This window comes from Haemorhous mexicanus, chromosome 5, assembly GCF_027477595.1.
Source record: "Haemorhous mexicanus isolate bHaeMex1 chromosome 5, bHaeMex1.pri, whole genome shotgun sequence".
Lineage (NCBI taxonomy): Eukaryota > Metazoa > Chordata > Aves > Passeriformes > Fringillidae > Haemorhous > Haemorhous mexicanus.
Genome location: NC_082345.1, coordinates 44,536,619 through 44,608,707, shown reverse-complemented (window position 1 = coordinate 44,608,707; position 72,089 = coordinate 44,536,619).

Sequence of the window (72,089 nt, the reverse complement as noted above, 5' to 3'; positions counted from 1 at the left end):
ATGATAGGCTCGCTTTGACAGGATTTTAATTAGTTTCCATATGTGAACTTTTTGTACCATGTGGCTCTGAAATTTTCTTTGTGTGTGGAAAAAACCCAAACAATATAGGCAATTACAATTATTTGCCTGCATCAGTTTTAACATTCCAAAACCAGATGGCTTTGACAGTTTTAAGATTCTTTGTGTAGGCATATGGTTGATATATTTGAATATATGTATATATATATATATATATATATATATATATATATATACATAAAACTTTTTTTATTTATATTTAACAATATAAAATTTATTGTACCTATATATATGTATATGAGAACAATTCAATATATAAATTTTTGCACATATACAACAAATACAGGTATATATGTTTACATGTATATATATTTTTTTTTTTTTAATTTTTTTTTTTTTTTTACTGTTGTCATTCCACATTGTTTGGGTTGACATTTTGCTCTCTGAGTAACTGTATTAGAAGAAGAAACAAAGATAGACAGGAGGTCAACTGAAGGATTTTCAGCTCTTAAACTCAATTACAGGCAATGACTGAAATGAATTTTAAAATGCCTTTCCTTGAAGGGTGAATGTGCTCTACTCTCTAATATCTGATACGACAATGCTTGCAGGCGCTTTCTGAGATGAAATAACCTCTGCTTATTATTTCATTTGTTCAGGGAGGAGTAGGGCTTGTATTGTTTTGGGTTTTTCTTTTGCATCAGTTTCCTTCAGCTTTCATGGGAGCACTGAAAAACCACTGTCAAGTATACCATAATTTCCTGTATTCCCAAGAAGAGCTATTAATCTGACAGAAGCAATTAATTTACAATACACAAAGCATAAAAAATGTTTTATTCAAAGTTGAAACAATTTAAAACAGCAAAATGAAATGTCAGAGGACAATTTGGTATAAATTACAGGGGAGGAAGCTCAATGCCTATTCGCAAGAGAAAATGATTAATGACTTTTTTTTAAAACCCATAAAATTCAAATAAAAGAAGGATATTTTCACTTTCAGGCCCTTTATTTTATTCACTGTATAGTTGCTGACATATTTCCAGCTGTATAATTATCTGCTCTGCAGATTTTCTAGGTTTGTAGACTTATTTTTATGTAATCTGGGTAAAAATATTTTCATTCCACTATTGAATCCATAATAAACAGTGTTTAGAATAAACTCTAAAAGTGATGTTTACTACCTACAAAGGTTTACTACCTAAAGTTAAAACCAAATGTATTGTTGGTAAGGATTTTATTTTTATTTTTTTTTAATTCACAAATTAGTGTTCCTTTCTCTCTTGAATTTTCTATTTGCAACAAAAATAATTTTAAAACTTACAACCTGGTACAGAAAATCACTTAAGCACATGCCTAAATTAGTCACAAATCACAATAACATTAACACATTCATAGATTTTACCCTAGAAACAACAATTAGACGACCTAGCCTGGCACTTTGTATGACAGAACTGGAAAACAATGCACTTTTTCCTTTATTAAGTCCTGAAAGTTTTCTTTGACCAAAAACAGGTCTTCCAGAAATCTGGTCTTGACTTTGTAACTTCAGGTAATGGTGTATTCATCAGCTGGGTGTTTTTACCCATAAATACTGCATGAAAGTAATCTTTGATTTATGGGATTTAAATATCTATTAAAAATTAAGGACCTATTTTCTCTGAAGGAAGCTATATTTGCATATCAAAATCTTGCACATGGACATTGCTGAGGGATCTAGATCGTGCTAACATTCAGCTTTGTTCTTGTTCTTGCTGACAGCAAAAATCCTACTCATGTGAGTATGGGCAAAATGGATTTTAAACCATAGCAATTTCAGGAGAAGACTAATTTTACAAGGCAGACTTAGCCAAACAGGTAGCACGCCACTTTGTAATGTTAGCATAATTCTGATGGAGGCTTTCCATCATTCTTTAATACCATGAAGATTCTTAAATGTATCTAATTCTGTTTCCTCATCTGCCTTATGAATTTAATTCTTGAGCTCTGAGAAGGTATATTAGGTTTTCAGGACCGTATCAAATACAGTCTTTTCATACATATAACACTAAATCACATAATTATGGAATAAGCTTTCAGGTAAGAGAAACTGCAGATATTTTTGCAAGTATGCTAGTGAACAATTTTATGGATTTGGTTGTGGGTTTGGGTTTTTGGTGGGGGCAGGCATAGAGGATTTTTTGTTTGGGTTTTTTTTTCCCCTGGAAGAGAAGGAAAAGAAGGTTGACAAGAGCAGAGGTCCTGGTCCTTTTCCAAGTAATTTGCCAAGTCTTTTTTAACAGATGTCAGCCTTGCCCTCAGTCTGTTGAAATTTTCTGTCAAATCTTATCAGTAGTTTTAATGAGAGTGGTAAAATTCCATAGTAAGAGTGATTTTACCCCTGTGGTCATGCAATTCAGTGACAATAGAAAGGGCAAAAGTCTATACAAAGCTCACAAGCTTGCCTGGGAACCCCAGGATGCAGGTTTGTTCTTTATTACCCTATTCTCTTCTAGGATTTTTTTTCACTTTTGCAAGTACGACGGCAAAATTCTGATCCCCCAAAGGTTCCTATTTCACTAGCTGTTGGGCAATATGGCTGAGAAGAAAAATATTACCCCAGACATTCTCTGAAGTCATAAACTAGAAAGAGCTCAAACTGCCAGAATATCCCACTTACCTCACTGAAGATGTTTCAAAAGCATGGGGAACCTTGATTTTAGCTTGCAAACCACACGTAACACAAGATAAGGGAGGGTAGGAATTAATCTCCAGTGTTTTGTCTTTTTTATTTCCACAACTCGGAATGGGAAACAAAGGTACAGTAATTAGTATGAGATAACAGAAAGCAAATGAACCTTCATTAGAATCAAACCCAAACATTTACCTCCCTCTTTGTCCATACACCAAGATGGAACCTCACTCGTTCCCTCCATCGTCTGGAACATGGGTTGGTGGTTACACTGCTCTCTAAACAAATTTTTGAGGTAGTAAATTGGCTTCTGTCTTTACCCTAAATATTTGGGGGTGAGGAGAGGGATTTGAAGATGGAGTCTACCATTTCAAGGTGTTTTTTTTTCCTTAAGGAGGTGTTCTGGATTTTCCAGACAAGCCTATGAGCTCTTTCCCCCCCATCTTTTTGTTTTTAAAGGTCTGTTTATTTAGCCTAACAGAAATACCTCTTTTAATATGAAAAAACTACTAGAACACAGTGAATTTTTTCAAGTAAAAAATTCTCTTTTCCACTTTATTCAATAAACTCCACTGTGATCCAAAATTATGATTTCTCTGTTGGCAAAATATTATTTAAGCAGCAGTCTTCTTGCCACTTCTTTTTTGTTCCTTCAATTTTATTAATAAATTCTTGCTTGTACTGCTGTAGCTGCTAGTGGGGATCTAAGGCGAAAGAAAACATGTCAAAATGGTGAAAAAACTTCTGCAAACCCACCAAAAATGACCCCTACCAACCAATCAAAAAACCCCACCCCAATCACCTACTCCCTGCAGTTAAAAAAATGAAACATTAGTTAACCATTTGGGCCGAAAAATCCAAATTTGTATGCAAGGGATACAAATTCATTCACCAGTTTCAGTAGAGATGTGTGTTGCTATGTCACCTTCCCATTCTCCCTCCTCAGTGTGCAGCTTGCATTCTACTTCTCACCTGTTTGTCAGAGTTCCTGCCTGTTCTGTGGCTGGTGAAGGAAGCAGCTAAAAGACAGTGGCATTGCCCCACCAGTTTTATAGTGATGAGTTTCCTCACACAGCAAAATTTCCCAAGCAATTCTCCCACTGCTTCATTTTCACATTCTTCCACAAGAGAAGCATGAGATGAGCTGATGGCCTGGAAACAGAAACTGCACTTTTTGTGTGTAGACACTTCAGAAAGAATAGAAAGGACCACATGAGTCAGCCTGTAGCTGTTGAACTTAAGTCTTTTAGATAACTTTCTCTGTTTCCTGATATATCAGGAACAAACCAGCTTGCTTTTATGACAGTTTTGAAGGTGATGGCCTCCAGTTCAAGAGGATTACTAAGCACTGGTACAAAATAGAAAAGCATAAACTGATAGCAAGATCACTGATGATACAGTGTTTTGGGCAATGTCTGCTGAAAAGAATTGTTAGATGTCTTTCTTGTAAATTGACGTAAATCAAAATATTCATATTGGCATAAGTATTGCTAATAAAAAATGCTATTTAATTTAGGTGTTCTTATATTAGAATTTTATAGTAGAAAAATACAATTCTTTTTCCTCACAAACTACTGCTAGTTTTTCTCCTTTCATTCAGCTTTTAAAAGGCTTTTCCAAGACAGTTAAAATGGCTTTACATAATTGCTTTATTTCTTTATATTTCAGATTTTATTTTGTGTATTGTACAGCTTTTGTTTCGTTGCTCAAAATGGCAACTATTTTCTCTAACAAATTCAGCCACACTTGGTGTTTTATTTTCTCCAGTGTATCTGTGTAAATCTCCTACCACTATGTGCATCTACTTTGTTCATAAATAGAAGAAAAGATGAAGGGGTTCTTGTTTCCTTGTTTTCATGGTGGTCTTGTTTTGTTTTGCTTTGCTTTGTTTTCTTATGGAACTTCTTGCTGCATAATTACAGGCCATTCTAGCTTAAAAAAAATAAAAATTCTTGACTGTAGAAGGTTGTTAAGAAGACCCAGAACAAATGGTTCCTGTCTTGAAGTGAACCAAACTACCTTGTGGAAGCTCTGCTATTGTATGATTGCATTTAGTTTTTTCTCTCTTCTGAGTTGGGGAATTGTGAAAGAGGGGAGCAGCACACAAGGCTGTATAAAAGAGGAAAACTAGATTCCCAGCCTTTTCAGCTATCAATGTACTTCCTTAAATGCTTTAGGAAGTTCATGTGTGGGTACATGAAGCTGACCCACGTAAGAATAACTTCAGAGTAGTGATTCTGGTAATAGGGTGTGTGATCCTCTGAAATCTCTTTTACCTTTGATGGTTCTATGTAAGAGAAATTAAAAAACAAAACCAAACACAAAACCAGCAACTATCAGTTTATTTAAGAGTATTAGGGACTAATTTCCAAGCCAAAAAATCAAAATGATTGGTGAATGGCTTTGACTGAGGATTGGAAAGGATGGCTTTGTTCTTCACTCCTGATTAGGCTTATGAACGTTCTGTAGCATGAGAAAGTGAGCAAGACATTCTGAAGTTCTGAGCAATTGTGAGAAATGCAAAACCATGGCATTCTATGTAATCTTGCCAGTGAAGAACTCTGTTCTGTAAGGGAAAGTGTTTCTTGCACCTTCAATGAATAATAAAAAGATGCATTTTTGAAAATTTTTAGAATATATTAAGGAAAATATGGCTAATTAAAGAATAACAATCTTTATATATTCTGTAGTATACTATAGCTTCGAAATAATTTTTCTTCTTAAAATGTGAAATTATTAATAGAATTTTAAAGTATTTTTGGCATACCTGACTATTTTTCTAATGCAAAGTGTTAACTGTTTTGGAGCTTCATCAGCTTTATCTAGGTCTCCAGTATTAAAGTACATCTATAAAAAATATAAATACCTGTTCAAGTACTATAAAAGTATATAAAATTATATTATTATTGTATTAAACTTTTTAGACTATATAAATATATATAATATATTTATTTAAATATATGTTATTAAAACTATGTATTTATATATAAATATTACAACTTCACAGTCTCTTTTTGACCTATTTCAGTACCCTCTATTTTAGACATCAGAAAATTATTATTCATACTCTAAATAGTACACTTTCATTTACTTTTTGCTATTAAATTGTGGGTTTTCAGATACAAAACAAACAAACTTTGAAGGCAGAAGTATCTGAACCCTGACTGCTAAAAATGGTAGATGTCTGATTTGGGAATTACCTTGCTTATCCCTAAATGAGAAGTTAATGTTTCAATTAGAGGGTAGATGTTCTCTTTTCTGATGTATGTGAAGTGCATTCCACTCTCATTTGTTTGAGAAATGCCCTTCAGAACTAGAAGACGTATTATTTGTAGTGCTGCTGTTCTGTTTGGTTTTGGGGGAAGTTTTTGTTTGTTTGTTTGTTTTCTTGTTGCTGTTTAGTTAGTTTTTGTTGGATTTTTTTGTTTGTTTTGGTTTGGTTTTCTTTAATAAAAAAGACTTGTGGTTAGAAGGACATCAAGGCATAGAAGAAACAGTCAAACAGATTCTGTGTATTTCATTTTCAGTACTGAAAGAAAACCCAGCAGAGAGCACGTTAATTTAAATCAGTCTTGCTGCCTATCATTGTTTATTGAGGGCTCGGCAACCTACAGAAAAAAAGGATTGTGCAGTAATTCTCATTGCTCCACTGGTATTCTTTCTTCATAATACATACATATACAGATATTCAGCATGAATAAAAGGCAGATGAGCAAGGTTTCTTTATTCATTTCAGTGCAGAAGGAAAATGTGTACCTGGAAACAAAATGTTGGTAGGCAGGAATTATGGGGTTTGCATTCAGTATGACAATAGACAACTAAAGCTGAATCTGCAAAGCTGGATTAGCACTCCAGTTGTGATTTCAAAAAAATTTCTGGATAGCAGCTAAAAATAGCCTTCTGCAAATGAAAAATACAGACTTAGACTTTTCAGAAATGATTAGCAATGTATTTTTTAATGAGAATCAGATAATAGATAGTGCATATTGCCAAAAAATTTAGCCTATTGTTTGCTCTCAAATCCTGATTGGTCCCTGGAAGACCATCCTGCAAATTCATACATCATTTAATTCTCTTTGGCAATTAACTGTGTGCTTCCCTTTGAGACAAAGCCCAGATGCAACCTGTGGCATAACATGCTTCTGGGACCACAGGCTGTGCACGGGGTAAGTAGAGAAAGGTGGAGTTACTTAGCCATTCCTCATTCTCTAGGATTATTCACAAGGACCTTTGAGAACTTTCACTCCCCATAATGCCACTGCCGAGGCCTGGTGTGATACCATGACTATAACAGTATCCACATGGACAGCAACACAATCCTCCCACCATTTCAGGAATTTCAAACTATATTTTATAACTATATATATATATATATATAAAACTATATTTTAGGGCCACAGACGTCTCATGGAAAATTCAGAGGACACGCAGGTCTGAGAACTGTGAATGTGGGCACAGCTGACCTACTTCAGAAGTGAAGTCCACAGGAGTATAAGCCCTGGTTTTCTCCTTCTTGGCCCAGGGTCACTTCCATCAGTGAAGGATTTTTCAGATTAGTTGTTGCTATTTATGCACAATCTCACTAATCCTTTAAAATGTCCAAGGAAGATGAACCAAGTCATTTAAACATGTGTGTAATAAATGTATTTTTAAACTTTTCTGTGCTTTTACACCCTGTTAGAGGGAACATCGAAGAACCGATAAGCAAAAAATGAAGTTGGAGGTCAGACAAAACCCCCAGCAAGTTTGCTGGACAGCTTCCCACTGTGGCTGGTAGTAGATATGTGAAAAATTATCCATATTTTCTTGACTGAACAGGATAATAAATAAAGAGAATCTGTCTTAGCTGTGTTGTGGCCTAAGAAGGGATCACATCACCAAATATTTCCCTTCCAGAGCAGGATGCAAATTGAATTTTATCTCTTGGTAAATCTCACCTGGACGATGCATCTGGACATTGGATTTAATAGCCACTACAGGCAGATCTCTGCTCACTCTTTTAATCCATTTGTACTTTTATATAAACCTGTTCACACGACATGACTAAAAGATCGAGACATAAATAGTAATTAGATAAGTGCAAAAATATTAGCCATGATATCATCTCTCCACTCAGAGCAGAAATTATAACTTTTGAAAACTTATACAAAGGGAGATGGCAGCTAATAGGTTTTCAAAACTAAGGCATAGCTGTAAAACAAAGATATTACTCTATAAAAATAGAAGATCTCATAGGAGTGAAATCACATTACTCAGAATTTACAATATTTTCAAACATTTCTTGTCTGCATATACCAGTAAATTACAAATTACTAAAATTACATGAGCACATCAAAAAGAAATTATTTCAGAACACATAATGAGGCAATATTTTTTTTTGATTTTCAGTGCTTATGCACTCATTTTTTTAACTTTAAGTCATTCATTTTCTCATAAGGGAATTAAGTCAGCTGCACTGCACAGTACTATAATGTAATATCCATATTTAGTGAGAGAAAATTAGTCAAGATGTGAATCAGATATTCTGGTAAGAACTCACACATATAAACTAATTGATAAAATTTCTTGGGGAGAAGTACCTAATGTAATCTCTTGGCTTCATTCCAGAGTGATCTTTTATTTATACAGTTCACCTTTATAGAAAACTCTTCCAGGAGGGCAGATCATTGTTCTTGGAGCTGGTGGAGATATATTTCATGTAAGCAGGAACTATAGCGTGCTAAGTAAGCACAAAGGGTACTTCTCCATAGCTGACTACTGGAAAATGACAGCACCTGATGGGAAGTTAGAAACAGCAGGCCTGAAGCAATATGTTGAAAGATGGAATTCAGACACTCGTGGCTCGAGACTGTCATCATGCAATGTGTCAAGCTAATAAAACAGAACCAGACTTGGCAGGTGATGAAGGTGGCAGCTCCAGGAACATCCTCAGGGGACACCACAACTGTGGAGAAGTCACCATGGTGCACAAATGGCAAATCTTTCAAATCCATCTTCAAGTCAGAATTATTCGGTTTATGTGGTTGCTCTTCCTCTAATTTTGGGGGATAGTAAAGAAAAACCTACCACTTCTGGGGCTCTTAGACATGCTGCCATAGTCTAAATATTTAGATTATAATTAGCTATCCCTTCATGTATGAATCACTTGACTGCCTCAGGAACAGGATTTATAGGTCTTAAAAAAAAGCAACCAGGAATTTATAAATCCTCCTTTATTAAACTCTTCAATTAAGACTCAGACTTCTAAAACTTGCTGAAGTACTGTAACACTTACATCTGTTATTTATAGCCTGTATGCTGTTGCTCCTGTAAATTAGCATAACATATACGAGTAAAGCTAAATTTTAGCATAACATATTAATTTCATCAAATGGTAACAAATAGAGGTAAAAGAATATGTATGCCACCAAAAAAGAAATACTGATTATTAAACTGTGTAATGGTATCTGTAGTAAGGTGACTAGTTTACAGGTGAACCTTATTTACTGAGAGTACACATATTTATTCTATTTTATTTCTTTTTCACTTGTGCCAAGAATAGCTTAATTAAATCACAAATGTAACTGAGTAAAATACATGTCAGCAAATTAAACACAAAAAAAATATAATCTTTAAAAAATGTTTTGTAGAATTAAGTCCAAATGGCCTTTCTCTGGCATCCCTGTCCTGGTATGTCCTATTCTGATTTTAGGCATTGCCAAGGGCCCTACAACTTGCCATCAAGAAACATTTCTTTCAATTAAAATTCAATAATAGTAATCAAGTACAAAATTAGGCAGGATAATCTTTTACTTAGTATTGTTTCCTACTAAAACATTTCTGCAAATATTTCATAATTAATAAACATATTTTCAGCTGTATTTCTTGTAATTAATTATATGGCAATAGAAAGTATCATTGCTTCTACTTAAAAAAAAAATTCAGTTTTCCCTTCAGATTTGCCACTACATAAGATAGTCATAAAAGGTGTTCTAACTTAGTAAATTGGAAAATTATAATGGAAACATCTGTATATTTAATTATGAAAGAGGTCCAGCAAAATCCTTTCTTTCAAGATGCCTACCTGCTTATGGATTTTATTTATTTTCTGCTGAGATACCTACTGTCTACTGCCAAACCAAGTATTTACTTCAATCTGTTATCTTGAATAGAAAGGAAAAAAAAAATTGTCAATGCCAAAGTACCTATGAAGACTCCTTGGAAATGCTGCTTCATGGTTCATACAGCAGCAACAAAATGAGTTCTCTAATGGAATTAGGTGAATAAGTTACATTATTTGGAAGATGAGACATTTGAAAAATAACTATGGAGCTCAATGTTTAATTATACATCATTTTTTCCAATAAAACTTATGAAAGGACATTTATTCTTTTATTGCAGATTGTTCAAGCAGACTTTGTTTGCATTCATTATTATTATTTTCTTTTGCAGTAACAATAAAGGAGCATAACATAGAAGTTGTATTGGTAACAGTCTGAAAATTGATTGAAAGACAGTTTCACAATATTTATGATTTTATCTGCTGCCTATGCTGAGAACTACATTTAGGTATCTGATATGCTGTTTGGGATATATTGCATTCTCTTCAAGCATTTTCAGAATTCAGGTAAAAGCAGAGGAGGTATGTTTCAGGTAAAGGGAAAATATTATCACGGAATATGCTGGTTTGAAGGGACCCACAAGGATCCCTGCACAGGATACCCCAAGAATGACACCATGTGCCCAACAGCATTGTCCAAACATTTCTTGAAATCTGTCAGCTTTGGTGCTGTGACCCCTTCCCCGGGGAGCCTGTTCCAGTGCCCAAAGACCCTCTGGGTAAAGAACCTTTTTCTAATATTCCACTTGGACATCTGTTGACACAACTTCAGGCTCTTGTCCTGTCACTGGTCACCACAGAACAGAGATCAGTGTCTTCCTCTCCTCTTCCCCAGAAAGGATGTTGAAGACCACAATGAGGAGTCCCCTCAATCTCTTCTCCAAGCTGAACAATCCAAGCAATTTATTGGGGTCTCTGTGCAGGGCCTCCATGCCTTCAAGGCAGTCAACAGCTCCCCCCAGTTTTGTATTTTCTGTGAACCTTGTATCCCTTCCAGTCCTGCATCCAAGTCACCTATGAAGGTGTTGAAGAGCTCTGTGGAACCCCACTAGTGACATGTCACCAGTCTGATGTCACCCCATTCACTACTGCCCTTTGAACCTGACCCATGAACCAGTTGCTCCTGCATCACATGAAGTGCTTATCCAGCTGTGTGCGGGACTTTTGTTCAAAGGCTGCTGTGAGAGATGGTATCAAGATCTTTACTGAAATCCAAGGCTTCCCCTGATAAAGTAGGTGGGTTACCTTGTCATAAGAGGATTGATTAATAACCAGGACTCTCCTCTCACAAAGCCCTGCTGGCTGTGACCAATGACTACATTGTCTGCCAGGTGTATTCAATACCTCCCAGAATAATCTCATTGTTACCAGGGCCTGAAGTGAGACTAGAAGGCCTGTAATTCCTGTGGTCTTCCTTGCCCTTCTTGAAAATCAGGACATTTGCCAGCTTCCAGTTGGCTGGGATCTCTCTGGGTTCCCAAGACCACTCAAAAAATCATCAAGGTTTTGCAATGGCAATTTTTGTCTACTATTATTCTGTGCTGTATATCATACTAAATGGTATGGGTCTGTGGGAGAGGAAACTGTTAATTGTCAGCACAACACGTCTGTGGTATATTTATTTTCGTTCCTTTCTATATTCTAAGTAGCTTTAAAAATAATTGGTGAAATAAAGTGAATTCTTTTGGAGAATTCAATACATATAAATGTAATAGGCAGACCAAACTATTGTGATGACCTGCTAATTTCCGTATGGGATTGAGGATCTAAATAAAATATATTACTTCTTATGATGAAAAATTTTGTCATGGAAGTTTTTGGATGGCATTTTTAGATGTCTTTGATGCTTCTTTTGAACTTTGGCCCCGCCCTTAGGTTAAGACAAATTACCAAAGGTTTATCTAGCTCAGACTACCAGTTCAAACAATTGGAATCTGTTCTATTCCCACATCTAGGGCAAATTCAAGAACCCATATGTTTTGAGTGGATCTGTTATTAGCACATAGGAAATCACAAGTGCTATATTGCTCCTCAGAAAGGAAACTAAAATTATTAGGAATCTGACCTGTGCTAAAAACTTGTCAGGGGAATAAGATCACATTCATATCAGATATATCAGTTATAAGAAATTAAATTAATTAACTGTATTAGAAAAGCTATAATGTGTTTTGCAGACAGTAAAGAGTAATATTAACAGGAGTATAAAAAAATTAAAGAACATAACGATACAGAAGTTAATAGGATTTCCAGATTTAGATTTGATAGGGGCTTTTCTGTGAAAAACATTTTAATGTGTTTCAACTGAAGTAGGATTTTTCAGTAAAATGGAGTTAATGCCAGCAACTCCTTCAATTTTTTTTCAACCTGTGCGACAAGTCTTCAGCACATAGTGCTTTAATTAGACATCATAGTAGCAGGCAAATTGATCTCTTGTTGACAAGTGCCAGTCGGTTTAAGGTGAAGTCCCGCCATTATTTCAGCTGGAGGGGAGTAGTATTAGAGCACCAGCTCTGGCTGTGAACTGAGTTTGTGTATTATTACTGAAGCTAATAAGTTTCATTTCTCAAGCATGTACTTATGCAGATGAATGGGTGAACATCAGTAACCATGCACTGAGATCTTGCTTAGTAGAACTGAATGTTAAATAAATGTATGGTCTGCTATTTTCTAGGTCAAACTAACAGTCACTGAGCTATATGTGCTTTTGCTTCTACAGGTGCTGAATTGCTCCTCTTCTGTCATGACAGGCAGGGGATAAAACAGCCCTCAGCAACCCCTTTTATATGTCCTTAGTTCATAATAGGATTAAGCTTGTTGTCATTTAAAAACCTGAAACCACATCTGCCTCGTATATAGTGTTCTGTAAACAATAGTGCTACTGAAGCAAAAAAGAAGGGTTGGTATGGAGAAATTTTAATAAATCTGACAGCTACAGTGGTGTCACAGAGACTGAGCAGGCAGTGGCTTATCACAAGCTGCTGCATTTCAGGTTGGGTATTTATCTTTGCTAGTGGAAAAGACAAAATCAGCAGTAACCCTGCTCTCCCTTGCTTATGTTCTTTTGCAGGCTATGGCAAACCCCACCAACACAATCCACATCAAAGAGGAATATTATCCCTCTGCAGGTTTAGGTCTGCTTTCCACCCTAGTTTTATCTTTATGTGTTTAAAGGGCAAAAGGACTTTTCTTTAATGTCTTGTTTGGTATATATGATTTTAGGAATGTCACCACATCCCTTTTCACAATTCTCCAGTGGAGAAAGTACCCTGGAAGTGAAAGTCCATTTCCCCCTTTTCTGTGTACAGATTCAACCCTGTCTCTTCCCAAGGATATTCCCTTGTTAAGACCCTAAAAAATACAATAAATGCTTTTGTAAGGCTCCAGAGGCTATCTATCAGTGAGTGTGTGGAAAGCCATTTTTAGTTGCAGTGCTCACTTGCAATTGCCAAAGAAACCCATACTTGGGCATGCCAGTGTTTTCTACACAATACATGATCAAAATATAGCTAAGGTGCGCTTAACTTCAGGAAGTTAAAAATTACTTCTGGGACCACCTTTTTAATGTCACAATAAAATAACTTGAACAACTTAATAGAACAAAGAAACATTCTGATATTTGACTGGGGAAGAGAAAATACTTTCCAATATTATTATGTATTATTTATATTTTTACTTAAAGATTTATACCCTACTGGGACTAAGGGCTGGGACTCTGCCTGGATTTCAAAACTAAAAGTTCTGAATATGACTCCTAGCAAATAAATGCATCTGGAAATTACTAATTGCTGGAAAAGTAAGCATATTTTACATGTTGCTACTTAACAGAAATAATTGGGAGAAGTAATACCTTTCTATATGGTAATGCCAAATCCGTCTTCTTCCAGCATAAATACTTGGCTTCTCATGGTAGAATAATAGTTATGAAAAATAAAATAAAAATAATAAACTCTTTACTATGTGACAACTTTTTTTTAGATCAAGGTGAAGTAGGATATTTTAGAGGAGTTGACTGAAAAATCCCATATTCTGAATGTTTTAAAGGTTTTCTCTTTGTTGGAATATTATTTAAAAAAAGAATACCATGACATTAAGAGCACTTTAAAGTCCTGTCACTCATCCATCTAATAAATGTCTCTATTTATTATCAAATTTATTTCTTTGCATATATTAAGTTTTTAAAGCTACAGAAAAGTCAAGAAAGAAATTAAATATTTATGTTATCTAAATAAAATATTTCAGTGTAATTCTATAAGGTTTTATTTTTGGCAGGGTTTTTTTTTGTATGTGTGCTGAAGTAAATGGATTTTTTATACTGAGTCTTCCTTGACATAGAACATTTAGCCACACATACATATTGCTGACTTCACCAAGCAGCCAGGGCTAAAGTCAGAAGAAATAATCAGCTTGATAATTTAAAAACAGGTCATCAAAAATAAGGTAGTGTTTCATGTAATGCGAATAGCTGCAAAATTCCTCAATCTTTTTTGCTAGTAAGGTGAGATTACTTCTAGTATTTCTCCTCCTGTTCAGTTGGAAATAATACATTAGAGCATTACAAAGAAGGCCTAGATGCTGAAATAGCATGTTGAATAGCCACATTCTGGCTGTGAATGGAGTTACTTTTCCCCATGGCAGCCCTGACAGTGCTGTGCTTTGCAGCAGTGGCTAGCAAGGTGCTGGTGATAGCAGCCAGTGCTTTGGCTGAGCAGGGCTGGCACAGCAGCAGCACTGCCTCTTCAGTGTTCCCACTTCCCCAGTAGACTGGAGACAGGCAAGATCTTGGGAGCAACTCAGGATAATTGACCCAAAATGACCAAAGGAATCTTCCACACTATATGATCCCTTTTCAGCTATAAAAACAAAGAGAAAATGTGTCATGGACATGGTGGGAAACAAGGGGCTGGGCTGGGGCATAACACTTTTCATCCAGAGAAACCACTACATGTACTGACAGCCTGCTTCCTGGTAAGTGGCTGTACTTCACCTGCTGCTGCTAAGTAGAGAATAAAACCTTTGTTTTCCCTTGCTTCCATATGCAGCCTTTGGCATTGCTTTATTAAACTGCCTTTGTCTTGAGCCATGAAATTTTTTTCATCTTATTTTGTCTGTTTCCCGTCCTGCTGAGGAGGGGAATGTTAGAGTGTCTTGTTGGGCGCCGGTTTTGCAATCAAGGTCAACCCATCATAGCTACATATAATAATAGAATTGCCTCTACACAATTTCACAAAGGAGAAAGCACGTGTTTGCATTTTAGTCTGCAGAAATGGCTCCTCAGTTAGAGGTAAATATTTTTCTGTTTTAATTCTGAAGGTTCCTGGCTCACAGCCTCAAAGACCTTTAGTACAGTTAAGATCAGTCCTTGTCCAATACCAGATCCAGTTTAGACCAATAAAATACCAGGTGATTTATTCAGGCACATAGAGAGGAACACAACAGCTCTTCATGCTGTGGCCTGAATATCCTTTGTGATGTTTCATCCTCTTGATGACAAAATATTGAGCTGCAGATCTAGTTACAGAAAATACTGCAAAGGTCGCCACCACAGCAATGTTTAAGTCACTCCAAAATATTATTTTTATGGTACTCACTCTTGCATGAAAGCAGATAAACATGAAAATATTCCAATAGCCATACTTGAAAAAAATGGTCTGGTCAAGGACTGTGGGTCTGTCAGCAATAGATAATGTGCTCGTCTGAGTAAATTAAAACATGTGTGCTTATAACTATGTCAGGAAATAATAGAGATAATATTTCCCAAAGCACCCTCATGCTTCTATACAACTTCCAGTTAGAACTGAAAGTGGTGCAAGCAAAATAAAAACATTCAAAATGTATGCTGGAAGGTCCTTTTCAATATTTTTATAGGTCATTTGAATTCAAAGTAAATTTAGCTCAAACCTTTTAAAATTGTTAACAGGAAATGGATTCTCAAGAGAGACTGTTTCAGAGCAGATGTGCTTTTGTCTAGGTTGAGAATTTTTTATCTTGAAATGGTCATCCATCCTTAAAATATCTCAGAGAAATTTACATAATTCTCTAAATTCTATTCTTGCCTATTATTCTTCCATAAGGACACTGCATACATGCCTGTGTTAATATCTTATTTCAGTTCCAGAAAAAATACCCTTATTTTCCCAAATACAATAAAAAACATCAGCAGATAAACACTGGGTTTTTCTGACGTGTTTTCTCTCTTTCAATGTTTTAAGTTCCTTTAGAGAATGAGTTTTACAGATTTTTGGGGGGTGGTTTGTTGGGTTTTTTTGTTTGTTTTGTGGGGTTTTTTTTTGTTTTGTTTTGTGGGTTTTGGGGTTTTGGTTTTTTTTTTTTTTCTTTATTGTTTGGGGTCTTTTGGTTTTGTTCTGTTTTGGAGGTTTTTTTGGTTTTCTATTGCTATGTTTTTTTTTCTTTTTAATTTAAGAAACAATTTCAATTGAAGAAATTAAGATTTCAAAGAAAGGTTACAAACTTTTGTAGCTCTGTTTCCAAGGAAAAGAATGTAAGGGGATGCACAATATGTGCACAACATTAGATATTCAGCTGTAATCTAATAGGAAATACTTATCTTCCAAAGTTTAAAAAAACATAAGCTCTCCTTACTAGTACTTTTATGTTCAACAGCTTGACCAAGGACATGCGTTGCTGCTTTCTTTTTTGGTAGCTCCCTTAGGGCAGCTGATGGTATTGAGCATATCACAGAAACCTGCATAGAAGGGTCTGCATCAGTTACAGGGTCAGCTACTCTGAATTTCTAGGGAAAACTTTGTTTAATAATTCTGGCTGGGGTGTTTTTTTCCAACAACTCAGAGTCAGTACCTAGTCATCACATAACATTATTGACTTACAAATCAAAACAACAGAATTTCTTAAAAGAAAAAATCTTAATGTGTGTTTAATTTATTCTTCAAATAATTCCTTTTAAAATCATCTGTTCAGCATCTCTAGACAGAAGAGGTCTCATTGTTCATTGTCTCCAGTGAGATGATCTGTCTGAAGAGTTCTGATTAAGATTCTTTTTAAGACCTCAACTTGTTTCAATGAGAATCGCAATTCGTTTTTGATATGGCAGCTGCTTGTGAGTTTTTATACTTCTTCCCCCTGCAGCTGTGTATTGCTGGAGGTTTTACAGCTGCATTCAGGCATGACTCAAATGCCATTTTTCATAGATCCTGGAAAAATTTGGAACCTCTATGTAGAGGGATTTGAGTGAATATTTTTCAGTGAATAATTTATTCAGAAAATGGTTTTGTTTAACTTCTCTTTGAACAACAGTTTTAGGAATATATTTGCTCTCTATCACTGTTGAAATAATTATTTTTGTAAAAAGATCCTATCCCATACTTTTCTTCTTCAGCGGACAAAGCTGTCATTCACTGGTTGAGATAAATTATTTTTGCTTTATGATTTAGATTATTGCTTCCCAGGGGATTAAGTGTGTCTATGAGTAAAGTACTCATTGAATGCAGAAAGAGATGCTAAAAAGAAGAGGCTTCCAGGAAGTCACATTTAAATCTCATGCAGGCCTAGTAGACACCCAATGTGTCTACCAAATTACCAATTGCAATTAGATTTCTTTTTTCAATAGTTTAGGCACTGATGGTTGGTCATGAGAATAGCTGTTAACCACTATAAGCAGTGGAGCCCGAAGTCATGGGCTAAATTACCAATGCAATGGGAATTTTTGGATGTTTTGTAAGGGTGGTGCATAGACTAAGGGAAGTATATATGCATATGATATCAAAGGATGTGAAGATGGGATGGTGGTTAGTGAGGAAGTATTGGACAGAATGGAACCTGAGCATGATGTAAATTATATAGAATAAGGGGTTAAGAATATGGCTGGTTTGGGCTGGGATAGATTTAATTTTCTCCATACAAGCTCGTGTGGGGATATATTTTGGGGTTGTGATGAAAACAGTGTTAATACAGAAATGTTGTTGTACTGCTGAGCAGAGCTTGGCCTTAGTCAAGGTCTTTTCTGCCTCTCACAGCATTCCACTAGTGGGGAGGATGGCTGTGCACAAGAAGTTGACCCAAGTGATGTAAGTGATATCTCAGACCATATGTCATGCTCAGCATATCAAAATGTAGAAGAAAGAGGAAGTGGTATATGTTTGGATATGGCATTTTTCTTCCCAAATCACCATTATGTGTGATCGAGCCCAGATTTCCTGGGAATGGCTGAACCCCTGATACCCATGCAAAGTGAATTAATTCTCTCTTTTGTTTCGTTTGTGTGCAAAGTTTTTGCTTTACCTATTAAGCAGTTCTCATCTCAACCCCATGATTTATTTTTCTTTTTTATTTTTCTTAATCTCTCACCCATCCCACTGGGGCTAAGTAAGCAAGTGGCTGAGTGGTACTTTATTGCTGGATAGGGTTAAACCATGAAAATAGCAAAGAACTAAAACAGGAAGAAGAAACAAACCGCACAAACACCTGTTTTAAAAATCTAATTTCTGTTTGAAATGCTGCATTATGAATTTTAGGCTTCTTATGCAATATGTCTGTAAAGTAGTCATTTGCCTATCCAGTCCACACACAAGAAGGTGCTTTAAGAAAGAAGAAATCAAGCCAAGCCTTAGAAAGGTGATGGTATATTATAGAGGAAACATATTGCTTTGTGAGATGATTTTTTTCTTCCTGCCTGACAAAAGCAGGGGGAAGATAAAGATATGACGCTTCTTTTCACTCAGAAGTCAGAGTCTGAATCACTGGTTCATGATATTAGAGGTGTAATCCTTTTTCCACCTGTGGTCATCAAACTTATAAATAATTGCTGGAGCAATGGTGTTTGTGATACGACCTTCTTCACAGTTCTTACGAATTTTTTGTTTTCCTCCTCTTTAATACCCTAATTCCAACCCTACTAAACCAATTGTCAGAGAACCAATTTTAAACCATTCCAGGAACATTTTTCATTTAGAAATGTACTTCTAGGAATGTTGCATTGGTTTCCCGTAAATGCATTTTCTGATCTAAAAAATGACTTTCCTGACTACACATGAAAAAACCCTTCATAAAGAGACCATTCTTACACTGCTGATGAACTTCAGGATTCCCCAGGGGAATATGATGCCAGAATGAAGGAAGAGCACTAAAATACCACAGCTGAAAACCACTGCCACCCTATGTGGCACACAGATGCTAAAAGCAACACATGGGATGGTAAGCATGGTGATTTGCTGTTTGGATAATGTAACAGATGCCAAGATTGGCATTCGCAATTAGTTCAGCACCAGTGGCTGTCTAGACAAGTGTCATCATGTTTTATTTACCTCCTGCAATACCACTTCTCTTTCAGAGAAGCTTCTTATTTCGCAGTTCACAGTTAGGCTCATTCTTTGTACTGTTCAACATGAGCAGCAGGATTCTGCCCCCCACTGAGACCCTTGTTTCACCCAGTGAGAAGGTGCATGTATTACTGAGAAAACAGCATGATCTGGCCCATGCATTTTAAAGATTTTCCTTCACAATGGTGTTTCATATTCATATTCTTTTGACCTTTTAGGATTAGCATTGCCTTTGAAGCAAGAGAGGAGAGAATCTAGTACATTTTCACAAAAAATAAAAACCACACTCACTGCTGGCTTTTTATACCCACATTCTCAAATATTACAACTTTCCCTTTTAAAAGTTTCTCTCTTCTTCCTCTATTTCAAAGTGATAAGCATGCTTTCTTTTTGTTCTTCTCTGCCTCCTGCTTACACAAAAGTAATTCATTTTCTTGTCCACAGTCATACATATTAAAATTAAAGCAGGTAGAGTGCCTTGACCACTCTTATAAATACCTTGGCTGATTTGAGTTCTTATGTTCTCTTCTTCATTGTCTACTACTAATTGTTCAAAGTATTGTAGAGTCCAAATTTGTTTTAAATAACAAGCCAAGCAAGTTATTTGCCATTACCTGGAAGAGGAGACAGAAGAAAAAGTCTAAGGAAGTCATCATATATATAATATTTTTTTTCACATTCTGAGAAGTCAGCAGCAGAATTGAAATTAACTAGGTTATACCAAGAAATGTAGATCAAGGGTAGTTTTTGAATTATAGTGAAAGATGTAAAATACAACAGAAATAAGATAAACATTGGCATACATTTATAAATATAATCTTAAATCTGCAGTAATGCCTTCATACTGCATGATTATCTTAAGGCAAATTTCTTTAAGAAGGAACAATTTTTAACAATTTTTCCTCCCTTCTTCGATCTACTGGGAAGATTAAACATAGTCTTTGATTAAAAAACGGTAAATGAGCATTCTAAACTACTCCAAAATATTGTGCCTCTTTTCCCCCACAGCAATTAATGCATTCAATGAATAAGAATGTATCAAATCATTGGTATGCATGACAGAAATCAGACAGAAGGATCTATGCCATATTATGGATGTTAATAAAATGTGCAAGATATGAGGAACCAGATTCAGCTAGGCCTAAATACCGCCTCTGCTTTAGCATGGAAACATTGACTCTATGTTATATTTTAAAAGTTAGGAAGACTGCTTAGCAGAGGTTCTCATTTTGTTGGTATTCCTGATACCATCCCCTGATGATTATTTCTTTACATGACAGAGATGGATGACTTTTCAATTCTGCTGAGCCTTAAACCTCAAAACATGTCTACAGATGTGTGCCTGCATGTGCACATATATGCATGGCCACATCTGTCAAAGTTCAAGGATGTAACACACTGGTTACAATCTTTTCTACTGTTTTTACTTTTAGCTTTTCTGATACATAGATCATGGTTTCGATTTTCAGAAATCATTACACAGGACCTCCTTTAGGTATGGCACGCTTATTAAGATTTAAATGAAGGATTAACATCAAGACACCTTGAAAAATATCCTCCAAGAAGATGAAAGGCATTTAAAACCAAAAAATATTATTCTATTATCAAATGCAACCTGTGAAATCCACTTTTAATTTTTCATTCAATTTACCAAGACTGAGCTCTACCTTATGCCACTGAACCTGTTTCTCTTACTACTTAGTGGATTCTCAAATACTTTTTTCTTGCTTTCTTCTATAGTTCTTGGGTTCCTTCTCTAAAAATTTCTTTAAAGCTACCAAGTGCCTGCGTTTGATATGATGTCTACCAAAACTCTTGACAAGTCTTAGCTGGAATAGGTCTCTTTCTTGTGAGGATTCCTATTTCCTGAATGCAAACACCAGTTTCATTGAACTTCAGTAAAAAACAAAAATGGAAAACTTCTAAGAAAAACCTGGAAATACAGTGTTGCCTAACTTCAGTTTGCAACTGCTCAAAAAAATTAATCTTTTATTCTTTGGCATTCTGTGGCTTTGGGAGATTCCTGAGGCGAGTTCATTCAGGGCTGAGGACCGAGCACTTCTCGTGTTACCACTCCTGGAGAGGCTTTCTTGTAAAAACTATGAGGTTCAAGGACTCAAAGCCCCAGGCCCCAGTCCTGCTGCCAGCACACTGGGAGTCCATAAGGGAGGAGTAAGGGAGAGATGACCTTGTTCATCTCTCCCATACAAACATTTTGGTCTCAGTGACACTTGCTAATGCTTGGTTTTGTGTATATTTTCTAGTATAGTTTAGACCCCCTATCCTGTATGCTAACAAGTACTGTTTTACCATATCCTTTTTGGCTTTCTGTAGGCATCTTTTCTTAACCAATTTTCAGTTTCCAAGATTTTAAAGGCAGACACCCATTGTCCTGTTTACACTGCTTTGAACCTCCCATTTGTAAGTCATGCTTTAATGCTCTTTCTTTTCAGTACTCTGGTGACTTACATACAGTAAAATCATACAACACATGAGCATATTCCTACTAAGAAATTATGGTAGGAAGTCTGACTTACCCTTTAATTATATTCTAACTAAAACATATTTTCAACAGATCTATCTTAGCCATGTGTACTTATTACAAGAGGAGATAAGGAAATAAGGACTTCATTCCACATTTTTTCCATTACGTGATCTTATGCCAGAAGTGGCAGTTTTCTTCCGGAGATAAAGTTACTATCTTGCCTGCATCACACATGAAAAATATAATCTATCATAGTGACATTAGTTCACCATTGTGTTGTTTTTCACTTGCCTTTTAGCAGATTATGAAGTTAAACTTGAAGAGGAACCATTTACTTGTATGTATAATTTTGCTTGCTACTCATGACAGCTTTGCAGAGCTACAATAGCTTTGAATAAGTAGATAGACTCTCTTTTAGCTCATACATTTTCAATGGCATTGGAAAGTAATTTCTCCTTATGAAGCTACCTGCAGGTACATGGACACAAATTTATGTTATTAGTTACACACGACTATGCACAGAAGGGCTGGTTTCAATCATCTGTCTCCCAAGTGATCAGTAACTGGTCTGGTAAGAGATGGTTACATATTTACCTGGAAAGCAAAATACCTAATTTTTGCACTATTTCTTACAAAATATTGGGTAACAATATGAAATATAAGCATTTTGCTAAAGAATGTTGACTGTTCTGTACTTCATGTATTGTTTTACATTCATAGGAAAGTTATTCATCAGAAAAAGAAACTTTATTTTCTTTTTTCTGCAGCATAGAAATTGAATAAAACAGTGCTGAGATATAAACCTCTTTGAAGAGGACTTTGTAGTTAAAAAGATGCTAATTCTTTGACTATAGGTTCCCCATGAGGCATAGTTTATCTGTGGTTGCAATGCCAGAAACTACACACAGTTATCAGTAGGTGACATGAGACACATCCATAGTAAATGTGAAATACTATGCTAACTAAGGCATTTTTTGGATTAAACTAGGCAGTTAGTATACCTAAGATCTCTTGGACTAGTCCTGCCTGGTTTTCCTATTTAATTACTTGTTAAATTGAATAAATTTTAGAAATGCTGCTGTGATTAATGTGCAGAGCTGTCAGAGGAAAATAGATCCTGATTGTGCAAATTGCTCTACTGATGGGTCTTAAAAGAGATACACAGCTTCAAAATACTTACCATTGAGATGGTAAGATGAAGAGAGTGAGGAAAGGAGGAAAGAAAACCTGTTGCTAATTAAATTTAAACCATTCATCTAAAATAAAGGTGTAAATAAGCTTTGAAAATGGTAACTCTGTTCTTTGTGATGCATTGAGGTTATTTCACTGCATATGAATCGTCATGAAAGATAGCAGGACATCAAGCATATATATACAACAGTTAAAGTGGAAAATCACTTCTGCTCTACTTCTAGGTCATTCCCTCTCCTGGTTTTTTCTGGGTGGATCCCAAATTCCAGCTGTCCCAAACTGCCTATTTTCAGAAATCCATTTCAGAGAGCCATGGGGAAAAGTGAGTTGAAAAGCTGCCATGATTATGGTATTTTCTGGGATAAAGAGTTCCTACAAATAGACCCCAACTCTGCACTGACATAACTCTATTCTCTGCACATGTACAAGATGTCTGTGATGAAAGTGAAAGAATTAAAAGGCTAAACAGTGATACTTTCACTGTAATCACTCCCTGAGCCAAACGTTAACAAAAACATGTCACTCTTTCTGACTCTCAATCAGTGAATCTGAATGAAACTCAAACAATCTATTTCAAATCTGTATTATTGGAACACAACAAACATTGTTTTGTTTTTCTGCACACATGAGCTTAGTCAAAGTGCAAATGCAAACTCAAGATATTGAAGACAAGGCTGACAAACACAAAAATTCCAGTTCTTTACAAAACCATACCTTGATGGTGGACAAGTGCTCAGCCACTCTACCTTGAGTTTAAAAAAAATGAAACTGTTGAGAAAATCTACCAATTCCTGTAGGAATTATTAACATATCTCACTTCCCTCAAAGGTAATTGGCAAAATTAGTTAAGCTACAGTAATTGTTTTTTGGGGGATGTGAGGAAATTGCACCTCTGTTCCACAGACACACAGAGGTCAGAATTTTCTCCTCTGAAGGAAATCTGACCTAAGGATTGAAGATTCTTACACTACATTGGTTTTTTCCAGTTAATTTAATTACCTGTATTTCTACTAAAGCTGGATGATATGCTCACTTGTGTGTTCTATGTATCACAAAAATAAAGGCTACCTCTCTTAGAATATACTGCTGCTTATTCTGCCAAATACCACCTTGAATTTTCTAACATGCAACCCCACAGGCAAATATCAATAATGGGCATATCATGGTCATTAAAGTCTGCCTCACTCAGACACAGTTTACTATTTGTAACAATCAAGGTTAGTTCACACTATTTTCTGGAGTTAGAAACATCCACTTACAGTTTTTAATAAAGCCAACAGCTAACTCCCATACTTTAATTATGTACCTTACGTAAACAGGTTATTCTTTACATCTTCAGGTTTTCTTATCATCTAGAAGAGCTTAAATGATATGATAAGATGGATATTTATAGTAAAATGGACATAGTATGATAATTAAAGTGTAGCCATATGCAAAACATCAAATAGATCTACAGATTTCAATGAGATGAAGTTCATCTTTTCTAAAACCATAACATAATTTTGACCTTTTTGGGTCTAATGTTAGGTAAAGGTCAGATAAACTTTATGTGTACCTTTATTCAAATTCTAAGTGATGTTCTTATTTATAAATAACATATTCTGTATTAAGAACAGCTCTTTATTGCATTTCACTGAGATGACAATGTACACATGGAAGAAAGGCACTTTTCTTGAGTGAGTGAGGTACTCACTCTTCACATATTTTTGATTTTTCAGCACATTTATTTCAGTGATGCATTTATCGTCCCACCAAACTTTCTCAGAGATTCTAAACTATCTCTGTGCTTGGAGAAAGAACTGTGACTACTGATTTACGAGTTGCATGGTATTAAAATACATGCTAAGAGGTGTCTTACATTTATTAAAACTAAATATTTCATGGAAATGATGTTAATTCCTCTGAAGGGAAAGCTGTAGAGGAGATAAAAATTCCATTAGAGGTTTGGAAAGAAAACCTACATTTATAGTTGATTGTGAAATATCTATTTATTTGTCAGAATGGAAGAGACAAATAATCTGTGAAACTCAAAAAATATGTTTCCAGGAAAAAAAGGAAACATTATGTGAAAAACCTACTTGTTTCCTAAGCTATTTTTATTTTACTTTCCTTAATTCACCTAGATGAGGAGAGAATCTAGTATTTCAAAGGTTAGTGGTACCTAACCTGCATTTGACTTATAAGAGTTTCAAATAATTGAAAAGGCATCTCACAGACACCTGTGAACTTCGTAGTCAATAGCTTCCTGAGCAAAACTCTACTTGATAATTGATTGCTCATTTTAGCAACCGTTCTCTGGAGCTAAAAGGAGAATCAATGTACAATTCTTATAATAATAAAATAAACTACAAACTAACTATGAAAAAAAGCATTGGCTAAAAGAGAGATCTTGAGACAAAAAAAACCCATAATCATCTTTAATATATTTCAGACACATGATGAATTTGCAAATATCAGTTAAATAACTATTTTTATTTGCTTGGTATTTATGTATGGATTTAGTCGTTCTTCTAAAGAAAATATTTAGACCCTGATTCTGAATGATTTATGTAATGTGTTTTCTTTCCAAATCTTAAAAAATGTTACCCCTAAAAGCCCACAAGGATTCTCACTCCTAATGTTCAGCTGATTATTAAGCTGCATAGTACTTAGAGTTAGTGGGCATTTGCATTTTGACAGTAAAATGTCCCCAGGGAAGTAAACCTCTGTTTCCAAATATGCATATCCATGCTCTCTAAATTTGATACTTATTAGTAAGAAAGGCCTTGGGCATTGTGAATAAGTATATGTGCATCAAAATCCACTATGCTTATGATGAGAGTCCTAGGATGCTAGCAAAGCAAAAATTTGCATTTTCAAGAAAGCTGCTCATGCAAGGACCAATTATGCAGCACAGTGGATTAAATCCATCTGGTCTGTGTTCTTCTTTTTAAACTGGGGGCCTATCTCCAAGGCTGGGACTAATATTGCCACAAATGCAGTGTATTCAGACATCTTTCTTACTAACTTGTTAAGAGCTTTAATGTAAATATTTAGAGCAAAATGTTTAACTTTGGGTAAGAGCACAAAGGTGGAATGGGATTAATTTGTGTTGTGTTGCTTCAGAACAGCTAATGAAGCAGTGACAGAAAAACAGAAATACTGGTGAAAAAATATCATTTCAAGTGCTCTCAGATATCAGAACAATGCCATTGGAGGTATTCTGAATAGAGTTAAGTATTCTTACTGTATTTTATGAGAAAGGCACAGTGGACATCCACTGCTGGAAGACCCTTATGAAGCAGCAGCACTGCATGTCTAGAAGCTTCACCCCAGCTACACCTAAGTTACTGATCTGGCTAAAGCCTCCTTTTCAGATCTTTTGGTATCTGGCACATTGATCTCTTCTGGCTGCCTGTCTGAGATGTTCAGAAATACCAGTGGCTACAATTTCAACAACATTTTGCTAATCCAGCCTATGGTGCTAAATTCTAAAAAATAATTTTTTCATTGATATTACTGCAAATTAATAAAAAGACTGGAGGATAATCTGTCTGGAGAACATGGAAAGAGGTTTAACTCCTTCCTTGTTTCTAGTATATTTTATATTCTCTTGAGAAAATCAGTCTATTATACTAAGAAAACTCACACCTAAGATTAAATAGTGGAGATCCTCAAAAGTACATAGTTTACTTTATCCTTCTTCATATCAAAATAACAGTTGTGATATGAATTATATTTTCTACCTTCAGAGCACTCTAGGGTGATTTATTTAGTGCAAGTTAAACACATTTTTCAAGCCTCAGACTCCATAAATTGCACCAAATAAGCAATCTTTATTAAGAAACAAAGACCTAATATTAGCATCCCTTTGAAAGGTTGCATACCACTGAGACTTCATTATCATGGCGAAAATGTTTCAGAAGTAAACATAAATAATGCAAAAAGCATTGATCAGAAACTGATCTAATTTCACCAAAGGATTCTTTACTGCAGAAGTAGTCTTCTAAAAGTCAAAACCACAGACTACCATTCAATACAAATCTATTGAAACCTGACCCCTAAATTTGGATCTTGTAAATAAAAAGAATAAAAAATACACACTAATCCCTCCCCGCTAAAAGACCCCACAGCTAAGCTCAAGAAAAACAGAAAACAAATTTTTTGTTGCAAAATTCTCATTTTTTTCTTGTAAGATCCATAAACTCACAAATAATCAGCCATTATTATAGGCAATATAAAAATTGTGGTTACTATGTAGTTTTTGGTTTAGTTGTATTCACAGTTACATTAAGAGTTGACTGGCATTTACAAGAAAACCTTGGATACTTAAAAAAAATGCATAAAGTAGTTTTCAGCTTAGGAATGACAAGGAAAAAGATCCCGTAGCACAGTCAGATTGAAGACTGGGCTCCCATAAACACACATTTTCTGCAAATGGAGGTGGTGTTACTAAGGAGACAAGAAAGAACCTCAAAAAGAACCTTTGTGAATATAAGAATTTAGAATAGTGAAAGAAAATTTTATTCCTGAAATCTCCTTCTCATTTATAAGTTAGCATCAGAGACTCCCAAACTGCAGAAGTAACTCAGAGTAGTCTTGTTTTTCAGGGAAATTAATTATACTATTGTACTCTCCACATATGTTCACATGTTTGTCTGTTAATTCTTTTAAATTTAATGGCTTGAAATATGCTCAAGTAAAAATATAGCAATTTTTTTCACTACATTTTAATCTATTTCACCTCTGGATCTGAAGATAACCTTTAGCATTTTAACAGTAAGTATGAAAGTGTGTTACAAAGGAGGTTAGTATTGTTTCTATGGAGTCATAGATCAGTTCTTGAAAGGTCATCTAGCTGAGTCTGCACATCCAAGGCAGAATCAGCTATAACTAACCCACCCAAGACACATATTCATCTAACCTGTTCTAAAATATCTTCAGTGATGGAGAGTCCATACCTTCCCAGTCAAGCTACTCAACTGCAGATCTGTCTTCAAGGTGCCATTCTTTTTAAATTCCACCCACAATCATTTTTGATGAACTCCAAGTCCATTACTTACTCTGTCCCCAGGTTAAAAAAAAAAAAAATATATCTATATATATACACATTCCCATTCTCTTTCAGCTCCCTTTTATACATTAGAAGACTCTTATCATATCTCACGTCGTCTTTTTCTGCCTAGACTAAGCAACCCCAATTTTTCCAGTGATTTCTATTTATCACCTCTGTTACTCTTCTGTACATTGTCTCCAAATGGAAAATATCCCTCTAAGCACAACCTGAAATGTGATCTGCCAGCTAAGGTGCTGATGTTAATGGGTGGAATGAACAGACTAGTCAATATGTTTCACAGACCTTTCTTCTATTTATACATGAGGAATACTTATGTAGAAATGTCCCATCATTAACTGAATTGGAATAATATATGGATCATTTGTTTTTCTGCTTCAAGGTTGTGCTGGACAGGAGAAATCTGTTGGAAATCTGATTGCATGTCGTATGTACTAAGTTTAAGTGCAGGTCATGCCCTTATGTTTCCCTTTAGGTATTGAGGAAAGAAAATACTAATGTCTTCCTTTGATGGGACATAAAACTGAAAAATTTACTGTGCCTGCAGAACATCTATTAAATACTCCTTTTAAATAATTAAGAACAAATAAATAATCATTAAGACCAAATAAATTCAAATAATTATGACTCAAATGGAGTTTCATCTAAGTAACTATAAAGATAAACCAAAGAGAGAGGCCTAGGGCTAAAAATCAGGAAGTGGTCAGGTTCAGTATGTTCATTTCAAAATCACAGCAATCCTGTCTCAACTGGTAATTTTGCATATGTTCATATTTAATCTATCTATAAGTGTTAGGTACACCTAATATAAGTAAATACCTATGTTTAAATGGGAAAGGACCATCTTACGACCAGTGAATAGAAAAGTTTCTCTTCCCTTCACAGCTGATAAAGGTCAGGTTGGAGTACAGAATTCCAGAGAGCAATTGTACTCATATTCTGTGAGTATCTTGGATCACATTGTCTGTACTTTGGAGATGTTTGCTTCTCCTCACTGACTACAAAACCAGCCTATTAAGGTAGATTTCTCTATTCATCTTCTGTAGGCAATAGGTTAGTACAAGTGCTTAGTATTCAGTAAAACAGAAAAACACAATTTCTGACATAATCTTGTATAGCAGGGACTAGCACAGGGAGACCTTCCACTAGACCAGGTTGCCTAAAGCCCCATCCAACCTGGCATTGAGCACTTCCAGGAATGAAACACGCACACCTTCTCTGGGCAACCTGTTCCAGCACCTCATAGTGAAGAACTTTTTCCTCATAGCTCATCTAAATCTCCCCTTTTCAGTTTTAAACTTTTCATAATCATTGGCTGGCTCTCCTCCTTCCCCAGATGATGAAGATTATAATAAAGATATAATCAACTATGATGAAGGGAGATAAATGGTTTAAATTACATCATAATGAAGATCTAATTAAGTTTATCTGAGAAGGAACACATTTTGTTCTTTTGTTTTCTTCTTGAAGTTTGAAACTTTGTTTTGCTCTGCCAACATATCAAAAGCTTTTCTTTATAATTGATAGTTAAGGAACATATTTTTACTTGAAAGCTGAGCTTTTCATATTTCTAAGACCTAGCCCTGTATGAAACAAATAGTAATATTTCCAAAAGCTGCCACCTTAATTTCTTAGAGCTCAAAGTCTAGAAAGCAAGAGGTCACAACAATGCCAAAAGCAAAAGACATGAAAACACAAAGAAATGTTGATATAAAAGTACCTGAAATAACTCACAAATAAGGAATTAAAATAAGTTTTATTTTAATTTCTCTTGTCTATTAGTGATACAAAATTTTTGTGCATTTCTATTCAAAACACTAAAATAATCTGCATTTTATTAGATTATAAAAAACCCATGTTCTTATATGATTAATTGTTCATTATAGAAACACTGCCTTCTATAGGTACCACATTTTAGAAATCAATCACAACAAATGGATTTTTACAGTGAGTTTCAATTTGACAGATTACTTTTGAACATCCCCACAAAAGAAATCTCTGCAGTACCCTGCATTATGCAAAGTACATCTTAATTTTGTAGCTAGGATTGCATTTAAATCCTTGGAGATATACAAATTTCTTTGTTTACTGGCAGATATTCAGATTTATGCATTTAGATAGACTCCCAAGTTTCCCCAACCCTTGAAACAATTCTGAACCATCAATTTATAGCTGCTACAGCCTCATAAGGCCAAAGCTGGAAGTTCATTGAAGAGAATTTTATTTTTCAGACAGAACTTTATTCAAATTTCAAAAGATAAAAACCCCAGCTCTATGTGCAGATTAGTAATCATGGCAGCTAATTAATTATAATTATAATATGGCATTTAATGATAAGTATTTAGTTTGTACTCATGCAGTTCACTAGCATTCGGTGATACTAATAAACGGTTGATACTAATCTGGAATTCTCACTTCCAGACATTAATGACAGCATTTGTCCTTCTAAGTCCAGGAATATTGAAGTTTAGTGATAGGAACTTGTATTTGTATTTATTGTAAACAAACGAAAATTAAAAGATATCTACCTGAGAATCACAATAAGCAACTGTGCTGCTGTTCAATATCAGAAATAAATATTCCATAAGTGTTTATAGTTAGAAGTGGCAGAGGGATAAACTTAGTGGTTTTCATGTTTGAATTTTTTATTTAGACCATTTGGATGTGTTTTACACTGGTACTTGCAGAAGTACACCTTTAGATCACTCCTCAGTAACACTTCCACCTCTGCTTGATTGATTCAAGAAATTTTGTATCATATTAATTACATATTTAAGCAATGACATGCTTTTATTTCAAAGGGTCATGATTTTTCATTTCAAGTTGAATGAAATCTATAGTTGTGAAAACTAATTTAGCAAGAAATTTAGCAAGACTTGATAAAATGCATTCATGATGCACCAATGTTACCTTTATACTTAAAGCAAAGAAATTGCATAGTTGGGTCTCTTCAGAACTGAAGTAATAAGTAACTAATCTATGAAACAAGCCTTATAGAAAAAAATATGGATTACTTCATTTTTAAAAAAAAAACAAGACAAAAAAAAGACTTTGATTTTCTGTTTAGTAACTAAAGAGTTTAATTTTCTTCTTTTTCTTTCCATTCCATTTTTTTGATCTAGGCTTCTCTCATTTTCTAAACAAGAGGTAGGAAGTGCAATTTCCACCTGTTAAGCTGGAGCTCATGAGAGGTCAAAGAACTTGCTCAGACTATCAGTTACTCACAATCAGACTTAATAAGAGGAAAAAAAGGAAAACAAATAAGAAAAGCCCCAAACTCTGATGATTTTTATTTTATTTTTTCTACTGTGATATAACATGCATATCAAAAACAATGTTATTAGCATAAGTTATTAAACGATTATAACTGATTATTCTTTGGCCAGCTAAAAAGTTCACATATACAGAAAGGGCTGGGATTTTCTGGGATCATCAGCTTGTTTTGAAACCTGAACCTGAACACACTCAAATATCTTAGAGAGGAAGATGTCTGGCAGCTGCCATTGTCACATACAGGGAACTGTTTATCAACGTTATCCTCCTGCAGCATGGGAAAAAAATCATCTATTCTTCTATTATCATCCTTTGCTGATCTTTCCAATCTTTCCAATCTTTTCAAAATATTAAATACTCAGTTTGGGTACAGGTAATAAAAATAGTTTAAGAATGGCAAGACAGCTATGCATATATGCCTCTCATCAAGATTATAGGCTTAAAAATCTATAAAGCTTAAATATTTAAATAGGAAAAAACTTATTTAATCTTCAAATATTGATCTTATTTCTAAGTTAAACAAGCAATTTATTTATATATTTTCTTGTCACACATAAATAACTCATCTTCATGTGGAGTCATCCCCCTCCTCTCAGTTTCAGTTACACATTTAATTTCTCATGGCAACCATAAGAAACCTTCAGGGAAAAGAGAATTCTCCCTCTCTTGCAATGGGTTTATTTTTGTTTTGGACAGGTTTCTCTTACTTGATGCTGACAACAGTTTTTTTTTTTTCCTGTACCATTTTTTGTTCTAGTCTATATAAATTATTTCTTAAAATGAACCTTACTCTATGCTCAAAAAAAGCATGGAAAACATGTTAATGATTTCTGAGCCTGGATTTTGTGTGAACTCACACTCTAAGCATTTTCTATTTAAATTTTTATTCCTAATCACCACCTGAAGTGACTGGAAAAGATATCTTGGGTTATGTATTTCAATCACTTTGCACATGACAGATTCTTTTTTTTACTGCTAGTCTGTCTTATGGAGGTGTATATGTGGGTGAACACAGAAGCACATGTAATATATACACAACTATAAATAGTCTTACAATTTCATGTAATCGTCTGATAACTTTCTCTCTGGGCATCATTTAATTGACAAATTTTTCTAAATGTTGAAAAAAAAATCAAGTTATATGTAGATATCTTTTTTTTTGTCCATTCCAAGTCCAGTTATACTCCTCCTGCACTGTATACATACTATCACTCACCTTTAAAAAATGATGTTCAAACGGGATTCTAAGTTATGATGTGATGTATATTCTCTTACATACAGAAACACAACTTTCCTTCCTCCACAGCTCCATTAACTACTGTCCTTTAATCAACTGACAGAGAAAACTTGTGACCCATCTGAGATCAACCTGGTCATGATACTCTGAATTACTCTGAAGAATCGGGCCTTATCCTCAGTTTGCAAGTGTGAATGAGGCAGCCCTCCTCACAGAAATGGTTGTTGCAAATTCATGAATAAACATGTCCATGAACGCCTTTGGTAGACAACCAGAGTAAGTCAAGAAGAGGTTTGTAAGGTTTCCCACTATCAAGATTGGCCAAAATGCTTGTTACAGATTATGTAATAGACTTGGCAGGTCCTAAGGGCATTTTTTGAGACACTAGAAATCTTACAGAGAATATGATTATGGGTGGACTTTCAACTGCCTGGGACACTCATTTCGTCTCCCCAGCTTTCTACACATTTCAAATGTTAATATCTGCAAGTAATAAATCTACTTAACCAATGTAATTTTCATGTACTGTCTTGGAAGAAAAAAGTAACCTGTTCTATTAATCCTTTACTGAAATGTAAATTTTGCTCAGCTATAGGATAAAGCATCTTCAGGAAGGATAATATTATTAAAAGAATACTCTTTTAATAATAGCAATACTCACAGACTACTGGATTCAATGAGTTCACTACTTCCAGTTCAGGAGATTTAATTCTGTTGCATTTTCAGTCCTTTTTCTGAGCCTTTTATAAGCTATGAACTCTATTTAAAAAGGAATCATTCCATAAATTATGCAAATAGAGGATATCATAAGGGAGCTATTTTAAAATTGCACTGCAAACTGTAATAGAGGAATTTTGTAATTAGAGAAAATTTTATTTGTAAGTCAAATACTCTGTTAAATTCATATATTGTTTGAAGCATACCTTTTTTTTTTTTTTGCTTTTAAAACTAAATATTAGAAATTTGACAATTACACTGCTAATAAGAGTATTATCCTCTATCAGGATAATACAAAAGTCAAGATTGATTATTTAACTCCAGAAGTAATTCAGTATTTAATCTAACACATGATGCTTTCATTGGATCACTGCTCATCCTTAGGCTTGAAGCCAGAGATATCCTCTGAAATTGTACAATCACAGGACCACAGAAAGGCTGAAGGTTGAAGATGCCTTCTGGGGGCCAGCTGATGCAACACCCTGCTTAAGCAGGGACATCTAGAGCTGGTTGCCCAGGACCATCCTGGACAATCTGTTCCATGAATTAGTCAAAATGTATTTCCTGAAGTCCAACAGATGGCTCTGTGTTCCAAGTGAGGTTCATTGCCTCTATTCCTGTCTCTAGACGCCACTGAAAATAGTCTGTCTCCCTCTTTGAACACTCCCTACTGGTGTTTGTACACATTGATGAGATCTCATAGATCCTCAGCTGTCTGTCTTTCATTAGATTGGAGATATTCCAGTCCCTTAATCTTTTTAGTGGTCCTTTGTTGGGTCTACTGAAGAAGTTCCATACCCCTCAGTCAAGGACTGGGCTCAGTGCCACACTAATATTTAATAGAGAGGAAGGGTCACCTCCCTGGACATGCTGGCATGGTATTTCTAACGCAGATTTAAATTTTTTCATTGTTGCATAGCAAAATAAAAATAATTCAGATCATGCAATGTGCCTTCAATGTGTTTTGTTTCATCTGTAAATTTTGTTTAAATTCAAATAATAATATTTATTCATACTTAAAAAATTATGGTTTATTTTTTTTCCACTCTTTTTTATTAATGAGCAAATTACTTCAGCATACCATTTTGGACTGCTTCTGGTGAAGAAAAAAACTTTTTGTTTTTATGTATTGTAAAAAATCCAGTCACAAACTAGGACTTCAAGCACTAAATCATCTATTTCAAATACCAAAAAAATGCTGACATATGAAAGTAATGTATTAATTGCCGTGTCCAACAAAAAGTATTGTTTAAGGGTTACAGATCTGTTGTGCTTACTACCACACAAATTTCCCTTTTCCTCCCAATCTCCTCCACCTCTGCTGGTGGTTGAGTTCACAATTATTCTCTTAGCTCATATTTTGGTTTGGCATGACCTGGTTTTGGGTAGCTGGGGGGCCACATAAATGTCTCCTCTGAGAAGCTGATGGAAGCTTCCCACCATGTCTGGCAGAGCTGATGGCTGATGGCTCTGAAGATGGGCATGCTGCTGGCCAAAGATGGGCCAAGAAGAGAGGATGGTAATGCCTCTGTGATGACAAATTTAAGAACAAAATCAAAACAAAGTCATAGGTTTTCTTTCTAGTCAGAGAAGAGAAGGAGGTGAGAATATGTGAGGAAACAACATGGAGACAGCAAATGGACAAAGAGAGGGAGGAGGTGCTCCAGGCACTGGAGCTGAGATTCCCCTGCAGGCCATGGTGCACACCATGGTGAAGCAGCTGTGCCTCTGCAGCCATGGGGATCCACGGGGGAAGCAGAGATCCACCCACAGCTCCATGAGGGATGCAGAGATCCCCCCACAGCCCCTGGGGATCCATGGGAGATGCAGAGATCCACCCACAGCCCCTGGGGATCTGGAGTGACTGCCCACAATGGTGTGAGTGGATGCCTGGAGGAGGCTGTGATCCAGTGGGAGACATGGTGGAGAGAGGGGGCCCTTGCTCCCATGCTGGAGCAGCCTGTCCTTTCCCTGCATGCCATGGAAAGAGACACCCACACTGCAGCACTTTTGGGAGGACTGTGTGCCCGTGGGAGGGACTCACATTGCAGCAGGTGCAGTAGAACTGTTGCTCATGAGAAGAGAACTTTTGTGGGAGGGAACCCACAGTCTCACAGGGGAAGGACTCCTCTCCCAGAGCAGCAGAAGAAAATCTCAGTGATGAACTGACCAAAACCTTCATGCCCTGTCTCCCTATGCTCTTGATGGGAAGGAGGGAGGGGCTGGGGGGAAAAAACGTGTTTTAAGGGCTTGTTTTACTTTACAGTATACTCCTCTGATTCTGTAAGTAATAAATTTCACCTTGCAACTAAAGTTGAGCCTGTTTTGCCCTTGACATATTTCTCCTCATTCTTATCTCACTCATGAAGCCTTTGTTAACTTTTTTTTTAATATTCCCTCCTTTGAGTGGGTGCCTGGCATTGGGCCAGCATCAAACCATGACAGCTTTTCATTGTGGTTCCCCAGATCACAAGGTCTTTTTCTTCCCATTCCCTCTGTGTCCATCTTTCCTATCTGCTTGCTCCTATTTTCCATGTGCTTCCTTATCTTCTCCCCCTAGCTTCTCTCTTCTTTCTATCCTTATTTTGCAGCTTTTCTTAAATGCAGCCTTTTCTTTCATCTTGTTTAGTTGAACAAGTGGAGCAATAATATTAGAAAGTTTCTCAAGTGTAGCATAGGATTAGAAAACCATCTTTTTATGCACAAAAAGCATTACAGGCTTTGGGAGTCTCTGGTAATGATTTTGGTGTGCTAAGAGCTGTGAGGAGATGAAGTGTATTTAGCTAGGATCAAACTGACTGAGACGTAGTGGGACAAAAAGTCAGTCTCTACTCAACATATGCAAACTGAGTTTGGAGAAGTACACAGTGCTTTTTCCAATGGCTGTAGTGCTTTGTCAGTGAATCACAGAATATTCTGAGTTAGAAAGATCATCATCCATTAACAAGGACCATGTAGCCCAGCTCTTAAAGGAATGGCCCATATAGGGATCAAACCTACAACTTTGGTGTTATTAGCTCCGTGTTTCAACCAATTTGAAAAATTTAACATCCAGTGAATAATTTCCTTCCTCTTCCTGCCAAATGCACTAGTTCTTCTCAAGAATTCTGTTTTTTCTTTGGAACATGGGCAGAACACACCTTCTCACCAGCAGTTGATCTAGTTTTACTGAAAAAATGTGACTGAGTGCTTTTGCTCCTTGCATACACTTGGTGTTCTTTCTGGTTTTGTGCAAAATGACTTGATTTTAACATATTCACCATGCAAATCCAAGCTAAAATTATTAAATGTAATTTTTTAAGATTATATTATCATAGCAATTATACAGAGAATTAAATTTTGTTTTGTGATGACTTCTTACCCTTTAAAACATTTTTTTTCATCAAAGCAAATAAAATATCTTTTGGAAAGTATTCAAAGGAAAAGATTTCTTGCATATTTTTTAATATAAAAAAAGGCTTCAGTTTGGTAAGAGTAAAAAATAGTGTTCTATATGGTGTTCAGTAATGAATTCTGATGAGAAATAAATTCACAGACTTTTCAATCTCTTGATTAATGCACATTGAAGATAGAAGAAATGCAAATTCAGGTATCTGATCTTAGATCAAAAGGGTCTGATATGAGAAATTCCTTACCTCGAGAAAAGTGACATCAGAGTAGCTCGATACACAGGATGAATGCTTGGATCCTCTGTCAAATAAAACATGGTAATCTCTTCCTTATAAGTCAATTGAAATTTTTAAAAATCAATAGCATCTTTCAAAGAATGGAATTTTGATTTGATTACAAATGCTCTGATATGTTTTTTTTCATTTAGATTGTGGTTGTGCTATTTGTCCTCTTATGAGAACACAGATCAATTCTTCTCAGAATACTATGGAAGAACACCCCTCTCTCACAGCCACAGTCATGTTCATTTCTGAGTGAACAAAAGGAGTTCTGCAGAATACAGAAATGGAAAACAAAAACTTTTAAAAAGCTGAATTGTGCCTTTGAATAGGGCAGAAACTTCTCTTATGCAGCCTAACACACTGTGAAGCTGATTCATCTCAAATTTTTAGTGATGGTAATGGAATGAGTAGAAATGTGAATGAAATTAAACCCTTCCTTTCCAGTGCTTTCAATAGCTTCACTAAATGGCAAAGGAGAGGATGCAAAACTGGAGTTTTAATTAATTATTTTCTTCCTCAAGCATTGAACTTTTGCTTACTAATTGTGTTATAAATTTGGGGATCCTCCCCCACCTCCATCCCACCTTATTCCTAACACTAAGATATTATCAAACTGGAGAATACTGTGATATTTTCAGGAAAATCCATCATATGAACTCTCAAAGAGAAAATTGTGAAAGAACTGAAGACAAATGTGAAAGATCTATGTACATATAAGAGACTTCTGGGCAAAATGTGAACCAGATAAGGTACTGAGGTCCCTTTCGACAATAAAATCTGAAAAGAAAATGAAGCACTTTACTCATTTTTCCTACTTTTCAGTGGTATTATATTTTTGCAATATGAGTAAAACAATATCTTCTCAGCCAAAGATGAAAACCTGAACTGTGTGAAAACAAAAGTGTAGAATTTCAACCTTGCAACATAGAAAATTAGATCTCTTGGTGATATGTTAATCAGTGTTTTTTTTTTTTTTTTTTTTTTTTTATTCTGGGTAAGGATTGCTGGGCTAATGAATAAGTGAACTTTATGTGCCTCAGTAACCTGTCAGTTTGGTAACAACCTTGTCAATGCTTTTCACTGAGAATTCACAGATCCAAAAGCTGTCCTCAGAGTTCTGTTTGCCAGTACTCAGTCCAAATGAATTCATTCAGTATTGTCAAAGAGAAATTAATTTCTTACCTTTACACATACCAAAACATAGTTACAGGCCCAGTACTGTAAAGCAATAGTCAGTGGTGTTGCTGTGATAAGTGTCCTATTAGTGTTCAGGCAGAAGAGTGCTTTGCCCACTGGTGGAAGGGTTACTTTTCCAGCTGCTTATTGCTACAATGTCAGATCTCCTCCCTATGAACTATCCCTCAGCTGAATTTCTCAGCAGAGCTGTTCATGTGAAAATTGCAGTGAAATTGAGATAGGTTAAGTTAATGGGTTTAAATACAAGATTTTTCCTGAGACAGAACACAGAAGCTGTCTTGGCAGCAGGAAAGCTGGCATTTCAGAGTGATAGTAAATTCTGCCTGGGAGTCAAGATTGACAGAGGCAGTAATAAGCAGATGGATATGACCATAAGGTAATGTAGAACTAGAAAAGGATGTGTGTTCAAAGTATAATGGTACACCATTCTAATGCAAAGAGTGAGATTCTTTCCCTTTTTGTTCACCCTTAGCTTTTCCAAGGTTGTACTTTCTCTTTGCTAAATTGCTGTTTACTGAGACAGAGAGCCATAGTCAGTGACTCTGAGAGAAATGTTTTAATCATGGTTAATCTATGGTTTGTGTTAGGTTTATACACTCTCAGAGCATCTGGGAGGCTTAGGCAGATTCTCGATTGTATGAGTGGTGAATTAACATTATACATTATGCTTATACGTTAGTTCCTTACTGATGGTTGCAGGAAGCTGGGTGTGATGTCTTCTTGTAGTAATGCCCACTGATTTTTGTGTCATGATCCTGAACTGGGAAAGTTGGTTTATACCAAATGAGCTCTTTATTAATTTGCTATTATGTCATCTTGCTGAAAAATTCGTGCCAGATTTAAACATTTCTGGACTACAATGTTTTCGTCAAGAGTTAATTCACAGAATGGGATCATGTCTCTGAATCCATTAACACTGAAAGGATGGAGAGATGGAAGAGGAGAACATCATCCATATCTTGCATAAATAACAAGAATTTATGTTAACAGAAATACTTTCACTAGCTGGAGTGAAATAGCCTGGGAGATTGCAAATTCAAAAAGAGGGAGTTCTCCATCTCATTTTTCTTTCACTCAGTCCTGTCTCTACAGTCCTTGCTCAGCTCACCTTGATGTTTTGTTGAAGCTTTTGTGAGTGACTTCATTTCAGTAGCTCAGCAAAAATGCTTACAAAACTGTAGACCAGTTGTAGCTTATCAGCATTTTACCAGGCTGATAAATAGAACTGGCTCAGCAAGGTATCCTCAAATCCATGTAACACAAGGGAGGGAAGGATTCAAACAAGAGCAGGGGAATGAACAGTGAAATTGTCACTTTTGCTGGCAGAAATTTACTCAGGCATCTCTGCTGCTCAGGAAAACGTACCAGAAGACTTAAAAAAGGTGGCACTGCTACTTATCATCTGGGAGATAATCCAAGTCCCATTAAACTAATTCAGTTTTCATACGTGTCATAATGATGCCTGGATCAGATGTTGTATAAACAGATTGGTAAGTCACTACTAGAAACTTAATAACAAGTAAACCAACTCTGGTCTTTTATATGGGTGTATATTATTCAAGAATTGTAAATAGTTAGGAATCAAATACACACCTTAAATATATAAGACCTTTTTATGTACCTATTTTTCCACTGAGAACAAAAGCTAGCAATTCCTGGGAGCAAGAAATCAGGTAAGGAAGGCAAGACACTGGCATGAGTAGGGATCTGCTGGTCATACTAAAGGGAAAGAAGCCCTTCTGTCCCATAGACAGTGGAACCTAGGATGGAGATCTGGGACAAGTATAGAGATGATGTACGGTTGTATAGGGATGGGATGAGGAAGGCCATAACAAAGATGGAATTGAACCTTGCAAGAGACACAAAAATAATTAAAGGTTTCTACAGATATGTTAACCAGAAATGTCAAAGAAGGGGTAGCTGCCTCATGAACAATGGTGCAAAACTGGTAACAACAGATGAGGAGAAGGCTGATGTACTCAACAAATATTTTGTCTCAGTTTTGAGTGTCAGACTGTCTTCCCACACCTCTCAAATGGGTGCCAAGCAGGATAGGAACTGGAGGAACTTTAAGTAGAGATGAGGTTCATAACCACCTGAGGAATCTGAATGTTAATAAGTCTATGGCACTTCATGAGATGCATCCTAGAATCCTGAGGGCATAGGGTGATGTGGTAGCCAAACCATTCTCCATGATATTGCAGACCTCTGTCCCCAGGAAGATCATGGAGCAGTTAGTTCCTCATAGAAGCTTGCTATAGCACATGGAGGGCAGGAAGGGGGTTCAGGAGAACCAGCACAGTTTTACCAAAGTAAAATCCTGTTTGACCAGCCTGCTAGGATGGAGTCACTATCTCAGTGGACAAGGGAAAGGTTAAAGTTCCATTTATCTGAACTTCCATTAAGCCTTTGACATGGTCCCCTACAAAATCCCTCTCCCTAGATTGGAGCGAGATGGATTAACAGGTGGACTCTTAGATGGACAAGAAAGTGATCAGGTGGTAGCACCCAGAGGCTAGTGGTCAGTGTCTTAGAGTCCTGATGGACATCAGCAACAAGTGTTCCCCAGGGTTCCATACTGGACCGGCATTATTTTGTATGTTTGTTAATGACATAGACGAGGGCATTGAGTGCACCCTCAGCAAGTTTGCAGATGTCACTGAGCTGAGTGGCGCAGTTGACAACTGAGGGATCAGACCCAGCTGGCTAGGCTGCTGCCATTGGGTCCTGACTGACCAACCTGATCTCCTCTTGTGACCAGGTGACCAGCCTAGTCACTAGACCAGCCTAGTGGATGAGGGATAGCGGTGGATGTTGCCTATTTGGACTTCAGCAAAGCCTTTGACATGGCCTTCTTGATCATGCTCTTTGAAAAGCTTGCAGCCCACAACTTGGACAGTGCCATTCTTTGCTGGGTTAAGAACTGGCTGCATGGCCAGGCCCAGAGTGTGGTAGTGAATGATGTTGGTGAATTGTGATATGGCATCTAGTCACTGGAGAAAAACACTTTTCTTCAGACAAAAAAGATGTTCTGTTATGCTCTTGCCCCTAAAAATTTCCCTAGTAAAATGTACTTGGCACTTACCTCGATTATACTACAATGTAATTTGTATTCGTCCAAATTTGACATTTATTATTGAAGCTGGCAGCCATTTCAATTCAAAAACCATGTAAGCTAATAATTTTAAACACATTTTTTCATGTGTTTAATGTATGAAAATTCTATTATTCAGCAATTTGCCATGTTTTTGCAGTAATAGTCCCTTGAGAAGTTATTGTAGTGTTATTAAATGTTATTATGTGTTTTAGAACTGTTGCTAATTTAATCTTATAAATAATTTAGGGAGTCATTGCAAATAAAATGTTCCACATCTGAAAATATGGAGAGTGAAGCTAGTAATTCAGTGTATTTATTCAGTTGCCGATCAAATTCTGTTTCTGTTTGCTTGTGCAGCTGTTCTTTCTGTTCCTTCCGTGTTCTTGGTGTACTATGTATTTCCCTGCCTACTTGTTTAAAGACTAGGAGTAGTAGTTTTGGGTGCCTCTCAGTATGTATTTAATACATGAAGTAAAATAAAATTTTCTGTACCTGAATCCCTCTGGCATTGTAAAGTGGATCTTTAAAGAATAGTTCTGAATGCTATTCCTGCCCAAGGAAATGCATGCAACTCTTGAGTTCATGTCATCTAGCTCTAATGAGGTAAGACAAAAAAAAAATGAGGATGTGTTTGTTCTGGTGGGAACTCTCTTCATCTTTTAACCTCACTGTAGTTCCATACTGAACAATTTGAAGCAATCGCAGTCCAGAGGAACAAGTTTTTCCTTCTTTTTAGATGGAAAAAATTATTTTTCTTCCACTAAGATAAACTCTGTAATTCATAATAAAATTGATTACATTTTTTCCTCAGATTATTGTAGACTCATAGAATCATCCAGGTTGGAAAAGACTCTTAATATCATTGAGTCCAACAATAACTCAGCGCTGTCAAGTCCACCACTAAGCAGTCTGTCCATTGACATGTTTTCCAAATACCCCCGGGATGGTGACTCAACCATTGCCCAGGGCAGCCTGTTCCAATGCCTGACAACCCTTGCCTGGTGCAACCTGAGGATGTTTCCTCTTGCCTGGGAGAAGAGGCTGACTTCCTCTTTGCTGGTGATCTCTGTAAGGTAGCTGTACAGAGTGATAAATTCTCCCCCCAGCCTCCTTTTCTGCAGGCTAAATAACCCCAGTTCCCTCAGCCGCTCCTCATCAGACTTGTGCTCCAGCTCCTTTCCCAGCTCTGTTGCCCTCCTCTGCACACACTCCAGCTCCTCAATGTTCTTCTTGTAGTGAGGCACCCAGAACTGAACACAGGATTTGAGGTGTGGCCTCACCAGTGCTGAATATAGAGGGATCATAACTGCCATGGTCCTGCTGGTCCCACTATTTTTGATACAAGCCAGGAAGCCATTGGCCATCTTGGCTACTGGGCACACCTTAGACATGGTCAGTCAATGCCCCAGGACTTTTTTTGACAGGATGCTTTCTCACCACTTTTCCCCAAGTCTGTAGCACTGTATGTGTTTCTAGTGACCCAAGTGCAGGACTGGCCTTGGTGAAGTTCACATAATTCATCCAATCAGTCCAGCCTGTCCAGATTCCTTTGCAGAGCCTTCCTGTTCTCCAGGAGATCAACAGTCCTACCCAGCAGGGTGTCATCTGCATAGTGAAATTATTCTCATAGAAAATAAAGTAAGGATGACTTTTCTGTTGGCAATTTCATTACACCAGTTTCCTAAAGGTATAACAGGATTGTTCTGAAATGCAACAGTACTAAGAGCTCAGGAAATGTGATGCAATTACCATCTGTATTCATATTTTTGTGTCATGAATACAAGAAAGGTAACAAGTGGAATTTTGTATGGCCATACTGGAATTATGGGAATTTTCACCTGGAAATCAGAATAACACTTGTGAAAATAGCAGCTTAACTTACAGCCTCCCTGCAGATGTAAAATAGCAGAATATTTTACATAAATGCTCAAGTATGTTCTGCATCTTGAACATAATACAAATATCTGTGTAAAAGCAGATTCATGATATCTAAAATTGTACACCCATATGCATACAAATATCTACATATACCTTGAGTGTGTCTCTACATCTTTGTGTGTATCTCTACATGCTTGCTTTATATATGTATTGATTTGTGTCTTTAGGCTACCATGCTGCAAATAAATGCACAAGGATAGAAAATGACATCCTGAAGCTGGAAAATGCACCAGCAGATTAAGAGGAAGAAAGCTAAAAGCGTTTCTTTCTGTGGCAGTAATACAGCTGATACAACTGTGTCAATAAGTATGTTGTAATTCTATTATATTTTATGTAGCTGGGTAGATTTTCAGAGCAATATTTAAGATTAGCACAAGCACTCAGTATGATTACATTTTTATGCTATTATATCTTGCATGGATAAAATACGCAAGCATTGGCATGAAATAGCATTCCTAGTTTTACTAAAATTATTTGACTTGATTATTTTCTGTAAAGAGAATACTATCTAGGCAGACATGTCTGGTAGTGAGTAATTGTTGCAAAATACATAACAATATTTACTCAGACAGGAGTGCTTAGGTATTTTCAATCGAACTGCATGCTGTCTGGAGAAATACAAACATAACTAAATGAGCAATGTCAAAATGTGAATATGCTGAAAGGCTTTTCTTGGAATGAGTAAAGTCTGTGTGATGTCTCTTCTTATTTCCAATCTTTAGTGATCTAAAAGAACAAAGAGCAAATTCATGGAATTCACTGATGATCAGTATGATAGTATCTGGAAAGGAATATTGAACACAGCTGAAAAAGAGATAAAATAAAGGAATATGATGCTAGAAACATAATAGTAAGCAATAATATGAAATCAGACATAAAAATCATGCACACATGCATACCTACAGCCCAACTGAAATAAGGTTAAAGTAGGTTTCATCGTGCTGGATACTGCTGGAAGTTATTGAGGGTACATGAAATGTGATACCAGTCACTAAGAGGAAGCATTTAGGCAAAGGCATATGCTTTCCACATGGGAGAGAAACAAGAAAAGTAAAACACACTGATTTTTAACCTATGACCATGATAACCCTCAGAAGCTGTTGGGTCAGTGTGAGTCTGCAAATACAGAATTAAACACTGAACAGTATGTGTTGATTTTTTTTCAGCAACAACACAGAGCTCTGTTAATCTGGACAGCTGCTTTTCCACTGCTGCATGATCTATTTAGATGATGAGCTCTTCAGATCAGGGACTGTGCTTTTGCAGAAGCTTTGAGTCCATCAAGGCTACAAGATATTGTCCTACTATCACCACTGGGGTTAATAATTATCCTTCAGTGGGATGTCTTCCTCACACATTATCACAGTATTACCTAATGTTAGCCTTGACACTACAAGGGCTTATAAAATAAACCAGAAATTGATTTAGCACACTTAATATTTTTAAAAAGCATATTGAATGTAGCTCTCAGTATTTGTGTTTTGATGTTTTTACTTGCCATGTAGCAAAAGCCTTTTTTTTTTTGAGTAGATTGATAAACATTTTTTTGATGCAAGCCAGTTTCTGAGTATTCAGAAATGGTCCCTGTTTGGCATTAGATTTAAATCAGACCCTTTTGAAATTTACATTTTAGTGGATAAAATAAAGAGAGAAACTGCAGGATGCTGGAGGATAGTCATAATCAGGACAATTATTTAGGCCATGGGTAAAAGAGTTTTGCATTCTTTCCCTGCTAAATCTGAAGTTGGAGGTATTTATTCTGCATGTATATCTCTTTATCTGACTATTCTGAAATGAAAATCGTTCTTGCTAGACATCTTCCTAATTCCACAAATAGAAGACTTCCTATGCCTGAAGGGTATCCTGCCAGGCTAAAGCAGAACTAGGTTAGAACTTCACAAGTACTTTGCTCATATTTGGTTCCTGCACATCACTTTGGTTTCATTCATATTTTGGCTTCTCCACAGCTGCTTCCCTGTAGTGTTATAGACACATATAAACATGATGGATAACCTAGGACTTCTAAACTGCTCTTTGATGTTTATTTTTATACAGCTGACATCTTTTCTTAAAAATATGAATAGCAGCCTGATCAATGGGCTAAAGTATTTTCTAATATAGTACTAATTTGGATTGATATTGTTTCTCAGACTTGTATCTTAGAAATATCTGAATCTTTTTTCCTTAAGCTTCAGGGAAAACTGATGAATTGTTTACCCAGGTATGCATTCAAACAATTAATTAGTGTAAAGAAACAAAGTTACAAATTTCCTTCACACAGAGTTCCAGTGGATAGAGCAAAAGAAATAAACTGGGTTTTTTTTTTTTTTTTATGGCTTCTTTCTTTCTTCTCTGCTCCTATTTACTGAAACATCTGCAATAGGAAAAAATATCATACACTATAATTTAACAGGTGACATTTAAAACTGTGAGGTATTGCAACTGTTGAGCAACATTCAGGTGTTTCAGCTCTTTTGTTTCCCCCTGTAAGGCTAGAATGTCAGAGAGTTGCTCTGAGGAAAAGGGCTGACAGAAAATCATACAATTACAGTAGAGGAGACTTCACAAATGTTAAATATATTTATATATTTTTCCCAATAGCCCAGAGTCCTTTTTTTTTTTTCCTCTTTCCCCATATAAATGATATTAAAGCAAATTAAAACAAAGGGGTGGTCACAATCCAGCCCACAGCAAAGAGCACATCAGCCTGCAGCACTGGGCCTACAGGAATGACATACAGGCTGCTAAATGTTTGTGTGTATAGCTGAGACCACACTGAAGGAGTTTATGCTGCCTCCAGATTTAAGCTATTTCTTTGTGTACATCTCAGGGGGGTTCTTTTTCTCAGTGAAATCTTAGTGTTTAGTCTTTTTAATCCAGTATTTGGGGAAATATCTGAGTGATTTATTACAAGCTCCCTATGACTGACCCACAGCAATGCACAGTGTCATGGTAAGGGCAGGACTGTGTCTGCTGAGCAGGGACTGCAGCAACCAGATCTGCTGGGGAGAAACAGATGGTAAATTCACATGTCTGTGGGACAAACATATTCTGAAAATAAAATGGAAACAAGCATATGACAAAGCAGCATGAATTTCTGGCTATACCACTGGAATAGGACTAAAGACCTTTTTCCACTGAATGACATCCAACTAGTCCTCTTTCTTTTTTTAATTTTTTTTTTTTTATTTCTATAGAACAAGAATTACCATGAGACTTATGAACATAATAATAAGTTACACAAAAAGACAAACATAAATTCTACTGAAATAAATAGAAATGCCATCTTGAAAATGCAGGAAATTATCTTTCTCCTGTTCTGCATCATAATTCAAGGAGCACATTTGGGCATGATACCTCAAGATGAGTTTTGATCATTCAGATAAATTAATACTAGCACTGAGATTTGAAAAAATATTAAAGAAAGATAGAGAGGAGAGGATTACTTGTTTGGAAAAGACTAACCAAGGATAAGATAATAACCTTCTGTCATGTAAAGTCTTGCTAAGATAAGAAAGCGCTCCATGATCTAACCCTGAGCTTGAGTATATGAGAAACATAAAATAAAAATAAAAATAACAATTCTAGGACATTTGTAGGAAAGTTCAAACCTCAAAACTTGTAAGGAAAGAGGAATAGAGGCAATATTGCACACCACATACTGATTGAATTGCAGTTCTTGCCCAATATTTTATCATCCCTCCTACAGTTATTAGTTATCATTCTATCACCTTTTAGGGATAGGTTTATAGCTTGCTCAACCCTGATCTAAATCCTGGGTTATAGATCCCAGGATAATAAATATTGTTATGTCACCAAATCCAGCCTGGGATCTCTGTTTGAAAATATCTTATCAAAATGGCTTTAAAACAGCTTCATCAAATCAAGGCATTATAAATTTTTCCATTCAGTTGCCCAAAGCATGTTCCTGTCAACTTCTTCTGATTCATCCTAGACTGCCTGCCTCACCCCAGAGAACCCACAGGCCATTCTTCAAATGATGCCTTAGGTTTTTTTTTTTTAGCTGTTATATTTTACAGATTCTGTACTGCTTTAATGTGTAGTTCTGAGTTTCATATTAAGGGATGATAATCTCTCTTCACAGAGAAGGTAGACAAAGCAATTCCTTTCTAGCTTGGGACCAAGGACAACCACCCAAATTTCAGGCCCAAGAGCATAAACAACAGTGGAATGAAGTGAGAAAAACAAGGATGGGACTTCATAACCTAAAGCTATAAATGGACAATTAACTCCAGCATGCTAATGGACTAGAACTTATAAAAGTGAGAGATCTCATCACCAGTCATCTGTTTTGTGGCCATTTTGGGTTCATCTTGGATATAGCCCTGGCTGAGCTCTTGTGCTGCCCAAGGTGCATCCATCCAGGCCTTCTAATAAATACTTACTTTATTCTTTAACTCCATCAGTCTCTGTTCTAGGTCAGCCTAGATCACAAACAGATCACTCTCTTCAGTCTTGACTAACCAGCTTGTCTCTGAGACTGGATCATGAAACAGAACTGCAGACTTCCATTGATAGTGTCCCTATGACAGAAAAAAAAGGAGTTTCTTAGGTTTGACTGAACACAGGATTTTTTAAAGGTTTCTTGAGGGAGATAAAAGTGTGGAAAGAGTCCAGAGCCACCAGTATCAAAAGTAACAAGCACCCCTGATTATTAAATGGCCTTGATGAAACAATTTACAGGATTTTTTTTTTTTTTTTATGAGCTGTCAAATCTCCTGAGATGTCCTACACAGCTATACATCTGGCAAAGTTGTCTTTGGGGATGTTTCTGACTGGATTGCTATTTTGCTTTTCTTCTTCAATCTAACAGTGCTTTCATGTGCCTTTAGCATAAATGATATAAAAGCAGGTGGTCAGCAACATGAGATGCAGGTAGAATCAAATATAACATTCATAAAATAAAATTCAGATGTTTTCCAAGTTCCTCAGTCAAAAAAGTTGATTACATTTTAAAAGTTTTAGAGGTTTTTTGTGACTTCCTTCTTAAATAAAGTAGAAATAAACTTTAATCTTTGAGATCTGCTCAGATCACAGGGTGTCAACAGTTTACTTTTGCAAGGAAAGGAAATAATAATCCAGGAAACATCTGAGACTGAAAAGAAAATACTTGTCAGTGCTGCCAGTGGAAGAAGGCCAAGACAAAGAAACTTTAAGATCAGAAGCAATGAAATCAAGGATCAGACAGGAGACTTAAGATGCAGATCTTGAGGAGATGATGAGTAAGAGGAAGTGGAAGGTATTAGTTATTTTTAAAATCCAGCCATCAGGTAAGGAAGAGAAAGAAAGTGCTTTCATTTTCTTTGAGGGCATGTACCATTTCTCTCTAGAATTCTACAACTTCCCGAGGACATTGCAGAAGCTGTGGAGCACAAAGTGATTATCTGGAAAGAAAATTTGTAATATAGCACCTCCACTCTATGTTGTCATAACAACAGAATTTATCAATTTGAATACAAGATGAAATTTTATAAAACTGTAAATCATATGGAATTTCTACAAGGGACCATTTTGTTTGAATTCTTGAATGATTCTTATCCTTAAATTATACTATGGTTTAAATTAAGCGGAAAAATTTTCTTCTTTAATATCGTATGAGGATGTAACAGACTTTTAGAAAACCTCCCAGTTTTGATTTCAAGATGGCAGGAGATGAGAAAACCTGTCACTAGCATTCATAGATTTTATTCTATAATTGATGAATATACTCAACTTATTTCCAAGGTGAAAATCTAGCTTCAATTTCCAGCTACTGGTTCTTGTTACCATGTCTTGCTCAAGATAAAAGAGATCTGTAGAACTCAATGTATTTTTTTTCTGTGAAGATACTTACACACTGCAATCAAATCACATTACAATCTTCTATTTAATATTTTCTATGTTTCACTTTAAGGTACTTTCTCCTGTGCTTTCATCATTTTTGCCAATCTTTTCTTTTTTCATGAACTTTCCCCTACTTTTATCCTACTTCTAAAATATCTAAAAACCATAATTACAGAGAATAAACTGATATTACTCACTGCAATGGTAAAATCAACTACATGTTCTAATTACGTTTTCTCTTCCTTCTCCAAAAACAAAATTACTTTTTGTTGCTATAGCTTTGTTCTGAATGCTGGTTATCTTGCTGCTAGGTCTCTTAGGTCTTTTGAATCTGTTTTGGGAAAAAATCTTATTCTGCAAAATCCAATATTAAAATAACTTTCTATCTGGCTACATTAGAAAGAGTTCATTTGAATATACATGGTTTATCAAACTATTTAGATTATTTTATGGCATCTATATTCTCATTATTATTTAAAATTGGGATAAATATGTTGCCTTCCACATGTTTTATTGCTGGTGATTACATAATTAGTTCTTCATTATGTGTCATTGGATAGTGTCCTGTTCCCTGTGGAGCCCTCTTGTCCTGTATAATAATGACTAACCACTGACAGCTCATTTTAAGTCAGTCATTCAGCATATTATTCTTTATTGCACCACTGCATCTACTAAGTATATTTATTAAACAGTGAAAATTAATAGCCTGGAAATCTTCTTAAAAGTGCTTTCAGCCTCAGATGGTTTTAGCTTGCTTTCAGCAATGACTGGTCTCTTCATTAAGGAGACATCAGAAATCATGTTTGTGCACAGTCCTTCTGCACTAGAAGGTAATCTATCATTACAAATCCATAATAACTTGTTTTCAGCCTAACAAGGTAGACACTAACAGCATATAATACAATTGATATTCAGGCTTTCCTGCTTTTCCCCTTGTGGGATGAAAACAACTTCTAATAAAATATTCTATCTAAAATTTCTCCAACATCTTGGAACTGTCTCTGCATTCTGATGTAGTATTTCCTTTATCTGTTTCAAGAAATTATTGCCAGGCATTTTTAAACCACCTTACAATTTTTATCAGTCTTGCAATTACTATTTTGTGTGGAAGAAGACAATGTACAATAATTAATGTACCAGAGAGGTCCTTTGTCTGTCAGAAACAAGGATACATGGAAGAGAGTCTGACCACATTTTCAAATTCTTTTGGATTGACTGGACATATTCAAGTGGTAGTGTGTAGCATAAAAATATCTCTTACCACTGCAACCTGTAAAAAATGCATCACCCTACAAATTTGCGAGTGAAAAAACCACTAAGAAATAAAAGAGACTGAACAGAAAATTGAAAATACATACTTATGTCTAAAAATAGAAGTAATAATTTAAAGCTTTTTAAAAAGAATATTCTATTTGCAGTCATTACCATTCATGATTTTGAAGACCGCCATTGGATTTGTACTGGCTCATTTGGAGGCTTCAGATCCTGTTTCTTTTATAAAAAGGGTCCCTCTCTTATTTGTTCTATATGTTTTCTAATCTAGTTCTATTATTTGGGAGATTTTGTTTAACTCTTGCTATAACTGCATATAAAGTACAAAAAATAGGAAAACAATGAATTTTCTTTGGGCAGTTAGAAGGTCCCACCCTCAGTAATAAGTCTGTGTTACTTCTCAGGATTCTTAAAGGTCACTGATATTGTAATTTCCAAAAGAGAAAGAGAGGCATTTTCAATGAGTTTCTATTATAATGTACCTAGTAGCTGCTTTTTGCTTTGGCTCTTCAATATTTTGTACCAAAAAATATTTCAGGAACCCTCCTTCTAGAATACAATAACACACCTATTAGTTCAAAAAGCTTTGATTTTCAGCAAAGTGATTTCCTTCATAGCAGCAATTCACCTGAAGTAAAATATATTAACCTTTTTACCCATCTCCTCTTTGTCTTCATAAGCTTGAGGAAAATGTTGCCCTGAATATTTAAAGCAGCTAGTTTACAGTGGGCTCATTTCAGCTCACCTCTAAGCAAGAGATATTCTCTTAGAAGTTCAGAAATATTATGAGCACTAAGTTGTAGCAGCGGTCGAAGAAAAATAAATTGGGGTTAGTACCCTGTTGTTCTCCCCTTCTTTCCTGTGAAGGTGTTTAGAGACTGAAAACTAGTGGAGAGAGACTGTACAACTGAAGTGTTTCAAAGTAAGGTGAAGAAGTTAAAATTAATCTTTATTTTCAGAATGCTTTCCACCTGGGCTCAGGCTATCCACTCTGTGTGCTTAATGCCATCATTACAATTATTCTTCTCTCTTGACTGAAAAATGAACTCTGGTTTTCTGGTCCTAGAATAACAGTTTAGGATTTGTACTTACTACTGATCCTGCTGCAGACAATGTAGACGATGTAGCAGATTTAATGAAAGATTTTTTCATTCTATGTTTTTCCTTTTTCTGTTTTAGAAATACTCTCAGTAAAGAAGGTATGTTCTCAAGAGATATTCTTCTTCTTAACATTAGGGTTCTTCAGTTCTACAGTTCTTCAGTGTGAAAATTTACTTGTAATTTTTTACTCAATATGAAAAGAACATTCAAATTTTTTCCCTAGCAAATGCATTCTGGTCAGATCTGTATAATAGAGATTCAGTGGACGTGAGGGCATACACATCTCAAATTCCTCATCATTCATCTTTACTTCTTTTTCATCACGAGGTCTCTTGGAGGATTTAATGTATCCAGTAAATCCATAACTGATTGCATACCATCTTCAATTGAAAACAAATACACTACCACTTCTGAGACATTTTAAGTATTAATTGTAGGGTTTGAAAAATATTTTGCAGCCATTTTCCCATTACAAACCAAATCTCTACTTTTTTTTTTTTTTAATGTTACAAGATGATATCTGACTAATTATTTGCAATGCGATTAGCAGCTTGAAATTTAAATTTCCATTTCACTCCCTGCTCATAAGGTTTGTTTGTTTGCTTGTTTGTTTTGGTAGAACTTACCATTAAAAAAAGTTAGCATGGTGAATTTACCCTTTCTCAAAAAGAAAAAGAGTTATTAAATATACAAAGAATATTACCCTCAATACAAACTCTGGAACATAGAGGGCACTGTTACATTAACGAAAATAATATCTTATAAACAGGACCATTTAGAATTTCTTTTAATGTTAGAAACTAAAGCATCATTTTGCTATAGGGTAGTGATATTTATGATGTAACTGTTCCTGTCTGCAAAAAGGCAGTTCATATAAAATGTAAATGGAATCACATATGCAGTGTATTTATTCAGAATGAGCTTAAAAATAAATTAATATATAAACAGATTACTTTTATTTATTTCTTTGATTAAGTTTTGCATTTTAGACTTGTAAATTCCTGTGTAAAATAGCCTTATAGTATTCTAACTTGAAGAGATGCATGATTAATCCTCCTAACACATTTTAGAAGGGATATTTAGCACATAACTGGTACATCAGAAGGTATCTTACACACTAAGAAGAAGCATAATCACCATTTAACAGGTATTCAGTAATTTTGCTTTTGTTCAGCTGGCTTCATGTGGAAGAAGTCTACTTAGCAGTTCCATTGTTCTTCATTCCTATCATTCTATCCTTCCCCTACTGCCCACAAGCAACAGTAGTACTGTTAGAAGAGGAGCATTATGCAGACTGGTTTCCTGGATAGCCATCTTTTATTCTGTGCTCTGGAAGATATGCAATTAAAAACTGCTATTATAGGCCAGAAGACAGAAATCATGCATCACTGGCTAGAAAGTTATTTAGAATAACTAATTTTAGGCCCACATGGCATTTATTATTCTGTTTCATTGGAAAACAACCTGTACACAGGCTGAGGTTTATCAATGCAGGAGGAAAGGTGCTAATGCTCCCACATCTGCTCAAAGACTGAGAAGAAAGGTAGTATCCTCTTCAGTATCATGTATTTTGTAGCCCAGTATGGTTTTGTGTGCGTTCCTTTACTTGAAAGTGATGAAACTGTAAAATGAGCAAGTTCCCTCCTTTATGGAGGCAGCTCAGTGACTTCAAAAGCTACCTCAGTCTGGAAACTCCCATAGGAATTGTCATGAATCTTAAAGAGTATATAAAGTTATAAGAAACCTCATTTTATTAGCATATCACACTAATCATAGAACTAAGAAAATGGCCTGGAATCTATTTTAATTAGAGCTTCGTAAGTACCACAAAATAAAATAATTAGTAGCAGTGACTCTTGTCTTGAAAAGCAGTAAAGCTGAGATTGGACTTGTTTGGGATTGGATTTGTTTGCAATTATTCTGCTGTCTGCAGGTATCTTGGGGTTAAAAAGACTTATTCAACTTCCACTGACTTTTATACAAAGTGCTTAAATGGGTGTATACTTATAGTAGTTCAGCCAAAGGAGATTGCCTTTCTTCAAAGAATGGATGATTAGGAATTCAGACATAGGCAAAAACTGAAGATATACCTTTGATACCAAAATTAATGTTTAAATATTTGTCAGCTAGCTAAGGCTTCTACTACATTTGAAACATCATGCCATAAAAATTCATCAAATATGACCTGTAAAGAAAAGCTGCCAATTCTTTGATCTAATTACTGTTATTATGTATTAAAATAATTATTCTCCCAAGTACTTTGGTTTCCCTCTATGCCATCATGAGCTTGTAGTGCCATAAGCAACAGTTCAGGTTTTTTATCTTAGAACCAACTACCAAGGTTGATCCCTACCATCAAGCACCAAAGTCTACTCATCTCTTTCCAGTGCAAATCATATTTATATTTAATTACCTTTAAAAAAATAATTTCTGTGCTACCTATGAATATCATGCTGTAGAACACTTCTACAATTGCATGGGATCATGCATATACGTTGAAAATAAGAGAAAAAAAGATGAATTTCAACCTGAAATGTTAGTAGATTGAATATATTTCATTTTTGTCTGTCATTACAGAAATGGTGACTATGGTTCTACTGTAAATAAAAATTTTGCTGTTGCTTAAAGATATACTGGCATAAGGCATTAATCAAATGAACCACAGCCCTTAGAAATTAATAGTGTCATTCATGTTTAGTACACACATTTTCAATACAATGAATATTTGTTATAATTGCATACTACATGTTGAAAACCAGAAATTAGGAATCAAATACTATTAGATGATAGTTAACCTGAATTCCCATTACATTTTCTAAAGTAAAAAAAATCAAAAAGTCCAGGAACAGCTCTAAAAAAAAAAAAAATCACAATTTATTGTTCTACATTATATAATTATTTTAATATCAGCTCCTGGAGAAAGGTGATTGATAGAAAATAATTTTGGATATTTTGATCAGGCAGTTTTCTGTCATACACATAAGTTTAAAAATGTCAAAAATAAAGTCAACTTCCTCAATTTGAAGTTATTTATGAATGGTATTGAATCTTGTAATGTTGGGAGTATTTTTAAATTGTTATTTTGCATTTCTGTGGTTTAGTGTAGCAAAAGCAAAATGTAGCTCAATGAAACAAAATATGGGTATATTTATAAATACATTTATTAAAATGCTTTTAATGTTTAATTCATAGAGGTTGCAATTAATTCCAATATTTCTAAAATACTTGGGTCCTTTACAGCATTTTTTGTTCCAGGTATCAAATAATATTCTTTTTTTTCCCTGTCTGAATGTCACTTCTTCAAACAAAACATAATCAATTTCAGGTCAGGAAGAATTTTTGAAAAAATTGCATAATCTAGACTAATGTTTTGTAGCTCAGAATCCTACTAAACACATATTGGGAGATCTGCCAGAAACAGTGAGAAGGAATAATACTTTATTATATCCTGGATGGCTGTGAAAAATTGGTCTTAAAATTTGACCCAGCAATTTTGTTCATTTCATAAAGACATGCTTTCAGTCTAATTGATATATTTCAAGTCTGCACTGCATGATCCTCTTTTTAAACATGAAAAACTGTAAGACATCCTACCTTAACTATGTCACAAGTGTAAGACTGAGTATTTTCTTTTCAGACCTTCTGGACAAAACATGAAAGGGTTGTTTCTCAAACAGCAGTTTAAATCTAAATTTTGCTTTTAAAAGTCCCTGAAAGTATTTGAAGGAGCCAGATGTATTTGGCATAGAGATAGTTACATGCCTGAGAACTAATTATCTGAGTTATACTAGGGAATGAGGAAACAGGAGGAAACATTCTTTTGGGGTTTTGAAGAAACAAACATATACATTGGAACTGTATATCTCAAATACAAATTATACATTTGTATTTGAAAAATACAAAATTTTTATGACATTAATAGAAGCCACAGAGACTTCTTGGCATAAACTCAGCATACTTACAACGTACAGCCTGAAATTTACAGTCTGTTAGAAACACCCTCCCCCCAAGATTGCCATTAAACATGCCAATTGATGGAGACAAAGGCCCACAGACTATGAATGAACTGTATCATAAAATAGTTTCTTTTCCACTTAGAACGATCTATTTAAATAGACAAGGAAAATGATAGTTTAAAAGATTATGAGTTAAGTGGTCCTAAATGCTTTTATTTTTGAGTCTGATTCATATTAAGGGAGCAGACTTTTTCCTTTAAGGTAGCCTGTCATAGCTGATACATCTTCTGGGACAGTCACTGTGACTTCTGTGTTCTATTCCGCCCCTGGAAAGTCATAATAATGTCACATTCAGAAAATCTCAACTCTAGCACTGCAACTGTTTCTCTATTCCAGTCCAATTCACAGCTCTCTTAACCCAACAGGTTCCAAAACACTTCATGCTGCAGTCTTCTCTTCCCTTTCCTTTCAAATTGAACAAGCTCCTTTCCTGTTAGCAGATGTTAACAAGAAAAAACAATGGGCTTTGAGGAGTATTAATCATAAATAAGCATGATGAAAAACCAGATCTGCAATTGCAAAATGTGGAAAATGAAACCTTCTTCTAGTCCTTCTTATGCAGAGCACTAGACCTTGTAAGTAGGAGTTTATGGATGAGAGACAGAAGACAAACAGGTATCATGATCATGTTGAACCTTCTATGCTCCTGATTGGGAGGTTTGCATGCCTTTATAGGGATTTGCCTGGGAAAACAATTTTGGGAAAATAGAGAAGTCCCAAAAGAAAGTAAAGGATGCAAACAGATACAGTTATTAGAATATATGACGAACAGTATCTTTCCAGATATATTTTTATTGAATGAGGGTCACAGTTAATTTTAAGAATAAAAAATTGCAGAAGTAGTTTTTATTGAAGAAGTCTTCCCCCTTTTTGTCTAGAACTGCAGACTTTTGAGATACTTAAGAATCTAATGCCTTTTTCCTCCCACAAAATCTGTCATCTCCATATTTCTGACATCCTCAGTTTCTTTGACAAGCAGTAGGTAAAATAGGCAAGTTTTCAATTCACATTTTCTGAAAAATGAATATGAAAAAGACATCAAGAAAATATCAACTATTACTATATTATGCATTTTAAGACAAAGTGAGACTAGAAAATGGTTTCATACCTTTCAGTTCACAGAAATACCTACCTAAATTGTTGAAGACTGGAATACTACTCACTTTATCTATTTTTTTCCCCCAGAATACAATTTATTTCAAAAGCAAAAGCAACAGGAATTTCTGTCCAATTAGTTATTTACTTTGGAATTTTTCTGAGCCTTAATTAGTGCTTCTGTCAAAATATGCATTTTTGCCATTCGGAAGGCATGCAAACCTCCCACACACATTCTACTGCCCCAGTTCCCAGAAGATTTCGATTTGTAAAATACAATAAGGTGGTTTTGAAAAGGATTTGATTCTCACAGATTTTTTTCTATGTCATTTGTATCATTTGTAAAGCAGATTTTGGGAATTGCTCTTTTTTTTTTTCTTCCAGGTACATTCTCCAAACTAGATGAGTGAATATTGGCATATTGACAGCAAAAGTTTGACAAAATAACTTTTTCCTATACTTTATCTTCTGACACTTGAAAAAAACATACTTGTAGTAGTAAAACATCTGTAAGAATGAAAATGTACAGACATTTTGTTTTATAATGAGATGATCACAGAATCACTGAATGGTTCGGGTTGGAAGGAATATCAGAGGTCATCTGATTCCAGCCCTCCAGCCATGGGCAGGGATGTGTTTCTCTGGACCAGGTTGTTCAAAGTCCCTTCCAACCTAGCTTTAAATAGATTTGGGTATGTGCCATCCATGGCTTCTCTGGGCAACACCTTCCAGTGTCTCACTACTTTCACAGTGAACAATTTCTTCCCAATTTCTAATCTAATGGTTTAAACCATTAACTGTTGTCCATTTACTACAAGCCTTGCAATGTCCCTCTCCAGTTCCCATAGAGACCCTCTTCAAGTACTGCAAAGTGCTTTAAGGTGTCCCTGGAACTATTTTTTAACTCCAGGCTGAAAAACCTCAATTCTCCCCACTGTCTTCCCAGGAGAGGTGCTCCAGCTCTCTGATCATCTTTGTGGCCCTGCTCTGGACTCAGTACAACAGGCTCACTTCCTTCTTATGCTGGGTGTCACAGAGATGAACACAATGGTCTGGGTGGGATCTCATGAAAGGAGAGAGATTTAGAAAATGCATGTCTCAACCTGCTAGTCACACTTCTTTTGATGAAACCTGGAATACAGCCATGTTTCCAGGCTGCAAGTACATGTTGCAAAGTTGTTTTGAGCTTCTCATCAACCAACACCCCGATGTCTTTTTCCTCAGTGCTGATCTCAACCCATTCTTCAGCCAATTGGTATTTTTGGCTTGGACTCACACACAGGACTGTGCACTTGGCCTTGCTGAGCTTCATGAAGCTATCATAGGCCCACTTCTCAATCCTGTCAAAGTCCCTCTGGAAGGCATCCCCTCTCTCCAAAATGCTGACAGCACCTCACAGCCTGATGCAATCACCAAACTTGTCTGAGGGTGCACTTATGCCACTGTCCTAGTTCCCAAAAAATATGTTAAATGTCATCAATCCCAATACTGACCCCTGAGGAATGTCACTAGTCACTGCTCTCCACTTGGACATTGAGCCATTGACCAACACTGTAATCCCAGTAGAGAAGGTCACACAATTTTTCAAAATTTGCCCTTAATGAAGACATGCTGGCTGACAATGACCTCAGTATTTTCCACATAACTTAGCATGACTTCCTTTATAAACACTTATTCATAAGTATTCAAAAGTGTAGAATGATTACTAAATGAAGCAGACAAATTTCCAAATTCTCCTTTTGAGATGTTCAAAGACATCAGAGCAATATAAAGCACAGTACTAGAGAAAGAGACAGCCCAGATTTGACCAAAATATCCATCTTTAATATATATTTTAATGAATTTCTTAAAGAGGTTCAATAATCTGTTATATCAATTAAATAAATCACAAGATATTTTTACATGAAGAGTGGAAAATATACCTTGTTGCTTGACATGTATTTCTATTGCTTTTGAGCCCTGAATTTTGCTGATAGCTTTTATTCTGTATTTCCTTCATCCACCCAGCTTCATGTTGATATAACTCTCTTAGAAGAGCTAGCACAGCTTGTGGCAAACACAATTTTTTCCACAAAGGCATCCTGAAGAGATATGCAGTAACAGACGTGTGACAAAATTGTAGTGCCTAATCTGGTTGCCTGAATACCACACGACATGCCAGACCCATCCTCTAGTATGTGGCATCTCAGAGGTGGGCAACAGGGGAGACTGTCTCTGCCATGTTAATGGACAATGCCCCCACCCAAAAATAGAGGTCAGGTCAGCTCAAGATAAATCCAAAGGGAGGCGAGAATATCTAGAAAATGTTATAAAGAGAGCTTCAGATTAAGTATGACTGTTTTAAGGAAGGAGGAACCTATGAAAATTTTTAAGTTATTGTTATTCCAACTATCAGTTTAGTAAGAAATAGATTTCCATTTTTACCATGTTCTTCTGACTTTGGAAGATGTGTTTCTCCTTAGAAATACTCCTCTTTCTTTTGCAATCACCTTTACCCTTTAAAAGCTTTAAAAGCTTTCTTTTGCCTTCTTCTTCTTTTATAATTTTAAGAAAATTATAATTAAAGTAGAAATAAAGAGAAGTAGAAGAAATGAGTTTTCCTCTGTTGACATTACATCCCCTACTTTTACAATGAGGTTCTGAAGTACTTTGTTTTTTTGGGTTTTTTTTGTATGTGGATGTGCTCTGATCATAGCTACAATTAACTTTCTTCAGATAAAAAGATAGTCATCCAACACTGTTGATATTCTTGTCTGCGACGCCAGCTCAAATCACACTGGTTCTCCATCAGGAACAAGTGAGTTCTCTGCTTCACTTCTGAAGCAATTTCCAGCTCCATGATAAAATTTTCATTGCTTTGGTATCCCCTTTTCTATCCTTCATTAAGCAACATCCATTCCTTGTTGAAAACACATCTGAATCTCTTCTCTAATTTTTCTGTATTTCTCTGACTTTTCACTGGCAAATTGAGTTTTCTTTTGTATTACCTCATAGTCTTCAGGAAAGGTGAGTTCTAGGAAGGATGAGTTTAGCTATTGTTTTTTTTTTTTTTTGACACAATAGTTCTTTTCCTACCACAACTTCCTGAGTAACTGTGTATTCCCGTGGTATTGCTATTACCTGTGCTCACACAGCACACACACTAGCCTCAGTAACCCTTGGAATTAAATGCTAGTGTTTCACAAAAACCACAATTGGAATGTTGTGATGTAACAGGCGAATAATTTTGAGATTTTGGCTCCAGTTATGTTCAACATATTGTTTGCAATCAAAACCAATCTGGTCACTGAATTACATGTGGTTGTGCCTGGATCATTTTAAACTGTAGAATAGTGAGGAGTATAGAATAAATCACAAATGCATGTCTGATCTGAATTTACAGGTATGTGAAATCATGACAGAAATGTGAAGGATTTGCAAACTTGGAGCAAGACGTCTAGCCATTGGCTGGATATTCATAGGTGCTGTGGTTTGCAACATTTTGGGAATTTTGATTGGGGACTTGGGGATTAGGATTTGCACATGTTTTGGTCTCAGGGTAGTTTTATAGGAATTCACATTCTGTGAATGTGTATGTGAATACAAATGTTTAATAATAAACTTGCAAGTGCTTGAAAAAAGAAATTTTAAAAAACTCCCAGCAGCCAAAACCACACTGTTTTTTAAATCTACAAAAGCTTTTGATCCTATTGAGAGCTTTATTAAAGTTAATATAGGAATTTTGCTGTATTTCATTGAATGCTTGCTCCATTGCAAACTTATTTTCAAAGATATTACAGTTTTCTACCTTCAGATATTAAAGGTACAATTTAAAAAGTTTTGTGTAATGACATTTCAAATTCAACACAAGTTTCAGAAGCCTGATAGTTCAAGTTTATTTACAGTTTTAACCCATTGCCAGTTTTCTGTCCATTTTGTGTCTTGTATATTGAGTTCAGCAGTGACAACTCTGCAAATATAAAAATATACACACATGTCTCTCCAAAACCAAAAAGACAAATTAATAGTTTGCTTTATGGTCATTTTATTTTCAGTCTAATGAACTAGGCTGCAATTTCCCATTCTCAAGTGTCAACCAAATTTTCACAACTGTAAGAAAACAATGGTTGTGAAAGTGTTAGACCAAGTGACTAATGGGACAATTAGATCATCACAGACTTTCTTTCTAAAACACTTAAACAAATCTCAGTCTTCAATCAATACACAAATTCAGATCTGAGACAAGGGACTAGATATTAAAAAGCTCTTAACATATGCTAGCAATACTCTTTAATACTTAAAGAGTATTAAATAGCTCTTCACACATGATGGCATAATATTTTAGGAGTTGGATATATTTTTGAATCATTGCCTTTGTGTCCATTTCAATAGAGAGAAGGAAGAAAAACAATTACCTCAATTTTAGCCATGACAAAGACAAGCAGCACTGCAGAAGGTTGATTATAACCACACTGATTGCATGAATGTTGATAGGATCTGTGCTCTGTTGTGTGAGACTGAAACAGATAATGAGAAGTCAGTAGTTTTCCTTCTTAAATTTTCAGACACCATAATGGAGCTGGAGAGGATTTACATGTGAAAGCGAGAAACCTAAAAATGTGTGTGAGAATGTAAGTATCAGATGCACTGGCACCAGAAATAATTTTACAAACCAAATTGTAATTTAAATTTTACATGCCATTTGTTTTGTCAATGTTCTTTCCCTTTAGGAAAGTTTCCTCCCACTGGCTATGTATATAAATGGCAGGTTTATTTGCTGAAATATTTTCCTCTGAAACCTTGTTACCTCTACCAATATTATCCCCACTACTAATGCTTATTCAAAAGACCAGAGGAAAGTATGTTATGTGCTTGGATTGTTGCAGCAGGAAGCTGTTACACCCCTGGAAATACTGCCTTCCTCTCTCCCCTGACCTTATGCTATCATGTTCAGGTCAGAGGGGAATAACACCATGCATGCTACCTGCTCCCAACAGACTCTTTATTTTCTGGATCCACATCTTTGTTTTTCACCTCCTGCAGCATATTCAGGGCATAGACAGGTGGAACATCTAGTTAAAGGAGTCAAGAACTGTCAGCTGACAGATATGACCTCATACTGAGAAGAAAATTAACTCTACCACAGGCAAAACTAGCACATGAACCAATCACCTAATAAACAGTTGTCTTCTCATCATGACCAACTCCCACTTTTGAAAAGGAAGTAGCTCTTCCTCTGCCCCTCACCTGGCTTGGATCAAGTAGAACACTGTTAGTTAGGAACTTAGTTTCATTATTAAGTGCAAGCTATAGAGTCAAGTTTGGTAATGTAGCAAGAAAAATATCTGATAAATTACAACACAAAATCTTAACTAAACTGGAGATAGAAATAGAGAATAAGAAGTCAATTTGAAGGCAATAGGTTACATTCAGTAAAATACATAAAAATCTATGTAAAGTTCCAGATTGCAAGACTTTCTGTAGTTTAATGCCACGTTGAATTGTAATTGCATCAACCACGAGCAGTAACCAATAGTATTTTCAATATTCCTCAAAAAAAATAGAAACAAAAGTTATTATTCCCTCATGTATTTGCTTTGGTTTTTTCCTATAAGTATATGTGTCTACAAAAGCAATAAAGCTGGTCATATACTACATTAAATGAAAAAGCTGTGCAATAACAAGCTAAGCAAAGAGCTAGAATAGAACAAGCCAAGTCCATAATTTAAAATAGATACATGTACCTAAACCCAGTATGTGCTTTTGACTAGATTTCTAGTAACAGCATACCATTTCAAAAGCAGTATTTGGTACCTTAAGGTATCTGAAATAAGATTACATTAGCAGTAGGTTCTAAACACTTTTCTTCTCCTTACCTTCCAGTGTCCTCTGTGTGTATCTGCAATTAGTTTTTCACTGGGTTTTATGGTTTGCAGGGACTCCCTTCTTATCCATCAACATTTACATCATGATGCTCAGTTTAAGAACAATCACACTGAAATTGTTACAGTATTTTGAGACTCTGATAATTTCTCAAAAACACCAAACAATCCAAAAACAGAAAAGAAAATGCAAAATTTAGTGGGTACTAGCATACTTCACTTCTCTCAGGTAGTACTCTAGCACAGGAAATAGGAAAATGAAAGCATAACTTTGAGATATTACGTTAGTAGGAAAGTCCTAGAAGGAAACAAATTTAATTCTGTAAACAAACCACCTGAATATTAAAGGAAAGAACAATCATACACCTAGGGCTTTTCTGGGCTTCCGGCCCCAACATGATCCTACCTTTAAGGAACAACTATTTCCACCAGAAATGCTGGAAAATTTATTGCAAATATTTGTTCTGGTTTTAGCACTGCTCTTCCATCCCTAAATTGATTAATAATTTTCTTTTGTCTCTCTGCAGTCCTATGTTGTCCTTGGATAATGGAGTGGCTGCAGTGCTGTGGAAAAAAGGGGAAAACCAGAGGAAGCTGGAGCTATACACTTGCAAATTCGTTGCACATTGCATTTCCTCACATGCCCATATACTGCACATATTCATAAGTGAATAAGCTTTCTGGAAAAGAGGTGAGTAGTGAGGTGATAAAGTTTTCTGGGAGCATTAAATTATTCAGTGTAGTAAAAGCAAAACCGGACAGTGAAAAGTTCCTCAAGTTTACAAGACTGAAAGAGCAGTAAAAGATGATATTCAGTGGTGATAAATGTAGAATAATGAGCAGATGGAATAACATCTATGTATATAAACAATGAGAGACCCTAAATAACCTATTACCATTCAGGAAAGTGATTCCAGACTCATTGTAGAAAATTCTAAAAAAGATATCAGACTCATACTAGGAAGTGGTCAAAGAAACCTGAATACAACATTTTGAATTACTAAGAAAGGAAAAAACAACAATTTAAGGGTATTTTTGTAGCAGGAGGAGAAACGTGTGTGGTACAGCCCTCAACAGGTGCACGTGGTCACGTGAAAATACAAAGTCAACTGGAACAATGTTGGAGGAGTGTGCAGTATGCAGTTTCATCCAGAGTGCCTTTGAGAGCAGTCCTGGCATGAACTATCCTAGAATGAGCTCCTTTGTAGAATACTAATAAGTGAAGCAGCAGCTGTGCAGATAAAGAACTTGAATGGCTTAAAAGAACAGTGTCAGCGCAGAAATGAGGCAGATCACATCCTACAGCCACGCTGATGGACTTGGTCCAGCTCTTTCTAGGAAGAAAGGCTCATGTTTTCCGATCTGGAAATCCCAGACAGCAATCCATCATGAAGAAATATCACTGGAACAGTTGAAATGCACTACTATGGAGATAATTGAAGTTATTTTTTCTAACCTTACACATCCTCAGTGTTGCTTGCATTCATATTCCCAGGTTTTTTGAACTCTCCCTGCCCATCTATTTCAAAAAGGGGACCAGCATGTGGTGTATCTTCTTGAGAGAGAAACCATGGCTGCCTTCAGCTGTTCCAAGAGGCAAGGCATAGTAATTAGTTATTAATGTTTGCTGCAATTTATAAAACACATAAACTTTCTGGTTTACATTATCTCTCTTAAAAATCTGTTTCAATGTAAAAGCAACAAATATGATTCTATATTTTTTTAGCTGTGAGCCTGAGGCAGCACATGAAAACTGATCTTAAATAGTTTGACCTAATTTTCTGGCAGAAATCCTTAGTGTGAAATTGGCAGACAAAAATGTAATAGTGATTTGAATATAAATTTTATGTGCATTACAACTTATGTATTTAATAAATTCTGCCTTTTCCTGCAAAAGACAAATTCTTTAAAATATTATGCACTACTCACTTATCCTTAGCCATCAGTTAAGGCTAAGTTATTATGACATTCCTATAAAAATAGAATAGTTACAAATAATTTTGTTTGTTGTAAAGCAAGAAAACTTGCTCTTAGAAGAGATATTTTTTCTAAATATGTATAATGAACTTTGTAAACAGGTGCTCTGTTAATTCCTCCATAGTGTTATGGAATCTTATTCATACTTTATTGTATCTGTAGATTCCTTTATGTTGCTCATCACCATGACACTTCAGTGCCTTCATCTATCCTATTTTCTGTAAAACGACTGCTTGCCTTTACCACATATCAATTGATAACACAGCTTCACTGGAAGAGAGATGAGGATTTTTAAGATATGACAGAAAAAGCCGTGGTAAAATAAAAGGACCCATTTTACACAGCTCAGACTGTAAGTGATTAGTAGTATGAAGAATTTGTATAAATGCACATTTTTTAACAGCACATAAATGAATCAAAGGCTAACCTGTACTGTGTAGTGCAAAACTTGTCCATCACAGAGACCTTATATCACTGTCTGCAGGCCATCTTTCTCTCTTATACTTTCTGCACAGCAGCAGGAATAGATCATTAAAGAGGCTTGTTTCCTGCTTTCATCTGCTCTTGATTTGGATGATTTTGGATTAAATATCTTACTTGCCCCATGTTCTCCTCTGTCCTTCCAGTCCCATAGTTGTTTAATTTTTGTTTTCCTTCTCTCAAATAAATTTTTAGGCCCACAGCCTACTTACTATGCCATTGGAAGAGTTGTAGGCCAAGAAGACTGACTACACCTAAAGACAACATAGAAAATGATGCGAATATATAGAATTCACAAATTTTTTACTTCCATGTTCTAGATAAGCTGCATCAGGAATCTCACTCAAAATATAAGATATAAAGATGATTTTTTTTTAAATTACAGCAGCATCTGTTAGCAAGTCTTAAAGAATTTCTAGTGGAAACTGTGATTATTTTGAGGTGTGTGTGGTTATACTTGCATTTTGATAAAGCTGAAACTCTGGTCTTTTACATTAGTATGCATACAATCTCAATATTTAGATATGTGTGACTAAATTCTGCATGGAAAATATTGTGCTATCGATTGAACCAGTCAGGGTTCAATTGAACCAGACTGTCTTCAATTTTAATTATTCATTGTTATAGAAATTTTTAAAGAGAAGTCATAAAGCTTCCTTTTGTTTTCTTCTTCTTTTTTTAAGTTTCTAATTTTCAGTGTTTTAGTGTCCACAGCTCTTCAGAGTACATTTCAACCTTAGATGCTTAGATAATAGGGAGGCTGCACAGAAGGCAAATATTTTGTTTTTCTTGGGCAGTATATCATCTTTATTATTTCGTATTTCTGTAGACTATTTCTTTCAGCTGTGTCAGTTTTTTCTTCTGCCTCATATTGATATATGGTTATTGTTACAAGTAATATCAGACAAGTCTGTTTATCTGTATTTTATTTCTGAATACTCTTTCCCACCATCTTGATGACAAATTGATCCTAGCTTCAGATCCAAGTCACCCCTTTCACTTGTTCCTCAATAGGACAAACTGACTTGATTTAGCATTATTTTTTAACATTTAAGGAGAGGGATGTAAAATATTGTTTTAAAAATGTTTGCATACATGACCATTTTCACAATTTAGTACTGTCATGTTATATTGCTCCAAATGAAAGAGGGACTCCAAAATTTTCAGGTTGTCTGCAGAAGTACTAAGAATAGACTTATTGTTGAGTAACTGAAAAAGTGTTGTGTATAGGGCAAAACTAATTTTTTGAATGTTGGAAAAAGATTGTATGAGGAAAAGTTTTCCACTGAACATCAAGGAAGGCTCTTTGAATTGTAATAATTGAATGACACAATGCCTGTAATTTGCCAAGATTTACAGTTTAGTAGTGAAAGTCAAAACACGACATTGGTACTCAGAAACAAGGAGAATATATGGATCAAACTGGTTAATTTTTGTTGTTTTGCAAGATCTGGCAAATTTCTTTCTTGTATGTCAGAATGTCAAAAAATGTCAGATTCTTTTATTAAACACACTGTTCTATTTGAATTAATAAACTTTTTTAGCATTTTTCATGTTTACTATTATATTGGACTGTCTGCTAAATACCTATGGGGAAAAAAAATCCTCTTTTTGGTGCCAAGCTGATGGAGATGACCCCACAGTTACATTTGTCCTGATACATTTTCGGATTGTTTGTGCCCAAGCCTAGTTAATGTGGTTCTGCAGGAACTACAAATGTCAACAATCTAATAAAAACATCAAATTATTTTTATTTGGTTGTTGTTGTTGTCATTATTGTTATATTATTGTTATTACTATTATTGTCGAGGGTTTTTTCTGACCTGGAATGATCTCACATTAACAGAAGAGTTCAACTCTGTATTTTGAAACATATCACCAGTTTTTCTTGAGTACTTAACACAAATTGGAAGGGAATTAACATTAAGTCCCTTACATTAAGTATGTAAAATACCCTTTTACTCTTCTGTTTAGTCAATAATAAAGGTAATTTCTCTGGGGGGATTTTTTTCATTATAAGACATATATCCAGGATTTAAATTTTCCATCTATTCAGATCATTAAGGAAATGTAATTGATTTGCTTAATTGAAGCTGTCTAAGATTTAAATTGTTAAAGGCAGATGAGCTGTACCAACTATGACCAAATTATTTCATGTTTATGCAGAGAGCCAGAGATAAATCCACCACTGCTGTTCTTTAGAATACTTCCCTTTAACCAGAAAGAGCCACAATGCATAAAAGGTGACCTGAGCCCTATAATTATTACTGTAACACTGAGGTTGTGGTCTTCATCTTAATACAGAGTATTGACCTAGGAGCTGGATTTTGGGCTGCTTCCAACTCAGAATAATCTGTGAAATAACAATGAAAATGTGGAGTGGAGTTATGTGGGGTGGGTCTAACTGTGTTTGTGTCGTTATCCAAATTCAGAGTAACTACTCTATTGATTGAAAGGGCTCACCTCCACCACCTCCATGGGCAAAAATGAAGGAAACTGTATGAAAAATAATCCCATACAAAAGCAGAAAAATTCCAGTTTGAAGCTTTTGATTTCTACATGTCGCATATAAACACGTATAGAGATTTAATTGAAGTTGTAAATTTTAATCTCTTCATGAAATACTTTTTTCTGCCTACTTTTAAGTAGATTTAAATTAAACATCAGATCGTTAAGTTTTTCTCTCATGACTCCTCAGCAGGGTCAATATTTTAAGGTATTTATGTTTCCTTACCTTTTTTCAAGACTAAATACTTTTCTAGTGGAAGAAAAATCACAAATTGCACTTCATTTCTGTTGATTTTTATGACTGTTAGCATAATCTGGTGATGATAGCTAACTTTTACGCTGTAGAACTTCCATATAAATTATTGGGAATAAATCTGTACTATTTCTACATTCATTCATGTAAAAATAAAAATATTACCTTATTTGTTAAAGCAACCCTCAATAACCCATCCATTCTCCAGAATGAAAATCCATCAGCCTTCTAAACTGAACTAAACAGAGCTTTATATATGAATTTGCTTTCCCTTATGTACCTTGGACAAGAGATACATATTGTGTTTGTGTGCTTTACCTAAAACACCTCTCAAAGTAAGCAAAATAATTTTATAATCTTCCTTCTCATGTTTAAGTGTTTCATTAGATCAATGCCAGTGGTCTAAATCCTCTTTGAACAGGCTTTTTCCACAGAGAGCAAAAGGCTACAGCTGGGGTAGGGATGGGTCCCAATGGCCTTATACATGTTATAAAAACTTACCATAACATTTTTCAGAAGTTCATTTAATCCAGCTAAAAAAATACAAGAATGGAAATCAACAGGTAAATAAAAGTAATGGGTGAAATAATTTTTCTTAAACTTCTCAAGATATCTTATAAAGCACCTTCAAACTCTCTCAGCATGCGTACAACTTTAAAATGGCTGAAAGAAAGGGTGGAGATTGCATTATAGCTGCTCTGATCATCACCTTTATAAACATTCCAATTTTATTTTCCTATAAGAATAAAAAAAATGAATAGACCAAAGATTTATGTCATTGAATGTCATAGCTGATTACCTCTAGAAATGAGAAGAATGCAATTTTTATGACTTTATTTAAAGCTGAGCTATTTTTCATAAGTAAATACAGCCAGGACAGACAGCTTTAATTTTTAAGAATGTATGGAACACTGTGGTGTAAATTTTTAAATGATGATATGTTTTTTTATATTCAGTATTTTTCTAAATAAAACATTCCCCACGACTCTAGTATGCATAATATTTCTGTTGTAATTTGCAATGATATTAAGACAATAATTTTTCTTAGTAAGATGCAGGCACCATGAACCATTTGAAAATACCATTCACTGGTAATTTACTTCCAGGGATGACTTATGGTTGCAAGAATCTGACTTCTTTTTCCATCCAGTGGAAAGAAGATGCATGGAGAATTAGGAATGTGAAGAATGTGTAAAAGTTAATGAAATTAAAGGATTGTTGCAGTTAAACTGATACATAACAGTTGTGTGTCTGGCATTCTTTTTGATCCTTTTTTTGGCAAAATAGCTACAAATAGTCAGATTTATATACAAACTCCCTGTGCATGGGCAATATAGGTAATGGTTCCAAAGACTTATCAACTCCCTGCCATAAGTCTACCTGATTAATTACTTCTTTTTGAATCCATTCTTGAACATAAAGACACACACACACACATTCTTTGTAGCAACCAAGAAGAGGGGTAAGTAAGAAGGCAAGCCCATACCTGAAGATGCATTTGTGAGAGAACAAAAGGTACATCTGTGTCGATGGTGCCAGTCACAGAAAGAAAGTTCTGCTCTGAAAGCTGTGTGCATAATGCTGTGCTCAGATTCACAATCTTAGACATCATGTGCCCTGGTACATGATGCCCTGTGACACCCAAGAGGAGCACATCATTTTTATTGCTGATTTAGGTATCATTAAAACACTCACTGTGAAACAGTGAGCAGAGAAGTAAGTACTTATTCTAGGAGTAAGCATAGAAAAGCATGATTATTTGTTTAATAGAAATTCTGATATGTTGAAAACAACTAATGTTAATTTCACTGTCACACACAGATGCCTTCATTTTCTAGTTTATCTTTTTTCTGAAACCTCATTAGGAGACTCTTTGCTTCCTGTAGTCATTATATTTCTGGGCAGGAAGCAAGGAAATTCCACTATCCCCTACCAATGAGCAAAAAAAAAGATGGACGAAGCAGAAAACAGAGATAATGCTATCGCAAGGCTTAATATGACAGATATCTACATGGCAAATTTGCAAAATGAACAGCAAGATAACGCCAGTCCTCAGAACTTAAAACTCCAATGGAGCTCTGAGGTAAAGCATGCTTAAGATTATCTTAATTATTCTAACTAGTTTTTCAGTAGAGTGTGGAGCTCTGAATTACTTTGAGCATGCTCGCTTTGAGCAGTGAATACAGGAAAACTCTTCCCCATTCCAGGCTCCATTCCAGTATCTACCTTGGAGAATGTCATGTCAGTACCTGTAATCTTGAAAACAGCAAGCCAATTGCACATTGCTGGATCATATTCTTCTTCTCAATGCTCATGGTCCACCCTGATTGAAGAGTTCATCCATCCATGAAGACAGATACCTGACTTGGCCAAAGTTTTTAAGGCCTACCTTTTCCTTTCCTTTAATATGAGAACACCTGAAAAATCTGAGAGTTTTCAGGTGCACCAAATTTATACTTGACCAAAAACTGAGAAAATGTCCTATTGGAAGTAAAACATCAAAATAGGAGTACTTAAAAATGGAATTCCCCCTTGTTATGTATCTTGTCAGAATGGCCTCATTTGAAGGTGGATCTCAACCATCAGTTTTGAGTAGTTTGTTAGGTTACAGTAAGAGAAGGCTTTGGGGTCACCTAATTCCAAACTTCCAGGACCTGAAGGGAGCCTACAAGTAAGACGGAGAAAAAATTTTTGCAAAGGTTCATAGTGGAATGGCTTCAAACTGAAAGAGATGAGGTTTAAATGTTATGAAGAAATTCTTTACTGTGGGGGTCGTGAGACACTGGAACAGTTTACCCAGAGAAGTTGTGGGTGTCCCATCCCTGGGACTCTACAAGGCCAGGCTGGATGGGACTCTGAACAACCTGGTCTAGAGGAAGGGGTCCCTGCCCAAGGCAGGGGGGTTGGAAGCAGATGATCTTTGAGGTCCCCTACCAACCTACACCATTCAATGATTCTATGATTCAGCAAAACAGTCAGTATGCAAGCATTCCTTGCAGCCTGCCTTTCCTGACCTCAGCATCAGAGTGTTCCTTTAGAGTACTTCTTTTTGTCCTCTCCACTGCAGCTAAAACATATTATTTAAAATATTTGAATATGTAACTGAAAAAGTTTTCTTGGGTAAATTGGTGGGTTTTCACCATATCACCTGCTAATAATAAAGATCCAGAAATAGGGACATCTTGATTTTTTTTCCCCCACAAGAATTCACAGGACATAAAAATTTAGCTAACCAAAACAGCCACTCCACAGAGAAATAACATGTCCTTCAATATTAAATTTAATACATTTGATATGAGATGACTTGTTGTCTATCACACAAGCCCTTATTTCACAAATTCCAGTAGACAGAAATAACTTAAACATTCCTATTTCTCACTCAAATACCAACTATTTATAAAATGTAACACACTGAGGCAGAAATATAGGCATTGGGTTAGATAATGGTTGCTTATTTTTAGACATCACCCACTATTCTTGCTAAAGCCTGAGAGCTTCATTTACCTTAATTGGATATGATCTTTCTGGTTACAACTATTCTGAGCATGGTGGTAGCTTCAGCATAATCTGTCATGCCTTGCTATTGACATAACAACAGAACTGACATGGTTGGTGGGGAAAGAGGCAATGCTGAGCAAAAAGATTAAAAATGAGCTACTAATATTAAAAAAAAACCACAGGTGCCAGGTGCAAGTTTAACATCCTAAGACATTTTATGTGTTAGAACAGGGTCAGGCGAAAAATATGCCCCTTGAGGAATCTTCTCTTCACTAACTCTTATATTCAGAATATACTGAGCACTGAATTCCTATCAACCCAATTACTAAGGAATATAAACTCCATATTACAAGTTTATAAAGCTAAACCAATCTGGAGATGAAACCCCTGTGAAAAAAACCCGCAAAACCAAAAGAAAAAACCAGTCTAAATTCCCTAACTGTAAAGCTGCAGTTTTATTTGGCATTAGTAGTTTTCAAAAGTTCTTTAACAGGTGTGGAAATACATAGGAAAGATTCTGTCAGGCTATGTGGCTATGACATTTCAATGGTAAAACTTTTTACATATACATATATTCCTAGATGAAATCACAAAAGATTTGTTCATTTGTTTCTGTGGAAATGTGCTGATATCTCTGTTCACTTCTATACTAATACTCTTCATGACTTCCTGTAATATTAACCAACAATAGAAACAATAGAAATCAATACTGCTTTGAAATATTGCCACACAATTCCAAAAACAAGCATGAAAAAAGCCTGTCTAGGCAGTGTATATCTAAATGCTTTTGAGAATTGTGCTAGCATGGCAGAGTAACAGATTTTTTCTCTGTAGGCAGCTAAGGCTGCACATTTTATATGGTGTGCTTGGTGGTAACTGATACATTCCCTTAATGTTTCTATTAAAGTATTAAGAGTGGATTCAGATCACAGATACTCTGGTGAACATCTGGCACAACTCCACAGGGGATCTTTGGAGTTATTCTAATTTATATTGGTGTCACTTGGTGTCATGTTGATAAAAATTTGGTCTTATAATCCTCCTCTACTCCCCAAGTTGTTTGAGCTTGCAGCTTTGTGGCTCACAAGAAATTTTATGCTGATATGCAATTTTTCTCAAATTCTGATGTTCTCAACAAAACTTCAACTTTGTAAGAACATATAGGAAGATTTTATTTAGCTGAAGGAAAAAAAAAACTCTGGAGAAACCTTATGCATGGTGCATAAATAATAATGCAGGTGTTTTTC